Genomic DNA, 58,828 nt, shown 5'->3' with positions numbered 1-58,828 from the left:
CGCGATTACGGACGAAAATCGACATCAGCTCAAAATAGCGGCAGCACCTGCTCCACCGTCTTATGTTGATCCGAACAATAATGGTGCGGTCTCGATGATTCAAAAAGCTAGGCCATCTAATAGGGCTCAAAAGGTAATCTCGCGGCAAGTATTTATGGCAGAAAAGATGCATCCACCAACGGTTGAGTACTTAAATTGGTCAGGGCAAGACATCGGCTTCACAATAGCTGATCATCCACAGCAAGTTCCTCGACCAGGGCAGTCAGCACTGATCTTACCAGCAGTAATTGCGGGATTCGATGTATCTCGAGTGTTCATAGATGGCGGCAGCAGTTTAAACCTTATGTATGCAAATACACTAAGGAAAATGAATATATCCCTAGCAAACCTGAAACCGACCACGATTCCACGGTATTACACCGGAGAAGCCAAGTTATCCGCTGGGGAAGATCAATCTCGACGTTCAGTTCGGGACCCGAGAAAACTACAGGATCGAGAAGCTGGAATTCGAAGTCGTGGATTTCCCGTCACAGTATCACGCCTTGTTGGGATGGCCAACATATGCCAGGTTTATGGCAGTACCACATTATACATATTTGTTGTGGAGGTTACCTGGACCTAAGGGACCAATTACAGTCAAAGGAAGTTTCGCCTTAGCCGATAAATGTGACAAGGATTTTCATCGACTATCAGAAACTTTCGGGATGCAAGCAGAATACATGGAGTCAAGGCTTACGACTGATTATGATGTGCTACCATATGTGGGGAGGCCTAATAAAGAGGCAACTTTTAACACGGCAAAGGACTCCAAGGAGGTGCAGATTCACCCGACAGATCCAAAGAAGACGACGTCCATTGCAGCAAACATGGACCTCGCATAGGAAAGCGCGCTCGTCGAGTTCCTCCGTGAGCACTGAAAAATCTTCGCATGGTGTCCAGCTGACATGCCAGGAGTACCCAGGGAACTTGCCGAGCACCACCTAAACTTGGATCCATTAGCAAGACCAATTAAACAACCTTTGCGACGTTTTACGGAGCCAAACCGCAAAGCTATGCTGTCAGAAATAGATCGACTAAGAGAAGCTGGTTTTATCAAGGAGCTGCATACAGAGGCCACATGGGTAGCAAATCCAGTGTTGGTGCCGAAGAAAAACACTAAAGTCCTTCGCATGTGCGTCGATTTTACGTGTCTCAGTAAACATTGCCCCAAGGATCACTTTCCTCTTCCAAGGATCGATCAAATTATCGACTCCACGACAGGATGTGAACGTCTTTCCTTCCTAGATGCATATTCTGGCTATAACCAGATCATATTAAAAGAAGAAGATGAGGTCAAAACAGCGTTCATCACACCTTATGGAGTATTTTGTTATAAAACAATGCCCTTTGGTTTGAAAACGCGGGAGCAACATACCGTAGGATGATGCAGAAGTGCTTGGCGACACAGATTGGGAAGAACGTACAAGTATACATCGACGATGTCGTCATAACATCAAAAAAGGGGACAACGCTAATTGAAGATCTCAAGGAAACCTTCGACAACCTCGACAAGTTCTGTCTCAAATTGAACCCAACGAAGTGTTCCTTTAGCGTCCCTGCAGGAGAACTTCTTGGTTTTCTTGTTTCAGCAAGAGGGATTGAAGCAAATCCCGAAAAAATACAGGCTATCGTAACAATGAGAAAGCCAACAAAGTTGAAGGAAGTACATCAGCTAACTGGGCGAGTCGCAGCTTTAAGCAGATTCGTCGCCAGATTGGGAGAAAAAGCGTTACCGTTCTACGCTCTAATCAAGCAAGGAGAGAAATTCCAATGGAATGAGGAGGTAGAGCGAGCTTTCGAGGATTTAAAGCGCACAATTTCGACACCACCAATCTTAGTGGCACCAAAAGAGAAGGAACCCCTCCTCGCTATACATCGCAGCCACACCTCGGGTGGTTAGCACGGCGCTAGTCGTTGAAAGAGAGGAAGAAGGAAAACTCCATGGAGTACAAAGGCCGGTATACTTCATCGCAAGTTTTATCGCCCTCAAAACAGCGGTACCCTTAGTACCAGAAGCTAGCATATGGATTAATTACAACAGCAAGAAAGTTGCGCCACTATTTTTCGGCACACCCGATAATAGTAGTCAATGAAGCACCTCTATCAAATATACTAAACAATCCAGAAGCTACAGGGCGTGTCTCCCTTTGGGGAATAGAACTTTCCCTCGGGACATCACATATGAAAAAGAAAGGCAATCAAGTCGCAAATTTTGCCGGACTTCATTGCAGAGTGGATGGAATTACAAAATACAGGACCCCCGTATTTGTCGAGAACCCGGACCATGAACTTCGATGGATCCAAGAGAGTAGAAGGAGCTGGTGCAGGGGTGATACTCATATCACCCGAAGGCGACAAATTGAAATACGTCCTACGGATGACGTTCCCAAACGCATCTAATAATGAAGCAGAATATGAAGCCCTTATACACGGGATGAAGATGGCAAAAGCCTGCGGCGCGACTCGATTAAAAATCTTTGGCGACTCACAATTGGTAGCACAACAAGTTATGAACCAATGTGATGCAGTCAATGACAGCATGGTGCCATACAAGGAGGTGTACAACGAGCTTGAGAAGCTGTTCGATGGATGCGAAGTAAATCACATCGAGTAGGCCGAGCAATGATGAAGCCGACGTTCTCGCAAACATCGGGTCACAGTGCCTCCCAATCCCGCCAGGGGTGTTTTGGGAAGAAATAGCTGAGAGATCCACAAAGACCAAGAAGGTGCAGAAGAAGACGAAGGAGGAGAAAACTTCGGCGCCTCACAAAGAAGTTCGAGATGAAGAAGAGGATCAGGAGCTGGTGATGATGGTAGAAATCCCATGGATGCAAGCGTACATATCGTATATCCTACGAAAGAAATACCTGACGACCCAATTGAAGCAAGGCGAGTTATTCGACGATCCAAAGCCTTCACAGTGGTCAAAGGGGAGTTATACAAGCGCAATATTTCGGGAGTGCTGCAAAGGTGTGTTACACCCGAAGAAGGAAGAATAATCTTAAAGGATGTACACGAGGGAATATGTGGGCACCACGCGAGCAGTCGAGCTATTGCAGCAAAGGTTTTTCGGGCTGGATTTTACTGGTTGACAGCAATCGAGGATGCAAAAGAGATAGTAGGAACATGCGACGCGTGCTAAAGATTCGCCGCAAAACCACACTCCCCAGCAGCAGAGCTGATGCCAATACCATTGTCTTGGCCCTTTGCCCAATTGGGACTTGATATGGTGGGCAAATTACACAAAGCTTCGCCAGGAGGATACGAGTACATGTTGGTTGTTGTCGATAAATTCACCAAGTGGATAGAAGCAAAGCCGATAAATTCGCCAGATGCAGCGTCAGCCATAAAATTCATGAAGAGCATCGTTTTTCGGTTTGGAGTACCTCACAACATCGTCACAGACAACGGCAGTAACTTCACGTCCAAGGAGTTCAAGGCATACTGCGCAGAAGTAGGCATCAAACTGCACTTCACGCCGGTTGGGCACCCGCAAACCAACGGCCAAGTCGAGAAAGCCAATGGTATCATCCGCAACGGTATTAAAAAGCGCCCGCTAGGACCGCTTGAAAAAGCTCGGCATACCTGGCCGAAGAATTGCCAAGTGTTTTGTGGAGTATTCGAACAACACCAAATACGGCGACGCAAGAAACTCCATTCTTTTTAGTCCACGGAGCTGAGGCAGTACTACCGATCGAGATAGAGCATGACTCCCCAAGAGTCATAGAGTATGACGAAGAAACTTCAAGAAGAGCTTTGGAGGACGATGTGGACGCACTCGACGAATTTCGAGATGAAGTACTCTCACGAGTCACCAAGTACCAGCAGGACCTGAAAAACTACCATAGTCGACGGTTGCGGCCAAGATCTTTCTAGGTCGGCGATCTGGTCTTACGGCTCAATCAGCAAAGTACTGAAAAGCTCGAGTCACCATGGCTGGACCCTTACGTCGTCACGGAAGTAATCGAAGGAGGAGCGTACATGATCAAGGACAAGAAGACAGGGGTTCCCGAGAAAAACCCCTGGAACGTGGCGCAGCTCAGGCGTTTCTACGCCTAAAGAAGAAATATAGTCCTCATTTGTAAAAATACAATGTACTGAAACGCCCGCGAGTTTTCAGACGCACTCTTTTCCTTTTCAGGGCACCGAGTGGGGCTGGAAAGGTTTTTAATGAGGCGGGCTCGCGGTGCTGCAATATAATAAAATATAGTGATGAGATACATATCTTTTCGTCGACATACTCGGGAGCTTACGCCTCGAAGTTACAGCACATACACAACATATATATATATATCTAATGTGCAAGAAATATTTCACCTTGGTATCAAATACCTCGCCAAATAAAAAGAAAATACAAAATAGCAATCAGCAAAGGAACAAAATACTCGGGGGCTTGTACCCGCAAATATAGTATCCTCAATAAAAATTTGGCCGCCTTGGTTTACGTACCTCACATACACAACAAAGAGATTTACCACCGAAACACTCGGGGGCTTGAGGAAGAAAAATAGAAATATTTTTAAGTTGTACAATATAGTATATGTTTGCAACAATACAGGGCGCCATGTTTGAAGAAAATCGACAGGTTAATAGACAAAGAAAATCAATTCCGGCTCAATATATTATCTATGGTCATCCGTCCAGTATTTGCAGTGCGAGTACTATGTTCAGCATAGCTGCCCCTTTCGAAGAATTCAGAGTCCATCCGAAGAAGTTCATCCATCATATCTTCTGCCACAGGGGTCACATAATCATCAATTTTGCTGACATCCCTTTTCCTCTTCGCCATTTTGGCTAAACACTTGGTCACAATTTGGCTCATATCAAACTTGGGATAGCAGATTTTGATCATCATCATAGCAAACCTGGCACCAGCAGATAGTTGAGCTCGTACAAAGTGATGGATACGAGGAGCATCTTGAAACTTTTCCAACAACCCAAGAATAGTGTCGGGTGCCTCGTTCCGAGGAAACAACGTCTTGTAAACTAAAGTTAGTGTCCTGGTGCAGAAATCAAGGAACTCGCGAACTTGACAGGCGCGGTCTTGAAACCTAACAATTTGTCGGGTCCGCTCGGGAGTGCCCAGAATAAAGAGCCATGGTCAAGGGAAAGGTTGACGAGAAGATTTGTCCTCGCATTCACCCTTTCATCTTCAGCAGCAGCGTCGATAAAAGAGCATGGATTGGTGACAACATAAGAATCTCGAACAAGGAAGGAGCGAGAAAAGGGGAATTTCGGTTTGCAAGAGCATACCTGACATATCTGCACTAGTTTCAATCATCAAATCAAGCATAAAATTTTCTCGAGTAGTTGCTTTTTCAGCTTCTGAAATAGCAGCTTCCTTGGCAGTTATGGCTTCTTTAGCTTGTTGAAGAGCAATCTTTTCCCTTTCGGATGCTTTGCGAGATTGCTCCATCATCGCAAGAGTTTGCTTTTTTATGGACTGAAGTTGTTGGCGAAGTTCTTGCAAATGTTGTGGGGAGTGTCTACTCGAAGAACCTTCGACAAGGTCATCAGCGACAAGTGTTTTCTTCGAGAAGGAGGAAGCAAGAAAGGTATCGGCAAGATGAGGACTCGCGGAGTAGTTATCAAATATCAACTGGAAAAGAAAATTTCAGTATCAATGATCACGCAAAATAGAAATTCCATTGATTTTCGGGACATTTACATAGATATTACAGAAGGAGTCTTCAAAAGAATTACTACGATAGTTGCCGCCAAAGCTACTGTGGCTACAATTTCAGAAGGAACAGGAAAATAAAAAACAGACAAAGATAAGGCATTCTACTAGACCTCCGGCTTGGACGAGCTAGCAGCAGGAGTAGGCGCGAATCCAAGATAAGCGAGGACCTTCTTTGTGTTGGGCTTCGCAGCCCTGATCAGTGATCGCCACTTCGTGGTCTCCATCTCCCGTGTGTCGCCAACTTTGGTCCAGCCGATGTTTTGTCGGCTGTCGGCAACAAGGGCGACAGTGCTTTCAACAGCGACCTTCATATTTTCTTGGTGCACCTTCAGTCCAAGATCTTCTGGCGGATTAAAGCACTTGGCAAGAGCAAGGAAAGTTGCGGGTTCCTCTTTCTTGGGGAAGAAGTAGGGGAAGAGTCGCGACAGTCCTGCTTTAGCTTGCTCAATGCCCTCGCGTGCTTCTGTTCCATGAAACTCAAGGAACGAAAGGGCGTCAAGAAGAGGATCATTGTCGGGATCTTCAAGTTCAAATTCCTGAGATGTTTTACCTGACAAGACAAAAATTTATTGATCAACAAACGAGTGAAGGAAAGAAAGTCCAAAGAATGCAAAGTGGTTCAGATACTTACTGACAAAGCGACGGTTTTGCGACCTTAGGCGTTTGATAATCGCTTCCTCGCGAGCAGATTGTGCGGCTATATGCTCGCTCAGCGAAGTCTCGGCATCGTGAAGCCTCTTCTTAAGATCTTCGACACCAGCAGCGTCGGCCTTGGCCTTGTCAGCCTCTGCCCTAGCTTGACTAGCATCTGATTCGGCCTTTTTACGAGCCTCTTCACTTTGCTCTAATTTTTTAGCAAGTGTGTTGGCACGCTCGTTGACCTCCGCCAGTTTTTCTGCCAAGAAAGTTAAATTTAGTCAAAAACATCGACAACAAAGGAGTAAGAAGGCAAGGGTAAAGAGAAGCAGCAAGACATTACCTTCAGCTTTACTGGCATAGTCACGGTACCCAACAAACTGGGCACCGAAACGGATGAATTCCTTAATCAAAGGTCGTTAAAAGAAAGATAGAGAAAGAAAGCGTCGATGACGGAATAAAAGTGCGATAGCACAAAATAAAAAGAAGTAAACAGAGAAAACATCGACAAGCATCGTAAAGTATTCAAGGACTTACATCATCCAGAAGAGGAGTCAAGGAGCTACCCAATTGTAGGGTAGGCTATGTGATTGATTCAACTCTCGCCCTTTTTGGCGAAGGGACAAGAGGGCTTGCAGGAGGAGTAGGTGCGTCGGTGTTTTGTTGAGGAGGCGAAGATTCCTCTCCTTCAATGTGCGCCTCAGAAACAACTAGAGTATGCGACGTACTCGTTCGAGCAGTCGCATCAAGAGTTGGTATTTCTTCCTCGTCATCACTACGATGAAATAGCGACAAGATAAGAAGCAAGATAGACAAAGAGCTTCAAGTAGCAAAACAATAAGAAACAAAAAATGACTTACGAACTGACGAGGGCTTCCAGGTATGGATCGAAAGCTGCCTTCCGACGTGAAGGAGCAGCTTCTTCGGCTTTGGAAGTGCCGGAATCTTCGACATCAGTCCTTTTCCTTTTGTTCTTTGGAGAAGTAGCAGGAGGAGGAGAGTGTGCCGAGGTAGTATGATGCGTGTAATTGACACGTCCGTTGGGAACCCCAAGAGGAAGGTGTGATGCGCACAGCGGCAAGTTTCCCTCAGTTAGAAACCAAGGTTTAATCGAACCAGTAGGAGTCAAGAAGCACGTTGAAGGTTGATGGCGGCGGGATGTAGTGCGGCGCAACACTAGAGATTCCGGCGCCAACGTGGAACCTGCACAACAAAACCAAAGTACTTTGCACCAACGAAACAAATGAGGTTGTCAATCTCACCGGCTTGTCTGTAACAAAGGATTAACCGTATTGTGTGGAAGATGATTGTTTGCAAGAGAAAACAGTAAAACAAGTATTGCAACAGATTTGTATTTCAGCATTAAAAAAATGGACCGGGCTCCACAGCTCACTAGAGGTGTCTCTCCCATAAGATAAAAGCATGTTGGGTGAACAAATTACGGTCGGGCAATTGACAAATAGAGAGGGCATAACAATGCACATACATGTCATGATAAGTACAAGGAGATTTAATTGGGCATCACGACAAAGTACATAGACCGCCATCCAACCGCATCTATGCCTAAAAAGTCCACCTTCAGGTTATCATCCGAACCCCTCATGTATTAAGTTGCAAAGCAACGTGACAATTGCATTAAGTATGGTGCGTAATGTAATCAACAACTACATCCTCGGACATAGCATCAATGTTTTATCCCTAGTGGCAACAAGCACAACACAACCTTAGGGGTTTCTGTCACTCCCGGATATCAATGCAGGCATGAACCCACTATCGAGCATAAATACTCCCTCTTGGAGTTACAAGCATCAACTTGGCCAGAGCCTCTACTAATAACGGAGAGCATGCAAGATCATAAACAACACATAGGTAATAACTTGATAATTAACATAACATGGTATTCTCTATCCATCGGATCCCGACAAACACAACATAGAGCATTACAGATAGATGATCTTGATCATGTTAGGCAGCTCACAAGATCCAACAATGAAGCAAAATGAGGAGAAGACAACCATCTAGCTACTGCTATGGACCCATAGTCCAGGGGTGAACTACTCACTCATCACTCCGGAGGCGACCATGGCGGTGAAGAGTCCTCCGGGAGATGAATCCCCTCTCCGGCAGGGTGCCGGAGGAGATCTCCGTAATCCCCCGAGATGGGATTGGCGGCGGCGGCGTCTCCGGAAGGTTTTCCGTATCGTGGTTCTTCGCATCGGGGTTTCGCGACGGAGGCTTTAAGTAGGCGGAAGGGCAACATGGGGGGCCACACGAGGGCCCCACACCACGGGTCGGCGCGGCCAAGACCCGGGCCGCGCCGCCCTATGGTGGCGGCCTCTCGTGGCCCCACTTCGACTCCTCTTCGGTCTTCCGGAAGCTTCGTGGCAAAATAGGACCCCGGGTTTTGATTTCGTCCAATTCCGAGAATATTTCGTTACTAGGATTTCTGAAACCAAAAACAGCGAGAAAACAAGAATCGGCTCTTCGGCATCTTGTTAATAGGTTAGTTCCAGAAAATGCACGAATATGACATAAAGTGTGCATAAAACATGTAGATATCATCAATAATGTGGCATGGAACATAAGAAATTATCGATACGTTGGAGACGTATCATAGTACCCTCGGATTCAGCTTCCTTTTCAGAAGATCCCGCAGATTTTTGAGAACCTGCGGGTTCACTATCAGCGCCAGGAGCATCTTGGTTATCATCATCGATAACGGCTCGTTCTTCGACTTCTCCACCTTCAGGAAGGGGAGGAAGAGAGACAATATCTGGATGGTTCTGTATAAAGCAAAGAGGGATGTCAATAAAGAAGTTATGCAAAAGATGTCAAACAAAAATAGAGAGTCGATAAAAAGTTACCTTGGGGAGCGCATTGGCGGCGCTATATGGTTTTACCCGACAAGAAGACGGGACAGGATCTTTTTTGCTGAGGGAGGAAATTTTTCGGACAAGCTTTTCTAAGTCCTTGACCGATAAATCCATCGACAAGCGATCCACATCCTTGTCGCCAGTATACTTCCAGAGAGGATTTTTGCGAGCCTGCAGAGGCTGCACTCTAATCCTAAGGAAATAGGCTGTGATTTGGATACCCGACAGTTCTTGGCCGCGGGTATTTTGCAGCTCGCGGATGCGGGTCATCAATGCTTCCGTCGCCGTTTTTTCTTCCTCGGTAGCCTCTGCATCCCAGGAACGGCGGCGGTAGATTTTTTCGGCACCATCAAAAGGGGGAATGTTGTCTTCGGCACATCCATGATTTTCCTCATGAATGTATAGCCATTTTTTGCGCCACCCTTGAACTGAGTCAGGGAATTTTACATCGAAGTAATCGACATCAGGGCAAACGGAGATAACAACGCCGCCTATATTATAGGCGACATTGGGAGAGCCATTACGGCGGCAGAAAAAGATACGCTTCCACAACACCCAGTTTGGCTGGACGCCGAGGAAGGATTCACAAAGAGTGATGAAAATGGAAATATGGAGGATAGAATTGGGTGTGAGGTGATGAAGTTGCAGTCATAAACGAAAAGCAACCCTCGAAGAAAAGGATGAATGGGGGCAGAGAGGCCGCGGATGAGATGATCGACGAAACTAAGCCGATACTCCATTGGAGGGGCTGGGTAGCTTTCTTCGCTGGGGAAGCACAGCGCCTGTGGCTTCTTGCTGATTCCCAGTTTCTTCAGGAGGTTGATGTCCTGGGTAGAGATTTTGGATCTCTCCCACTCGGCACCGCCAAGATCTACGGAAGCCATCTTGGATTCAGGAGTGCTGTGCCTGGTCAATCTGCGCGGTGGCATCAACAATGGCGCAGGAATACAATGTAAGAGTGGTTGAGCTCAGGAGAGTTATGGAGCACAAGAGGGGATTTTTGCAGAAGAGAGCAGGGAAGCGGCACGAGCGAAAGTGCTGGAGGAAGAAGATGAAGACCTTAAATAGAGGTGCGGCGAAGCGGCGAACCGTTGGATGGAAAAAGTGTGCGGTAAGATGATGTACACATGGAACAGGGGTAAAAAGTAACTTCGCCCTACGGGCGTTACGGTGCGTGCGCCGAGAAAAGCGGAGAACGTGTGTCCCCCACTTGCACGACGTGTCAATATGATGCGTAATTTGGGCCCGCAAGGCAGCGAGAGAGAACATCTCGCGATTTCCAGAAATAGTGGTCGTGGTTATCGTCAGCAATGATGTCACTTCAGCAAAAAGAATTTCGACTCAACATTTTCATAAAAAGGCGATAGCAAAAGATATTGGAGAGCCTTTGATCAAACACAAGTTTTTGATCAAATGCTCGGGGGCTACTTTGGAAAAATGAAAAATTCGAGAAAGACAAAATAGAAATGGTGTGAGCCTATGATCAAATACAAAAATTTGCTCATAGCCTCGGGGCTACTCCCATCGGGAGCGCTGTTCGCGCACCCGAGAGATGTGAAAATTTCGGGAGGAAAGAAAATATAGCGGCATAAGGCGTGGAGCCTACACCCAAGCACAAGTCCTTGGCTGTAGCCTCGGTGGCTACTCCCATCGGGAACGCTGTTCGCGTGCCCGATGAAATTATAAAACAAAACAAAAAAGAAGAAAGAAGAACAAGAGAGTATATTTCGAGTTATAAAATAACTCTACATATACTCCCATAGGGAGAACAATATAAGTCATCCGTTGACTCAATAAAATGTGCCATTCCAACAACTGAATGAAGCACTCGACAATATATTCTCAGAACGCCAAAGTTGCGAACAATTTCTGAATGCCGCAAAACTTTGTGAAGGTAAGACCACAGATCCGTTCTGAGTGGCGTGGCGTCGTCTCTGACGTCGGTTTGCTACTTTATCCGTATCAACAGATACGAAGAAAAATCCTAACGGACGCGTTAGGTACCCGATAAATATGACTGGGACTCGACAGAATGGTAAGACCTTAAGCGGCACCTGTCGAAGTTTACACCAGTATCCCAAGATCATGTCCGGGGACGTGATCTTGAAGTAGGTTTTTGCGGATTGCTACTAGAGCAGTTAACTAGTACCTGATCCGTCAGATGAACTAGCCCCAACTACCATTATCCCTGTACAATATAGAAATTCATATGAGGAAATATAGAAAAGTTTAAAGTTGTCGAGTAAATATAAATAGTGGAGATTTTCCCTGACTCTACGATTCAAGCAAAATCTCGGGGGCTACTGACATAGGCATCCCCAATGGGTCTGCCGAAGATAGTACCCGGGGTTTACTGAAGGCCCACGACTCGAAGAATAAGAAGAATCGGAAGCCCAAGTTGATATTAAGGAAAGTTAGAGTTGTATTAGAAGATGATGTTTGTAATCTTACGGGCTGAGTTGGAAACCCTCCCGGACTCTGTAACTTGTACAATACGAATCCCTCGGCTCCACCTCCTATATAAGGGGGAGTCGAGGGACAAAGAAAGCATTGAATCATTGTCTCTCAAACCCTAGCTTTCATAATCGTCGAGTACTTTTCGGCTGAAACCTTCGAGATCTACTTGCCCTCTACTTCCAACTAAACCCTAGTCTACAACCTGTAGGCATTGATAAGTTAATCCCTTGTCAGTCGTCTTGGTCATATTGGAGTGAAGCGCATGAAGAAACTCCATTCCGATGGACTTCTTGAGTCACTTGACTTTGAGTCACTTGACAGATGCGAAGCATGTCTAATGGGAAAAATGACTAAGACTCCATTTTCTAGTACAATGGAGCGAGCTACGGACTTATTGGAAATCATACATACCGATGTGTGCGGACCAATGAGTGTAGCATCGCGCGGTGGTTATCGTTATGTTCTAACCTTCACGGATGATCTGAGTAGATATGGATATATTTACTTTATGAAACATAAGTCCGAGACTTTTGAGAAGTTCAAGGAATTCCAAAGTGAAGTAGAAAATCAGCGTAACAAGAAGATTAAGTTTACAGCGTTCTGATCGCGGAGGCGAATATCTGAGTTATGAGTTTGGCATGCATTTAAAGAAATGCGGAATACTTTCACAGTTGACACCGCCGGGAACACCACAGCGCAATGGTGTGTCCGAACGTCGTAATCGAACTCTCTTAGATATGGTTCGGTTTATGATGTCTCTTACCAATTTGCCGTTGTCGTTTTGGGGTTATGCATTAGAGACAACTGCATTCACTTTAAATAGGGCACCATCTAAATCTGTTGAAACGACACCGTATGAATTATGGTTTGGGAAGAAACCTAAGCTGTCGTTCCTTAAAGTTTGGGGTTGCGAAGCTTATGTAAAGAAGTTACAACCTGACAAGCTAGAACCCAAAGCGGAGAAATGCGTCTTCATATGATACCCTAAAGAAACAATTGGGTACACTTTCTATCACAGATCCGAAGGCGAAATCTTTGTTGCCAAGAATGGATCCTTTCTTGAGAAGGAGTTTCTCACTAAAGAAGTGACTGGAAGGAAAGTAGAACTCGACGAGGTTGATGAACCTTCTCTCATAGATCGAGTAGCGCAGTGCCGGAAGAAGTTTCTGCGCAGCCTACGCCTATAGGAGAGGAAGCAAATGATGATGATCATGAAACTTCGAACGAGGAAGCTACTAAACCTCGCAGATCGACGAGGGAACGTACCACTCCTGATTGGTATGATCCCTGTCTAAATGTCATGATTATGGACAACAATGATGAGGACCCTGCGACGTATGAAGAAGCAATGATGAGCCCAGATTCCAACAAATGGCAAGAAGCCATGAAATCCGAAATGGGATCCATGTATGATAACAAAGTATGGACTTTGGTAGACTTACCCGATAGCCGCAAGGCTGTCGAGAATAAATGGATCTTTAAGAGAAAAACAGATGCCGATGGTAATATTACTCGTCTATAAAGCTCGACTTGTCGCAAAGGGTTTCCGACAAATTCAAGGAGTTGACTACGATGAGACTTTCTCACCTGTAGCGAAGCTAAAGTCTGTGAGGATTTTGTTAGCAATAGCTGCATTTTTTGATTATGAGATTTGACAGATGGATGTCAAAACGGCGTTCCTCAATGGTGATTTTGAGGAAGAGTTGTATATGGTACAACCCAAGGGTTTTGTCGATCCTGAAAATGCTGACAAGGTATGCAAACTTCAGCGTTCTATTTATGGACTGAAGCAAGCATCCCGGAGTTGGAATCTACGCTTTGATAGAGTGATCAAAGAATTCGGTTTTATACGGACTCATGGTGAGGCCTGTATTTACAAGAAAGTGAGTGGGAGCTCTGTAGCGTTCCTGATATTATATGTAGATGACATATTATTGATTGAGAATGATATAGAACTATTAAGCAGCGTTAAAGGTTATTTGAATAAGTGTTTTTCAATGAAAGACCTTGGTGAAGCGACGTACATTTTAGGCATCAAGATTTATAGAGATGGATCAAGACGCCTAATAGGCCTTTCACAGAGTACATACCTGGACAAGATTCTAAAGAAGTTTAGAATGGATGAAAGCAAGAAAGGGTTCTTGCCTATGTTGCCAGGTAAGGTCTTGAGTAAGACTCAAGGTCCGGCTACGACAGATGAAAGAGAAAGGATGAGCAAGATCCCCTATGCTTCGGCAGTAGGCTCTCTCATGTATGCCATGCTGTGTACTAGACCGGATATCGCACATGATGTTAGTTTGACCAGCAGATATCAAAGTGATCCAGGAATGGAACACTGGACATCGGTCAAGAATATCCTGAATTACCTGAAAAGGACTAAGGATATGTTTCTTTGTTATGGCGGTGACCAAGAGCTCGTTGTAACCAGTTACATCGATGCAAGTTGGAACACCGATCCTGATGACTCTAAGTCTCAGTCTGGGTACGTGTTTATATTGAATGGTGCGGCGGTAAGTCTGGAGCGGTTCCAAGCAGTGCACGGTGGCGAAATCTTCAACGGAATCTGAATATATAGCGGCTTCAGAGGCTTCATCGGAAGCGGTATGGATGAAGAGGTTCATTGTTGAGCTTGGTGTGGTTCCTGGTGCATTGGACCCGTTAGTCATTTATTGTGACAACACGGGTGCCATCGCCAATGCAAAGGAACCAAGGTCACACAAGAAGCTGAAGCATATCAAGCTGCGTTTTCATTCGATTCACGAATACATCGAAGATGGTGAAGTAGAGATTTGCAAAGTACACACGGATCCGAATGTTGCGGATCCGTTGACTAAAGCTCTCCCTAGGGCAAAGCATGACCAACACCGGAATGCCATGGGTGTTAGGTACCTTACAATGTAATCTAGATTATTGACTCTAGTGCAAGTGGGAGACTGTTGGAGATATGCCCAAGAGGCAATAATAAAGTGGTTACTATAATATCTTTGTGTTTATGATAAATGTTTGCATACCATGCTATAATTGTATTAACCGAAACATTGATACATGTGTGTTATGTAAACAACAAGGAGTCCCTAGTAAGCCTCTTGTATAACTAGCTTGTTGATTAATGGATGATCATGATTTCGTGATCATGAACATTGGATGTTATTAATAACAAGGTTATGTCATTAATTGAATGATATAATGGACACACACCCAAATGAGCGTAGCATAAGATCAAGTCATTAAGTTCAATTTGCTATAAACTTTCGATACGAAGTTGCCTTAGTCCTTCGACCATGAGATCATGTAAATCACTTACACCGGAAGGGTACTTTGATTACATCAAACGCCATGGCGTAAATGGGTGGTTATAAAGATGGGATTAAGTATTTGGAAAGTGTGAGTTGAGGCATATGGATCAATAGTGGGATTTGTCAATCCTGATGATGGATAGATATACTCTGGGCCCTCTCGGTGGAATGTCGTCTGATTAGCTTGCAAGCACATGATTGGATCATGAGAGATGACATACCGCGGTACGAGTAAAGAGTACTTGTCGGTAATGAGGTTGAACAAGGTATGGAGATACCGATGATCAAACCTCGGACAAGTAGAATATCGTGTGACAAAGGGAATTGGCATCGTATGTAAATGGTTCAATCGATCACTAAGTCATCGTTGAATATGTGGGAGCCATTATGGATCTCCAGATCCCGCTATTGGTTATTGCTCGGAGAGGAGTCTCGACCATGTATGCATAGTTCACGAACCGTAGGGTGACGCGCTTAAGGTTCGATGTCGCATAAGTAGATTTGAATATGGTATGGAGACGAAGTTTGTTCGGAGTCTCGGATGTGATCCAGGATGTCACGAGGAGGTCCGGAATAGTCCGGAGAATAAGATTCATATAAGGGAAGTTGATTTCTGGGTTTCGGAAAAGTTCGGGATTTTTCCGGTGGTTGACTGGAAGGTTCTAGAAGGTTCCAGAGGGGTCCACCATGGGGCCCACGACCTATGAGGGCTAGCATGGGCCGAGGGGATTCTCCCTGGCCTAATGGTCCGGGGGCACATGCCCCCCAAGGCCCAGGCCGGCCAACCCCTAGGGTTTCCCTAGGGGGGATCAACTTGGGGAAGGGGAAATCCCTCTCCCCCCTTTTGGCCGCCGCCCCCTAACCCTAGATGGGAAAGGGGGCCACCCCACCGACCTGGCCCCCTATATAAAGAGGGGAGGGGGTGGCCGGCCACCTTACCCCATCATTGCCCCCTCCTCTGGCCGCCTCTCTCCTCCACCATACGTTGCTCCGGCTTAGGCGAAGCCCTGCAGTTTTTCTTCCTCCACTACCACCACCACGCCGTCGTGCTGCTGGAATTCGGAGGAGATCTACCACACCTCCGCTGCCCGCTGGAACGGGAGAGGAAGGAGCTTCATCGACACCGTACGCGCGACCGAGTATGGAAGTGCTGCCGGATTGCAGCACCGGAACGATCGTCTACACCAACAACGAGATTAATCTCGTAGGCTTTGGAATCTTCGAGGGTTAGTCTCATCTCCATCTCGTTGCTTCGATCTTGTAGATTAGATCTTGGGTGTTCCATAGATTAGATCTATTGGTTTTATTCGTCTTGCGGTAGGAAATTTTTTGTTTTCTATGCAACAAACCCCTTCATTGTTCGCCGATCATCGGGGCCGCGGTGAGTGGCCAATAGGGTTGGCGCGAATAACCATCCCCTAGCCTCGACATCGCTGGCCGCTGGGTATTGACGCGAGACTCGCATCTCTTCCCCAGCTCGTCTGCAACCTTCTCTTCCCCGCCCCAAGCGCTAGACCTATCGCTAGACCTATCGCTACGCCGACCAAGAAATCTGAACGGGGCAACCGGAACGAGTGGTAGGATGTTCAGCTGCAGGTAGATGTAGCCGGTAGAGACAACCCAGAGTAGAGATTAGGAAGTGACTAGGGGTAGTTTGAGCTTTTGTGTGTAAATCATGTACGCCGCCCTAAGTAGCTTGAGATTGGGACTTGCGACTTTGACCATCCAAACATGATTCGACATTCAACTAGGATATGAATTCTAGGTACTACCAAATATCTAAACATCCAAAGAGAAATGTTGGTACTGATCTCAATGCAAATATCTCAAGATATTGATATTACATCGAATACAATACCAATCCTGCCAATACAAACATTCAAACGAATCCGTAGGATTCTATTTGCAAAGTTTTCAGAAAATCTGTTTTCTCTTTGTCTGTTGTCAGTTTCTAGGTTTGTTGGTTCATGTAACTTAATTTTTGCTCTAAAAGAAAGCTGCTGGTTGCTGCTGCTGCGACGTCCTCCTCGTCCCAACCTTAGAGCATCTCCACTCGTCTCCCCGAGAAGCCCCCTACGAGCCGTTTTTTACATCCGGACGGCGAAAAACGGCCCAGTCGCGCCCCCAGGTTCTCGTTTTCATCCGGATTTGGGCCTAAATTCATCCGGCGATCCCACGCCATCCCCGCCCCCCCCCGGGGAGCGCTCGGGGACTCCGGATGGAGCAAAACCAATCACTCACGCCCACGTGTCTCCTCTTTCGTCCGGACTCCCCGGGCAATCCTCTTTTTTCCCCGAGAAACGCCGCTTGGGGAGCACACGACTGAAAATATACTGCCCTCAGGACAAATTTTCGTCCAATCCGGACGAAAATTTCGCCGAATTTGGGCGTGGGGAGCGTCAACGAGTGGGGATGCTCTTAAAGCGTTTCATAATTCTTCTATCATCAGTAGCTGGTGCATCACCAGATTCGTGCTCATCATCTCACGCCGTCGATCCATCGATCGACGCTATTTCCCGATTTAAGCTTTGCCAGGAGTAGGTCCGCACGCAGTCTACTCCTCACCAAACCCGGCAACCGACGAGATCAACCACTGCCACGAGCGCGAGGATAGCGCGCGCGCGCACGAGCACTACGCCATCCTTTGAATTGATCGAAAAACAAAGTCTAGTGTACCGGCGGTAGAGCATCTCGAATGGCATCATGGTCCGATTCGAAATCTCGGTCAAATCCAGGCGGATTTAATCGCTAATTACACCGTCGTCCTCCCCCGACACCCGGGGGGAGCTGCTGCCGCTTACGCGAGTCCACGTGAGGAGACCACGGACGGATCGCCCGACCGGCCGGCCGCCGCCGCCGCCGCCGAGCGGGAGCATGGGCGGCACGGCCTTCGACTTCGAGTTCAAGAGGTGAGCACCGCCAGCCGCGCGCAAACGTGCAGAGCCCGAGAGCCATGCACCGTCCCGTCCGGGACGCGCCCGCGCCCGCGACATCGTCGGGCCGCGCGCCACGTGCTCCGAGAGCTCGCGCCTCGGGCGACGCAAAGACAACGAGTTTCTTTTCCCCCATTCCATTTCCGCAATCTGCGCCGGCCGAATCCATTCTTCTTCTTCTTCTTCTTCTATTCCTCCTTCTCGCCATCGCCTTCCCCGATCTTGCCGCGATCCGTTGAAATCTTTTGATTCTTCGCCCGCAAGCCCTCCCGCAGAAAATTGCCTTCCCCATGTGCGCGGATCTAGGGCCGCGGGCCGGCGCCTAGGGTTTATGGCTTTGGTCAATCCATGGCGTGCGCTGCCGAGGTCGCCCTGTCGCTTCTTCTTTAATGCGCGCTGATCCCCATATGGACGCCGAGTCCCGGTATCATAAATGCGCCCTCATTTCCATTTCCATTTCTCTCTGCCTCCTCCTCCTCTCCTTCTCCTCTGTTATTGTCCTTGTTTGTAGATTGGATTTGTGTGTGTGGGCTAATGCAGTGGTTCGAGTTGCTGCCTGTTGACGCTGTTGAGGTTTGGCGCAGGGACGCGTATGGATTCGCGGTGCGGCCGCAGCATCTGCAGCGTTTCCGCGAGTACGCCAAGATTTACAAGGTACCGTACTAATTTACCAGGATGGAAATATCCTCTTTTTTTTTGTATGTTCAAGCAAAAAGTTCTCATTTTTGCTGTTATTGGATTGTCGTTAAAAAGGAGGAGGAAGATGAGAGAGCGCAAGTATGGAAGGACTTCTTAGACAGATTGGCTGACTCTGAGGATTTCCCCACCACAGCCAGCATTTCCCCGTCGACACACGATCCTGCTGCCGGAGATGGTGATGCAGGTGATGAAAGTGCAGAAAAGAGAGTCAATGAAGCTGAAAGTGCAGAAAAGAGTGACAATGAAGCTGAAAGTGCACAAAAGAGTGTCAATGAAGAAGAGAATGGAGCCGAAAATGCAGAGAACAGCAACAACTTGGAGGATTTGAAGGAAGTTCAGGAAGTCAGACAAGTAAATGGTGAGCCGGAAGATTTTAACGGCGAGACTAGCAACTTGGAAAAACTGAAAGAGGACAGCAATAGCAGTGAGGCAAACTGTGATGAAAAGGAAGAAGAGGATGAAGCTGCAGGAAGTAACGCCAAGTTGGAACATGTGGAAGAAGTTGATGGCAACGATGAATCCAGAGAAGCAAATGGCAACGCAGAAGATTCCAAAAATGATGTGACTGGCAACTCAGAAATACTGAAAGAGGAAGCTAGTGCAGACTCTGAAGAATTGAACAAAGCCTCTGAAGAAGTGAAGGAGATGATCCAGGGGTCTGAAGAAATAAAAGACGTCAATGGTGGTTCGGAAGAATCTAAAGTTCAAAAAGAAGCTTTAAATGGATTGGTGGAAGGGAATAATGATAACTTCGAAAAGTTCAAAGAGACCCCTTTTGACAAGGGGTTGTTGGATGAACTGGAGCCCTTAAAAGTAGAGTCCTGGAAGCGGATGAGGGCATCACTCAGCATCATTGAGCAAATGATGTGCTCTCGGGTGGTGAGAAGAAATGATACCACAAATGTCATATCTGGAAAGGTTGGGACACAGCTTTCTTCAATTGAAGAAGAAAGGACAGTAGAAGAAAGCCATGAAGGGGTTCCAGCAGAGGAGTCATATAATGCAAAGAAGGAGGATCGGTCACAGAAAGGGGCACCTGGTGCTTCGCCGAATGGTACCTTGGAGGGAGTCAATGGAGAGTCTTATTTCCTTTGGAGGGAGGAGCTCGAGAGCTTGGTTCGTGGAGGCGTGCCGATGGCTCTTAGAGGAGAGGTGCAACTCCAACCATAATTACACCATGCTTTTCTGTCTCCAGCTATGAGATATACCTTTGAAGTTATATATGGTTTGTTTTCTTGCAGATGTGGCAAGCATTTGTGGGTGTTAGTGCTCGGAAAATCAGTGGGTACTACAACAAATTGCTAGATGAGAAGACCGATGTATTGGATAAAAAGGACCTTCCGGACCAAGTGGTTAATGAACAGAAAAGTTCACCAAAAAAGCATTCTAAGCCTGAGAAGTGGAAGGGACAGATAGAGAAGGTTGTTCTTTGAAACATGTCGAACTGATAGGAAGTATACCCTTGGTTATCAAATTCCAGTATTTCTGAAAACTTGTTTTTTCTGTTACCGTTACAGGATTTGCCTCGAACATTTCCAGGACACCCTGCACTAGATGAGGATGGGAGAAACGCTTTGAGGCGGTTATTAACAGCATATGCAAGGCATAATCCATCTGTTGGATACTGCCAGGTAATTCAATTGGATTTTGACCTTCCTGTTTCTAAGTTATAACTGTGAAAGTTTTGGTGATCCATGTTAACTGAACTATGAAAGGTCGCCATTTTTCAAAGGTTGGTTCTAGTTGAGCATTTGTTGCCATCATGTATATCATGGCCTTTAAAAAAAGAGGGGGAAGATTTGTAATCTATCATGCATTGTGTACAGTAAAATTAAGTACTTTTCAACCAGTTGTTCTGATGATCAAAATTTTATCTTAGTATTCCTACCGAAACTTTAGAATAAATATACATGGTTGAGATCAATAAGGCCTATCCTGAATTTCAAATATGCAATTTCGTCGCCATCTAGCTTTGTGCATGCCCTGCACCATTCATCTGGTTTAGAAACATCTGTACTTCATATTTTTCAAGGGGGAGTCAACGTAGTCCATATGCACCGCTCCGTGAGTTTGTACACTTAAAACATCATCAAATCTTCTCACAACAAATCGTGCAGAAAAATATGATCATATGTGTACTGCAAAAAAAGAGACAAGAACATCTCCTTGTTATATAACTTAATTTCTCTTATTTTTGTACAGTACACACATGATTATATTATTTTCATGATTTTTCGTACATGTGCCTAATTATTTATATACGAGTTTATTTAAATGCACAAGTGTACAAAATTGTGAAGGGGGGTATGAAGGTGTGTTCACAAAATCCGTTTTGTATTTTTCAGTCTATAATGATGATGCTCCCTTATCTTGGTTATTTCTGCAGGCCATGAATTTTTTTGCTGGACTATTTTTATTGTTCATGCCCGAAGAAAATGCATTCTGGTAGGACTGCATTATGTGCCTTCATTCATGAAACTATATCTGATTAGTAGTTATTCTTATGGTGCAATATCGTAAGCTATCTCCAATTCTTCATTTCCGTTGGTCTTATTTTATTTATTTTATATTTCAGGGCCCTGGTGGGGGTGATAGATGAGTACTTTGAGGGTTACTACACAGAGGAAATGATTGAATCACAGGTATGGATATGTTTTGATGATTACATCATACCTGTTCTGTATGCCTGCGAACATTTTAGATAATATTGCATCTCCATTTACAGGTTGATCAACTTGTTCTTGAGGAGGTCGTACGAGAAAGGTTCCCCAAATTGGGTATGTATTTCAGTTAGATTACTTATACCTGTGTGTTCTTATATTCACGGTATAATAGAAAATGACACATATGACATATGGGCATGCATGACTAATGTCAATCGAGATCTGGAGCTGACATAGCTAAGATTTTTCTGAAGTCGCAATGATTTATTTCCTTGAGAGTGGTTGATGGTTGTAACTTTCCACTCACATTTGTTGCAACTTTTTTCAGCCAAACATACAGATATCTTGGGAGTGCAGGTGACATGGGTGACTGGACCATGGTTTCTTTCAATTTTCATCAACATGCTTCCATGGGAAAGTGGTCAGGTTTTATACAGTATCTTGGTGCTTTCATTAAGATATGACAATATGCAAACATATTTCACAGTTCTCTGCTGTAATATCTGAATACTTGGATCCGTTAAATTACTTAAAAATCTTAAGCAAAAATCATCAGGATCCTGAGAAACCTCAGACTAGTTTTTATGTGTTACATATTCCTTTCATTGTATATGTTCCAACAGATTGATGATTTAATTATACCTCATTGGAACTTTCCTCTTTTTAGTTCTTCGTGTTTGGGATGTGATCCTTTTTGAAGGAAATCGTACAATGCTGTTCCGGACAACGCTTGCTTTGCTGGACTTATATGGTACTACTTATCCATGATTTGATTAATCTGAAATGCTAGGTCCTATTATTTGTTAATTTTGATTGACTAAACTTTGATATGTAACCAACACTATCATCTTTTATGTTAATTTGTAGGGCCTGCCCTGGTGACCACAAAGGATGCTGGAGATGCAATTACATTACTACAGTCTCTTGCTGGCTCTACCTTTGACAGCAGCCAGCTTGTATTGACAGCTTGTATGGGTTTTCAGTCAGTCAAAGAAATGGGATTGCGGGAGCTAAGAAAAAAGCACAGGCCAGAAATTATAGCTGCTATGGAGGAGAGATCAAAGGACCGTAATTCCTGGAAAGATAAGAAGGGACTAGCAACTAAACTATATAGCTTTAAACATGACCCTTCATCTGTATGCCCACAAGTTGATTCCAAGGAAGGGGCGGATGGTTTGCAAGTAAATGGGGATTCTGGATCAACCACCCTAGAAAACTACCTTACTAGTTCAGCATTAGAAAATGAGTTGGATGAGGGTATTGATCTTCAAGAACAGGTAAAAAAATCTCTTCCACTGATTTCTTTTTTTCCCTAGGAATGAGAAAAAGAGAGGTCTTGTTTATTATATACATCAATGGTTTAATGGTGAAATTTGGTGATTTGTAACAGTTCTTCGTGATGATCTTTTCGTAGAACTTAATGGTTCTTTTCGATATAACTTTTTTCTTCGCTGAGCTTAATATTCTGATTTCTTTTGCCCATCTGGAATTTTGAATACACCTTTTTATGTTGACATGATGAATATTCTATAAACATGCACTGCTTTCACGCAGGTAACATGGCTAAAGATTGAGCTGTGCAAGCTGCTTGAGGAGAAAAGATCAGCTGAACTCAGGTTTGTCTTACTTCTGTTTTGCTTCTGATGTTTCATTTGCGCCCTTTAGACTAGCAATCTATGCTCACTTTGAGGCAGCGTCCATGTATATTTGATTTTCCAAAGGAAGCCTAGCTCACTTGGTTGGGGGAGTGGATACAACCCCACCACCTGGGTTCAAGTCCCCATGTATGCGAAGTTGGTTTCCTATTTAAATGGTTGGGGCTTCCCTTACAGTTTCCTTCTTTTCTTGAAAATGGAAAAAATTCCATCAACGTTCTGAGTTGACAGTTAAAACAAAACAACCTTTCGTACTGAGCATATATTGTAAAATAGCAATATAATGTCCTTTTGGTTTGAACAACAATGTTGCTTACTGACTCTGTTCGTACCATTTGAGTTTAGCTAGTATTCACTATGCAGGGGTAAATAAAAATATTTGCACTCAGCATATATTTATTGTAAAATAGCAATACAATGTCCTTTTGATTTGAACAATAACGTTGTCTACTGACTCTGCTCATACCATTTGAGTTTAGCTGTAGTATTCACTATTCAGGGGTAAAGAAAATATTTGAAGGGAGGGGCATGGTGCTCCTTATCTCCTTCACGTCATTATGATACCTCAAACTATTTACTTAGTGTGATAGACGTTATTTAAACCTGATCATCAATTCAGTTATAAAAATCCAATTAAAATTTGCGTCTGGAATTAGTATAAGTCCTTACATTTATGTCTATTCTCTAGGTTTTCATTCTAGGTTCATTGGTCTTTGAGAACCTCACAAGTCATATGGCTTAACTTTGTACTGTGGCATTTTACTTACTTAGCCTATCAGTACATGTCTATAAAGCTTAGCTTACATTTCTTGATATTCACAGAGCTGAGGAGCTGGAAACTGCTTTAATGGAAATGGTCACGCAGGACAATAGACGTATGCTGAGTGCTAAGGTAGTGTTGTTATCTCGAATAATTTAAATTCTTCTTTCCCTAAGACAACACAGTTTTTATGGAAATTCAATCTCCTTATATTTTGGGGGTTAAAAAAGAGCACTTGTAATTTATGTCTGGCTAAATAAAATTCACTTTAGGTAATAATGGTGTACTTTAGACCTTTGATTCATTATCTTGCTTAAATTTTGGTGGATGCGTTTGTGACTTAGAGAAGATTCACAGGTTGAGAAATTGGAAGTAGAAGTATCTGAACTGCGAAAGACTTTTGCAGATAAGCAAGAACAAGAACAAGCAATGCTTCAGGTGTTGTCTGTACCTATGCTTTATATTGCATGACCCTCTTAACTCTGAAATCTTCTGTGTTGTCTTCTTGGTTAAAAAGTACACACATTTACTTGGCCATATACAGATTTTGGTAAGAATGGAGCAGGAGCAGAAAGTCACAGAAGATGCACGCATAGCTGCTGAGCGAGATGCTGTTCAACAAAAATATGTTGCCCACTTGCTGCAGGTTAATCTTGGAGCCGCCTTTTGACAAGTGCTGCCTTTTTCTTCTACTTGTACAACTTATACTTTTGGAGAAGTACGGATGCATAACTTTCATATTTCGTAATGCAGGAGAAGTATGAAGCAACAATGACAGCCCTTTCACAAATGGAGAAGAGAGCTGTGATGGCAGAAACAATGTTGGAAGCTACGAAGCAGTATCAGGCTGGGCAGGTTAAAGCTGTCCAAACCTTCGCTCCAAAGTATGTTTCATTGGACCTCCACCCTCCTTATATTATCTACGAGTAGTATTATTGCCGAGCTCTGATCAGTGAGCACGACTGATTTGCTTCTCAATGCTGTGTATATTAATGGCTAGTGATTTAATTGATTTCTTTTGTTTTCTCATTGTTGCATTTTCTGTCAGCAGATACTTTGTTTAGTACTAATCATACATTACTGATATTATTAATTTGTTTTTAACTGCAAGTCTGAGTTCACATGGTAACATTTCATTTACTGGATAATTCTGTAGGTCGCCACATGCAGACCTTGGGAAGACAAACCAAGAACCTAATCAAGATACGCCTAGCAAGAAAATGGGCTTGCTTTCTAGGGGGCTTGGATGGCTAGAGAAGAGCAAGGTACATCATAGAATGTTTCGTGTTCCAGGATACAGTAGTTGTGCATCTATACAGAAGGACCAACCTCTTTTTAGTACCGAAGGGCCAACCTTTTTATGTAACCTTTCAAAAAGGGAAAATAAACATTTAGAACAATATATTCACCAAGCATTTTTGAAATTATGATGACCCCAATGGCCAAGCATTTTTGAAATTATGACGACCCCAATGGGAAATATGATAGGATTCTGAGGTGTTGGCTCATTAATTTTGAATTACTTTTATCAGGGAAAGCCAAATTCCACTGAAACGTCTGAAGGCTAAACTCCTGCGGAGCCAGGTAAAAAACCGTCAGTCCCAACGAAGATCTTGACGGTCATGGATGATTGGATTGACCGATCTCCATAGCAATTCTTCAAACCAGCTAATTTTTGTCCATGGGAAGAATCAACTTGCGTTTCTGATGGAAGTTTTGCTGTATTTGTACTTGGTAGGTCTGAATCGTTGCAGGACATCCATGTAAATTTTCTTCTCCGAGTAGTTCGATTAAGATTGTCAATACTTAGTGCTCCATTTAGGAGAAAGAAAAAATACACACGAAACCCCCCCATTATTTTTAGACTAGTTTGTGAGATTGTCATAGAGCTATACTGGGGAAGAGCCTGTATTATTTCTCTTCTGAAAGAATTTTGCAGCGCTGTAAAGGAAATGTTCTTTCACTGTCTTATTTGTTCATTTGATAACACTGGCTGGCTTGCAATAGACATATGTTACTTGGTGTAAAGATGAAGTATTCATTGATATTACTAGGAATGATCATTCACAGTTCAGTGAAATGTGCTGTTTTTGCTCTATGTGTATGCACGTCTGCACGGGTGATCTGTCGTGACCATAGCATCTGGTCGAAATATATGAAACTGCCTAACATAATTATTCAGGAACAGTTTGATAAACGTCACCTGAAAATGTCAGATAAAAAAGGAGTAAACAGATACTGCACAGGATAAGTATATGCATTGAGATTTAAAAGATGCATGCGGGTGATCCTGTGGTTTTAGAAGAAAAATGAAGACAATGAATCAAAATCGGTTGAGCACAACCTGAACAAAACTATCAACACTTACTGAAGAAGTGAAGAGGACATGTGTACAGCAGCAACATCCAAAGAAGAAGAGAAAGCAAAGTTCCACAAAGATTCATGTGTATAGCATCATGGAAGCATCTTGAAATACTACGAAGCATGTCTCATAGACTACAACACATGACAAGAAATGAGCCTATTTAGTATCTACAAACAAAATTCTCCCATCGAGCAAAGGCAAGCCTTCCAGAAACACACTTTTGATATGCACTGGACTCCTTGTGATATGCTCCTGCTATCATTTCCCCAGTCGGTGAACTGGAGATGCTGGCTGCATGCGGAATGATCTCCTTGAGCTTACAGACCGCCGCCGTGAGGAGATGTAAGTGAGAGCAGCAGTTACGTCTGTAATCAGTGGTCTCTGGCTGGCTGTTTTTCGGACACACAATTGAGCAACAGCAAGGGCCTGGACCAGTGATGTCTCGCTGTACTGACCGGAGAGCGCTGGGTCCGCCAATATCGAATATTCCTTTTTGTTGATCAAAGGGGTGGCCTGAAGTTATACAGCAAGAAAAGTTAGTAACAATTCATCGCGAAAAGATAAATTCTACTCCGTGACAGCAATTCTAATACATCGTGAAAAGATCAAAGGTGTGACCTTACCCATTCAGCAAGATTACGCTCAGCTTTACCCCGCCTCTGATCCAAAGCCCTTCTTCCTGTGATAACCTCAAGTATAACAACGCCAAAGCTATAAATATCTGACCTGAGAGTAATATGACCGCTCTCAAGGTACTCTGGTGCGCAATATCCAGGTGTACCCATCACTCTGGTTGAAACATGGGTATCGTCACCAGTTGGACCTAGCTTTGCCAAGCCAAAGTCGGACAGCTTTGGATGATATCCCTCTCCAAGCAAAATGTTTGAGCATTTGACGTCACGGTTTATGATGGGAGGGTCAGTACTAACATGCAAATGCTGCAGGCCTTGAGCTGCCCCAGCAAGTATCTTCATCCTTGTGTTCCAGTCAAGAGGCTTCTTATCAGGGGAAAGATCTGGGTAAAACAAAACCAAATCCTGGTTAAACAAGGTTCTAACTGTTTATTTAGTGAAAATGTAATGAAGTAGGGAACTATTTATGGCATACCAAAGATATGAGTTTCCAGTGAACCCAAAGGCATGTATTCATAAACCAAAAGCCTCTGACCCCATTCAGCGCAATAGCCAACAAGCTTGACAAGATTTGGGTGATCCAGCCTGCTCAACACCATAACTTCTGTGTAGAACTCCCTGTTCCCTTGCATTCCATTGGGATTAAGGATCTTTATAGCCACCTGTCCATGGCACGGTTCGAGAATTAGAGCAACATACAAGCGAATCGAACTATCTTCTCGCAAGCATCAATTCTCTTCAGGAAATAATCAAGAACTGCCCAGAAACACATGAACTCACATGGTTGCCATCCAGCACACCTTTATAAACCTCTCCAAACCCGCCCTTTCCTAGGAAGTGCTTTTGCGCGAAGCGCTCGGTCGCCACATCAAGCTCGTCGTAGGTCAATGATGTGCAATCCAGACCATGGTTTGAGATGAACTTAGTGTGTACGCCCCCCTTGCTGGCCTCTAATCTTGACATCTCTGCAGAGACAATAAAACAGATGCACCACCAGTGCACTTGTCAGCTATCACATGAAAAAGCATGCACAATTCCATCATCCAGATTCCAGAACGGCACTATTTTTGTGGAAAATAATTAGTCAACAGAAAAGAAACCGAACAGTTCCAAGTATCAGACAACAAAAAGGTTAAAAAAATGATAAAATAACCCAACTTTACTTAATAATTATCCCTATTGAAGCAACCATGTAATCTAGTGATTTGTTTTTTTAGGAAAGGAAACACATGCACATTTTCATGGAAGATCTCATGTAGTACAAGCATGGGGTTACAGGCCAGACCCCATTTTTTTTTCTTTCTAAACACAGTACTTGCACCTGGTACTAATCGATACTAACACATAGTCATTTCAACATAGTACTCATACAAACATGTAACACAAAAGGAATAGATAGATGTATACAGTTGTACCTCATTAATAAAAACATCATAACAACACGTACAAACAACATGCAATCTGTTTCATTTTAAAAATCGTACTAGGAATGCTGAAAGTTTAATTTTGGTGCCTCACTTAAGTTTGTCTACATCACCAGAAGCCGAGGTTTCCAAACATATTAATCCAAGAATTCCAAGAACAAGGGACAAAAAATTTGAATGGGAACATATATACATCATGGCCACAACCTGGTACTTTCTAAGGAGAATTTGCACAATCAAAGAACTTTTACTCGCTAGAAAATCATGTACATTTATAATGCCCAGGTCCACATATTAGAAGGTTAATAATTAGTTGAACGTTTCCTCTGTTTTGGTCACCGCCACCTATACTGGTTACTATGTAAATTCAGAGTACCTGAAGACTTGTGATTTGGCGATGATCAATGCGCATTTGTCCTACACACAGACCAAGGAGCATTTACTACTATAATCAATGCACATTTATGGATCGGGATATGAAATCTACAGTAGTATGCCATACATTATCTCAGACACGCGCTGCATTTTGAACCGAGGGAGTAGTCGATTGGCAAAATAAGAAAAAAACAAATTGAAGCATCCCAATTCCCAGCTACGAGAGCAACAATTTTTCTGCATAGTACGGAGTACTAGTACTGTATATCTCAGCACATCCAAAGAAGAGCGCAGGCGAAGACCGAAGAAAGGAATGGCATGCAGGAATCCTGCGCGGCTTCAGTTGATGCCCAGAACAACACTTTGCTCACGAAATTACAAAATCGTCAAGAGAAATGCGAGCTTACGTGCACACAGGAACCCGAATTCCCAACAGCGCAACGATACAAAAACGACTGCGAATAAGGTACAGGGATACCCCCAAATCACGAGAGAGCACTGGGGCACCCGGCATCCCAATTTCTGGAAACGAACAAGGCATGCAGGCCATTCTCCTGATCGGATGGATGATGTACTAATTCGATCTTTAGTCGTTTCGTGAACAGCACGGGCAAGTATTGTTAAGGAAAGAAGCACCAAGAACCCAAGAACCCTCGTCATAGAACACCAACCAAAGCCAGAAACCAAGAAACCGGCCCCCTCGGGCGGCGGGCGGAGACCCAAGCAGCAACGGTAACAAACCACCGCCGCGGCGGAAGCCCAAGCAAAGAACCGGCGCCAACGTGGGCAAGAAGGAGGGAGGGAGGGAGGAGGTTTGCACGCGTATGACCTGCGGACGAGGCGGTGGGCGCGATCTGGGACTGCTTCTCCGCCTCCGCGGGGTCCTTCCTCTCGCCCACGGCGCCCTTCTCGCACGAGACGCAGCACCCCATGGCCGGCCGCCGCGTCTGCTCCCGATCGAGGTCGGCGCGCGCGGAATGCAGGGGAGGAAGGGTGGAAGGAACTGCGGGAGTTGGAACAGACGACAACGCAGGAAGAATGTGTGTGTGTGGGGGCGGGGACGAAGGATTTCCCAGGATGGAAGGGAGCAGCTCTGCTCAACTGTCCTCAGGTGCTGTCTGTCCCGCGTGAGCGTTTGCTTCCAGCGACACGGCCTCCCCGTTTTACGGGCGAGCCCAAAGTACGCCTTCGGGTTCAGATTACGTACTTTTTAGTAGTACGCTTTCCGGTGGACTTGGTCTCTTCTGAAGTCGGGACGAAGGCGTCTGCCTGAATTTTCCCGGCCTTCTTTCTTACCCGCCGCCGCCGCCGCCGCCTGTCGCGCTTCCCGGAGGATAAGGGGCAGGCCGGCGAGGCGGAGATGGAGGAGTACGGCGGCGGGGGAGACCTGCTGAGCGAGGCGATGTGCTCCGGCGCGCGCGTGGTGGTGGTGGAGGACTGCGTGGACGCGCCCGGCGCGTTCGTGCTCCACCTCCTCCTCAAGCGCGCGCTCGCCGGCGGCGGCGGCGGGGGCGCGGCGCTCCTCGCCCTCGCGCAGCCCTTCTCCCACTACGACCGCGTGCTCCGCAAGATGGTAAGCAAGCGCCCCTCCTCCTCCTCAACGGCCCGCCCGCGTTTCGTCGAACACCTACTGTGCCTACCAGCCTCCTTGCCCTAGCACTGTCTCACCATACAGTTGGAATCGCGTACTTGTGCTTGCTGCAGACCTGTATGTTTTTACTTGCGAAATTATAAGTGTAACCGTGCGTCGACCGATTCGCTGGAGAGAATCAAAGTTCGGTGCCTATTTGGAACAGTTTGCATAGGCTAAGCAATCTAATTTGGACTGCCACAGTGGAGGCGATTTAGAAGGCATTTAGTTTCAGTTTCCTACCACTAATGTGCGCCCCAAAACTGGCGCCATGCCACAAATGTATGTGCATGCTCCACTTGAAAAATCTACAGCTCATGGTTTCTTATTCTGAAATTTTCCTAGGGCTGTAATCTATCTGTGCATCGGAAGAGCGAGAGGCTTCATTTCTTCGACTTGCAGGCGTTCCCAGGCAAGCAGTCACCCGAACACCTTGTTTCCTTCCCAAATCATGCAGAACACGAGTCACTGATTCACTGCTTCCTAACTCAGGGGGGACATCGGGAAGTGGCATTGCTGATAGCTTAGCTCAGCTGTATAACGGCGTTCGGAGAGCGGTGGAGGCAAGCATGGCAAAAGAAAGCGATGGTCGGTTCACGGTCATGATAGATGATGTTTCGCTGTTGGAAGTAGCTGCTAATGGTTCTGCGGATCACGTCTTGGACTTCCTGCATTACTGTGTCACGCTCACGTCTGAGATGGTAAGACTAGCTAGATCTATAAAACGACTGCCAGTACTCTTTCTTCACGAGATATTCACATCCTTTACACCTTGTTTTCTTGTCTTCCAGAATTGCTCACTCGTGGTCCTTGTTCATGAGGACATATATTCAAGCAAGGATGGTGTGAGACTTCTTTTGCATCTGCGCTACATTGCGGACCTTGTGATTAGAGCCGCGCCTTTGAGCACCGGTTTGGCTGCTGACGTTCACGGACAGGTTAGGTTCTTGCTCACCGATTTGCGTATCTTCTTGGTTCCGTTTTTTGAGAAGGCATTGTGGTAAATTTGCTCTGGCGAACATTGGTCTCATCTTGAAGGATGACGCGTGACGAGTGTTTGAAATGTTTCCAACAGCTTTCCGTGGTTAACAAGGGGATGATGCTCAGCGAGCAGAGGCTGGCGAAAGGACAGAAAGTTTGGAACTTCCATTTCAAAGTGAAGGAGAATGGCGCGGAGTTCTTCTACCCAGGAAGCAGGCATTAGGATTTTTACTGCAGGCTCGCAATTCTTGCGCTCTTCTTCTTGCCTTTTACTCCCCTTGTGCGTGTATCCGGGAGGAGGTGTACTCAATACTGTACTGTAAAAGACACTGCAAAGAACTTCAGTACCAGAACATTCAGTTACCTTAGAGTGGAAATGTATCTTTTTGACTTGACAACACCACCATGCCATCAACTGCTGCAGTTACTTTAGCTCTATCAAGATTTACATGCATGATTGATCCAATAAACCGCTGTCGTAGCTGGCTTGCTCCTCCTTAAAACTCTATTCGACTACAGCATATACCTCTCCAAGAGAACTGAAGATCGCAAACCACAACGACAACTAAAATAGTACTACAACTGATGGCCACATATTACAAATGTTCACCTAAAGTCTGCCACAGACAATAACCATACGGGTTTTCATTTATTTGATCACCTATGTAATTTTCCGTGTGTCAAACAAGACGCCATGTTGGATTAGGAGGGTCATGTTATCTGTCTGCTGCTTGGCCAGCCTGATCTTCTTGTCCAGATTGCCTCACGAATTGCCCACGCACCCGTGGCCGCTGCTCAGCCAGCTTCTTCCTGCTTTGGTAGCGCACCTGTAGATATGCGACAAAGCCATCAGAAACATATCACACCAACCAGACCTTGGTAAAAATGTTGCAGCTGAGATGAAACAGTAGCACTAATACATGTAAAATACTGCTTACTGATAATAGTGTTGCAGATAAAATCTTACTCCCCAAGACTATGGATAACTTTGTAGAAAGTGTTCCGCTCATTCAGCAAGTGTCTATGTTTCTCCATTTGGATAAAATAAGGCCATTACATATTTGGAAGTAACATAAAATTTTGTTTTCTCTCTTGCAAAAGTAGCTTAGATTCATAAGCAAATGTATGGGTTCTGGTTTATCATTCTTGGTAATTCTTACTACGCCGAACCAAAACGAAAGGGGCCTTCAAGAAATCAAAACTACACAAATCAAATTACGAGTAGGTTACCTTTTTCTCAAAGTTCCTCTCTTTCCGCTTCAGTCTAAATTTGTTTACGGCAGCTTCGCGTTGGCTGAGCTGATTCTGACATACGTCATTGCCACTTCCGCTTGGACCATTCCCACTTCCATTGCCACCCTCGGCCCCATTTTTTATGATGGCACCACTCTCCATGTTTGGTCTTGCAATATTGGGAGTGGAGCTAGTTCCGTTCTGCACATTACTTTCATTATGGCTACCTGAGATACTCCTGTTCACACTATAGTTTGCAGCATGACATTCAATGGGCACATCAGACACATTGGATGCACCACACCGAGCGTTCAATCCACGACCAATTGATGGCTGTTGCTGTGCCATAACTTGGAGGTAATAATGTACGTGATGGTGATGCTGCACAGAACCTTGCTGTACCTCTCTTGATTGGCCCAGTTGCACTGCATTGGCAGTTTCTTCGTCAGCTTTGTCATTCCCTACCACCTTTTCTGGAGACGTTTGGTGCTGGACCGGATGAAATGCTGACGTATGTTGGTTAGACTTGACAGCTGATGGTGACACCACTTTCTCCCTGTCTACAGAAGGCTTTGTGGCATTCTTAGTACTGGAACCCATGTCAATGTTGTTGCTACTACCATTGGAGCCTTGCTTTATTTGAGCAACATCTGAATTCGACTCCATCTTGCAGGTGGAGTTCGTTTTCACAGCATCAGAGCTGTTATCTTGAGGCGAACAGCTTCCCCGAAATCTTGCTCCAGCTTGATCAGAACCCTTGGAGGTTTGGTACCTTGCAAAATACAAGACAGTTAATATGCAGCTTACTGCTGTGTTCATAACTTAGTAATTACAGTGATATTATGTTTTGCACCTGGTGAATGCTGAGAGATCTGATCTCTTCACAATATTTCGTTCATCGTGGATTTCAGTTCCAGATCTAGTTGTTTTCGATATTCTCAATCCTAATTCTTGGGATGGCATGTCGATGAGAGAATCAGTTTTCATATCATTCCCATGTGGCATCTTGGAGGAGCAATCATCAGTGGTTTTAGCTGCATGTTTGCTTTCTGTGTTTTTTGCTATTGAACTAATCAAATCAGCAGTTTGACTAGTAGGTTTCAGTGTGTGTATACCATCGTTTTCTGTCACTATTTTGTTTTCTGACATATTCTGGGACATGCGAGTCTCATGCTGTTTTTCTGTTGGATTAACAGACATCTCATTTGGGGAAGATTGATTCTCACGACTTGAGCTCCCAGGAGCGCCTATTTCTAAGTATTTCCCCATGGAGTCATCTGCAGAATAAAGTGGCAGTTGGTTGACATAGTACAGTAAAAGATGTATTTCTTTGTGTAAGAGATATTGTCGAGCATACATACCATTATTCTGTTTTTGATTATTGCTGCTCCTTTTATTTGCGGTTGGGAACCACTTATTGCTACCTATCTCTGATTTGGGATGAATTACTTGCGCGCAAGTACTATCGGGTGAATCTGTTAGATGATTAGGAGACATAGGCTGTGGGCTGTCAATCTCCACAGCACGCTTCGTCCATGAACTCTGCATTTTAAAATATATTGATGTCACGAGAATAAAAGGACGTACCCAGTGCTGAGAGCTCCCGCACTGTGCGGGGTCTGGGGAAGGTGTTAGTGGCAAGCCTTACCCTCACGAAGTGCAATGTGAGGAGACCGCAACTCGAACCTGGGACCTTAGCAATAAGTGATGTCACGAGAATACATTTTAAAATATATTGGCACTAACTTTACCATATTGTTATTCTTAGTTCAATTGTAAGGTAGACTCAGTATTAGAAGTTATAATAAAAGGTCCAAAGTACCCACTGTTAGGCAAATTTGATCTTCAGAAAAAACCAAGCATGTGGAAGAAAACTTAGTGAAAACAGAGTTTTTTAACTAGCAGAGGTATTAGTCCTATCAATTTTGGAAGAGACAAAAAAATTGGTTCTGAGTTCTGAGTAGTATTCAACTACTAGCATTTATTTCACATCTATGATCTAATACAATCTTTAATGGGTAAGAAGTACATACTTGAGTGCCACTTCCATTATCACTGCCATCCCTTGCATTGGGTCCGACACTGAAGTCATCATCTTCATCGTCATCATCATCATCGTCGTCGTCGTCATCGTCGTCGTCATGACTGCTGCCGCTGTTGTTCTCGTATTTATCACCAGTCTTTGGTTTGGAACATTTTTGTGTATGGATGCCACTTTCACTTCCACTGGACTGGATTCCAAAGAAGCATATTTTAGAGTAATTGCAAAAGAACCAAGGTAAATAAGTATAGATGAAAGCATCTATTCCCTTGTGAGTATGGGGCTTGGTTTCCAATACAAAAGCTAGACCAACAACAAAACAACTTACACTGTGGCATCGCCTCCATATGTGCTGCCAAAGGTTCTTAAGTTCGTTCTTCCGTATAGGCTTCACTAAAAAGTCAACTGCTCCCTTTGACAAACACTTAAAGACTGTACTCATTGAGTCATTCTTAGACATCACTGCATGGAAACAAGATAAGTGTAAGAAGGTAAGAATTTTAAAATATCAAAGTAAGAAACAAAAAAAATATTAGTCTATTGGAGCAATATGGTTGAGCAGGAAAGGTACTTACTAATCACAGGAATGCCCTTGCAGATACTGTGACTCGTGATCTTACTAAGCAAACCGATGCCAGACAGACAAGGCATGCCAACCTCAGTCAATACAAGGTCAATACGGTTTTGCAGATCTTCAAGATGTTGCCATGCATGCAATCCATTCTCCGCAGAGATAACTGCAAATACATGCATTTTCCAATCACTAGATTAACATAACTGAAACATTCTTACAAGGAGCAATCTTGATCTAGCCTCCACTTTTGAACAAAAAAAAAGCAAACATAACTCTAACAGGAAATAGAACATAATGCACTGCCCAAATTAACAAATACATCAAGGCTACAATTTAAATTATGAAGATCCATGAAACTTGAAGAAAGTTTGTATTAAGTATCCAATTTAGTGCACCTTGAAGATAGCTAGGCTAAAATTAGCAAAATTCTTAGGTTCAGTTGCCTCGTGACAATGGGAATATAAGTTAAGTTCAAGCTTAGTCAAATCACTTCAGTTGCGCTGACTACAATTAGCAGCAAGACAGAATGTCAGGGGGTGTTTGTTTGGGCTTTTTTCAGCTTTCCACTAAAAAAAGGCAGCAAATCAAAACAAATGGGTGGCTTTGAGAGCTGGCTTTGAGCACATAGGCATATACCGGGAAGCACGTTTTGAGGTGCTTCCCGCAGCTTCCTCTTACCATCCGAACCGTTTTTAGACTTGCCCATTTTGTCCTACCTTTTTTGAAACATTTCCGGTTGTTTTGGTAGATGAATAGGGAATAGTGAGAGCAGACGTTCCTTTTAGAAGAGCAGAATCCGAATATAGTGTTGAACAAGTAGGCGTAACGGTGGAGTTCTATGGTGGTGAACTTAATGGTGTAAGTTATTCTGATCCTGCTACTGTAAAAAAATATGCGAGGTGTTCCCAATTAGGGGAAATTTTGAATTAGATCGGGCTACTTTGAAATCAGATGGTGTTTTTCGCAGCAGTCCAAGGGGTTGGTTCACTTTTGGTCATGCTACCTTTGCTTTGCTCTTCTTTTTCGGACACATCTGGCATGGGGGTATTTACGGTAGATTGTCACCATCAGCCGAATCGTTTTCTCTCACCGAGGCCAAAATATCAGGCCGTTTCTTCCAATCGCGAGACACGAGCTACGAGAGGAGATCACCCGCGCCGCCACCGCTGGGTAGCCCGCCGCCACCACTTTCTCCCACTGATTCCCAGCATCCACGGCGGATTTCCGCTGTCCGCGCCGACAATCTCCCTTTCCTCCGAACTCCGCCTCCGTATGCCGGAGCTGAGTCGCCCGCATCGGATATCCTCCGCGTCCGCCTGTCCGAGCTCCCTGTGCTTGTGCTGCTTCTCCTCGCAGTAGCCCTGCTCGCCATGGTCCGTGTTGGTGACTTGGAGTACGGGGGTGTTGCCTTTGGCATGCCGCATGGCCACTAGCGTCGTATTACTCGATCCGTTAGTGCGTAATAGTAGTTTTGTTAGCTTCTGTTAGCATCTTGATCTGACATTCTCATGTTTGTTACATGATCATCAAAAATAGAATTTTATGAATTATTTAGTGTATATGTAGTTATGACAATATTTGGACTGCATTTTTTTAGCTACTTGTCGCAGCTTTAAGCAAAATATATCTAGATTCATTGAACCTGATAAATATTTCAGGCTGGAGGGAGTATTACAAATAAATCAGCAAAAATATATGTTTCTCACAACCTTGAAGGGTATTTCAGACCATTCATCTGTTCACAGCCAGGCAAGTTGCCAAACAGTGAAACTCGGAACAGCAGCCATAGCCCAAACAAACAGGCCCTGAGTTGGCCTCTTGATTTTCTTTTTTCTCAGTGTTGGTGCTTACCTCTTAGGCTTTTGTAACAGAGGAAGAAGAGTTCCTGGCCAAACTACAAAAAACGAAAAGCAGCAAGAATTCTCTACGGGTAAAGTCCAACCTAAAGTATAAAAGACTATCTTAGCTTCCATGCAACCTTCCAGAATTTAACTACCTAGATTATGCTAGTTAGATTCAAACAATCCTAAGACGCTATGTAGGGAGTTTTCCTTTTTTTTTTTGTTGCTTTTGCAGTTCCGCATATTGTGCTTACATGGTTTCATGTCTTATTGCTGTAAGCAGTGGCGAATCCAGCACATTTTGCTAGGGTGGGGCAGACCTAACTGGGCTGGGCTTTTTATTTTTTTCCTCATTTTCTATGGAAGAAATAATGGGTTGGGCCAATTCTTAGGACCCACCCTTCCACCCTGCTGGCTCCACCACTGGCTGTAAGCAGGTGCATACCTGCCTTTTTTGGTTTCTAATTGTGAGTTCAAATAGTGACAACTTATATATGTTATACACCAGCAATCACTTGACATATGCTAAGCTAGGTGCCTGGAAACTTAATGGTATGGGTTTGAGTCTTTGGATCCAAAACATGCCTTTTCATTTTCGCCATAAAATTAAAATTAAAAAGATCACCTGAAACAAGCCAAATTGGCAGTAACTGATATCAGGTTATCATGTGTTGTGGTAAGCTGGACTTGAGCCTACTCCAACCGTATCAATGAGTTAGTCTCATGCTTCAGCTTGTTCACAGCTGTTACTTAATTGCCAGGTTCTATGTATAGCCACAATCTTCTACATTGCATACTGAACACAGAAGATGTGGCATAGTCCACGATGGAGAAGGTACACATCAATCGTGCCTCAGGCTTAGGCTAGATGGTATTCTCCATTGGCAGGGTTTTGGGTTGTCCTTAAATCAACCGCGCTTTGTACAGTTTTAGTCCTAGTTTCACTTATAACTGATCCAGTTTTCTTAAATTAGCAGGAGCTCCCTGCCCTCTTGATGATGTTCCATAAACAAAAGGTACACACTGATCTATGGGCCTCGGTCCCATAAATCCAGAAACGCTTCATACTGCTCCAGAATTCCGTGCATATTGAACAAACTTATATTTGAAAAATAGAGCGAGTATAATTATTCTTTTTTTCATGGGGACACAGTTGGACATAATCCAACTTGTGGTAGCTGAGTTTGAGTCGGAATAGGAGGTTTCCCTATTGATGCTTGTTCATGTCCGGCGTCGTCCGTGCTATGTTTTTGAGCGCGAATTTGCAAGAGATTTATCAGAGTCCATGCGATCCTTGGGCATCTACATCTACAACACATAATGAAATCTAAGACTGTCATTTTGCAATGTCAAATGCGCAAACAATGAATGGATATCACAAGAGCTCCAACCAGCAGGCCAAATGACATCTAGCGCAACAGCACCTACTCCATGTCCTGCCTCGTCTAGTTGGAATGCATGGAGCAAAGATGTTCCTGAGGATAAATGCTCACAATGAAAGGGAAACACATCATGATCCAGGCATTTTCTACAGGGAAGCTGTGCATACGTACAGGACACAGTAGTGCTGGTGGATTTGCCTAGAATTAGAGAAATGGATGAAGATAGTGGCATAGTGCAAAGGAAAATAATACAAGCAACTGTAGATTGTAACATTCGTCAATTACATAGTATGTATGGACTCAATGTAAGTATCGGAAAGGGGAAATTGTGGTCTGTATCCTGTATGGAAGATAATTGTCAAAGTTGTTTTTCCCTTTGGGGAAACGCGAACTACTAGCACCGAGAAGTAACATATTGGGACATATAAAATCATATTCAAGTAAAATGACCAAATACACGCAGCCCTCCATGTTAAGAAGTATGGTGCCTGCTATACTAATTCCTCTTTTTCTTTCTGATAGAAGTAGCGCCACGCTATCAGTTCAAATAAATTCGAAGTAAATGCTGGTATTGAAAGAGAAAGACAAAAAACTCAAATACAGGAACACTTTATACTCTCTAACAGAAGCTACGGAACCAAGTATGAGATGAGGAAAGTAAAACAAATTAGTTCAACCTGCAGTTGCAATTGCTTGGCATACATACCTTCGTAGCCGCACTTACGGAGCAGAGCGCCAACGATGTGGCGCGTGCAGTCGTCGTTCTCCACGAGCAGGACCCTGAGCGTCTTGACCGGCAGGAACCTCTCCCACCGGATGACCGGCCCCTGGTGATGCTTCTGCCCATCTAACTGCTGCGCGCCTGGCGGCGCGCTGTGCGTGTTGGGCAGGTCCTCCTCCTCCTCCTGGCCGCCCCTCCATTCCTTCTCCCCGTTCGCGCTCAGGGCATGGCCGTTCTGTTGTACGGCGCCGGTCCCAGTTCGCCTAATAACGCCGTTGCTGGAAGGCCTGTCCGTGCCAGCCTGGCAGGCGCTCACCATCCGCTGGATCCGGAGACGCGACGGGTGGCTCTTGCAGACTAGAGACGGTTCAGAGGTGGTGCGGCATGGTCGGAGCTGGGTTCGGAAACGCGCTTGCGTCCGGCCACTGGAATCTGCAACGGTTCAGGGGTGAATCTGTCATGGACAGGGTGATTGACGAGAGATGCTCCTACGAATTGTCGAGCAAAGGGATGGTAAAGCATCTGACGCGCGCAATTTTGCAGAATTTGGTGTGGTACGGAACTACGGACTAGCGTACCGTACAAAATCGCAGCCAGTAGAGTAATAGTCGGCGTTTCCTTCCCAAATCTCACTGATTCAGAGGTAATTGCTACTGAGAAAACTAGCAAAATAGGCTTCGTCCGCAGATATAAACCGCATCCACGGTTGTGCAGCACTGGAGCTCTCAGCAAAATCGCAGAGGGAAACCGAACGTGCCGACCCGATGAGGCGCCTACCGCCTCGTGCCGCGCCACCCGTGCCGGATTCCGGCGCCGAGCGGCCGGGATCCGCCGGATTTCTGGCTCCTGAACCCCTCACGCCCCCAAAACCAGCTAAAGCAAAACCGGAGATAACAAAAAAAAAGGAGGAGAGCGGCTGTGCTGTTAGCGCGCACCGTGGGAGCTTGCGAGCTGGCGGGCGGCGGCGGCGGCATGGGTCTTCGCCGCGCGAGCTCCGACCCGCGCGCGCGCAGCAGCAGCAGAGTCGCGGGCGCTTCTTCTAGAAGACCAGAGCGCGGAGCAGGAAGGATGGAGAGATAGATAAAACTGGAGGAGAGGGGAGAAGGAAGAGTGGTGGTGTTGCGCGAGGAGGAGGAAATAGATAACGGGGCGACCGTGACGTGGAGCAAGTGGAGGCCGGGAGAAGATTGGCCGGGGTGGGCCCACGGCCCGCTTCCGATCCGACGAGATCAAATGCCGCGCGCTCCATCCGTCCGCCGGATCCGCCCGGGGGTGGACACGTGGAGCGCTGCTCGCGGCTGGGACGCTGGCGGGTGGGGGCGGGCCAGCCTTTTGTGGCTCAGCACGACGGTAGGTACGGGCTGGCGGCTCGGTGGGTCCGGAGGGTGTGCGGGGCCCGCGCTCCTCTCGGAAAGATCGTGACGGCGTTGTGGCTTCACGCCGTTTATGCTGAGGCCGGAGGAAAAGTCGGAGGAAAAATAAAGTTGGGATGGAGAGTGATATGTGTGGACTAGAGTACGTTTTTCGCTTTTCAGGGTTCGTTTCGTCCAGACGTTTTGGGACCTGATCGGCTCATCATACAGTGCTTGTGTGTGTACAGTGTACAAAAGTAGTAGCTTCTCTTGTTTCCGGAAAATCTTGATTTTGCAACTTCACGCTCAATCTCAGCCACAAGCTTGTAAGCTTGCGTTTTTTCTTAATCGGTCGATTCCGCGCCGTCCGATCGGGATCCGATGTCCAGAATTAGTTTAAATGTAGTTTTACATTTGCCACCCTCCCTTTTCTGGAAACCAACCCGCAGTCCAGATATTTCACTTTAAAACGACAGAGCACCCTAATGTGAAGAGTATTACAACAAAAGTACTCTCTCCGCGTATAAAAAAAAAATACTATTACAATATAATTGACGTAATATTTTTAAAAAGTATTGTTACAAAAAAGTTTAAAGAGCAATATTTTACAATGAGGTTTGGTTACAACAAAAAAACATCAATAAATTTAAAAAATTCACCAATATATTTACAAAAAATATACTATTACAATAAAAAAATATTTATACAACAAATCTCCAATATATTTACAACAATAATTAACAATAAAACCAATAAAAAAATTGGGTGTTGACAACAATACTCCAACACTAAAAAATTCACATGTCCAAAATATATTTACAACAAAGCATCAATATATTAACAATAAAACCAAAAATTTGATGTTTACAATAATACTAACAATGATTCGAATAAGGAACAACAATTTCAGCACTAATCATTATATGTACCGTACATACATTTACAACAAACTATCAATATATTTACAATAATAATTAACAACAAAAACAACTTTTTTATTTGGGTGTTTACAATAATAGTCAGTTTTCCTTGCAAGAAGTATATTTACAATAAATCGGTAACATATTTACAACAATAGTTAATAATAAAAAACAATAAATAATTTTAGCGTTTACAACAAATAGTCGGCAACAGTTTTAACAGGACAACAACAATTCCCATGTCAAAACTATATTTACAACAAATCACCAATATATTTACAATAAATAATTAACAATAAAACAACAAAAAAACTGTATCCGCATCCCCACACCACCTTGGCCATTTCCTCTCCTCTAATATCTCCTACGCCGGCGGCAGCTCCGTCGTTGACAACACTCAACGGGGTCGCCCGCCGGGGGGAGCAAGGGCCACTCGCCGGGGAGAAGCAGAGGCGGCATGCTCGCCGGGCGGCGCACTCGCCGGGGGAGGAATAGGTGCTCCCGGGGGAGGAGAAGGGCGTGAGGCTCGCCGGGGGTCGCTCGCTGGGAGGAGCAGGGGCCACTCGCCGGGCGGCGCACTCGCCGGGCGGCGCACTCGCCGGGGGAGGAACAGGGGCTCCCGGGGGAGGAGAAGGGTGTGAGGCTCGCCGGGGGAGGAGCAGGCGGCGCGCTCGTCTGGAAGGAGCTGGGAAGGCGCGCACCATGGGGGTGTGATATGGGGTGGCCCGATCTTCTCAGTAAGCAATGGTGGTGATGATGATCACGGGATGAACACAGCGGAGATAACTTCAAGAAGTGGATGATAACTTGTATGACGCAACGAGATCTCTCGATTGGTCCCTGTCGCCAATGCAACGACTCTCAACCACGCAAGATATTCGCAACTCCACACACTTGCGCACGTAGCCGCCGACCACGAAGCGGTAAGTTGCAACCTTCTAATTCCCAATGGAACAGCATATCACACAAGACTTTCAGATCTACACCAAATCAAGCAATATGGTGTAGGGATTCAATAGTTTTGCAGGGAAAACAACTAAGAACTAGGGTTTATCTTAAACATGGTCTAAAACCACTTTGGGGGCATCTTGGGCACTTATATAGGCGTCCGGGACGACCTCAGGTCGAAAAAGTACGAAAATAACCGACCCAGAATAGATCTGGTCGAGACAGACTCGGACTCGGACGGCCTGGGGGCCGGTTGACCGGGTCTGGGACCGGGCCAGCCGGTTCAAACCGGGCCTGGCGCCGGGTGGTGACCGGGCGACGGTGCCGGGCTTACTAGACATCGCTCCGGTTGGCACAAGCCGGAAATCCGGTTGAAATCGGATGGATCCGGCGTGGGGGCCGGTCGGACCGGCCCTGGGACCGGGTGGCCCGGCGGCACGGCCGGTTGACCGGGCCTGGCGCCGGCCTGAACATCTCCTCCTCTCGCGCATGCCTCCCGCTCCTCCCTCGCGCGTCCCTGGGATGTCTTCATGTCCAGCTCCATGTCCAGCTTCACGTCCGGCTTCTTGTCCGAGCTGCTCCTTTCCTCCTCGTGCGATGCTTGGTTCCTCTTCATACTTGATCATACATAAGTAATACGACTTAGGCAGTATAAAGTTCTCATCGATCAAAGTATCACATAGGAACAAGTTCACCTGTTGCTTAAGTAGCTTCGCACGAGCTCGTGTCATTGGTCCAATCCTGACTTCATTGGACTTGAGCTTCATAGCAGCATCATCTTCATCTTGCAATGACGGAGGTAGTAGTGTGGTAGGGATGTCCTCATCAGGGTGGAGCTGGGGCGGCGCGCTCGATGTGGCAGGAGCCATCTTCGTCGGAGGTAGTCAACGACCGATTTTTGTGAGTTATCGGTGGGCTGATCCAAAGTGTTTTCCTTTTTCTCTTCACGTTCTATTAATTTTTGGTCAATAGTTTTGGTGAAAAAAAGTGAATTGGAGTCTCGTCCCGCGACTCAGTGGCAACTACGCCGACGCCAGGGACCTCCTCCGCCCTCCCCATCTCCTCGCCGCCGCCGAAAGTCTCCGCCGGGCAAAGCCCGAGCAGGGACGGCAGCAGCGGGGCTTTGCCCACAGGCATCAGGGCCTCTTTCCCACGGCGGCGAGATCTGTGGGGCTAGTCTAGAGATCCTAGAGAGCTGCCAGGGGTAACAGGCCCGACCAGGGATGGTCGGGGTGTTACATTTGGTATCAGAGCCGACCTTCGCGGTTACACGGGCGTGTGCGGGTCAGGGGTTAGGGCATGTGGCGTATGGCTGGTGTGGCCCATCGTGGCACACGGCATGGAACATGTGCCGGCACTGGACGCACAGACGTGTGCCAAGAGGGGACGTTCCTGGCTTGGGGCTGATCAACGAGGGTGTCGATCTTCTAAGGGGGGATGAGTGTGATATCCTGGCCCAGGGCTTAATAGGATTGATAGGATACTCATACCAACAAGTTGGAACTTCTTTTTCGGAAGCTCATCAGCAAAGAACTCCGAGGTTAAGCGTGCTTGGCCCGGAGTAATTTGAGGATGGGTGACCGGCCGGGAAGTAGTTCCCGGGTGCGCACGAGTGAGGACAAAGTGCGCAGGAAAGATATGTGTTGGTCTATGGGGCTAGTCTAGAGATCCTAGAGAGCTTCCAGGGGTAACAGGCCCGGCCAGGGGTGATTGGGGTGTTACACGCCTCCGGCCTATATAAAGAGGGTGTGCGCTCTTCTTCCTCATCCACTCCTCCACACAAATCCCAGCTGCCACAAACTCCACCGTAGCGCCGTCTAGATCTTCCTGCGATGCAGCCAGCCCCGCGAGGAAGTCCATGGCGGGTCCTGGTGGCCGACGAGGCGGTCGAGGCCGTGGGCCTTAGCGCCCCCGGGGCCGGGGCAGGGGCCGCCGTGGTGGAGCAGCTACGGCCCCACGGTCACCATCGCCTGCGCCCTCCTCGTCTTCGCAGGAGGAGCGCTTCTTCGAGTTCCTCCTCCGCATAGATGACGACCCACTCGACATCAAGCGGCTCCCAAAAAAGTTCGCCGAGTTCGTCGATGGCGTCGAGCCGGCACACTTACAACTACGGGAGGCCAGCTGCAACTTCTGCTGGTGGCCTGTTGAGGTCTTGTTTGATGGGCAGGGCAAGATGTACCTGCACACGGGGTGGGACAAGTTTGCCCGCGACCTCGCTCTCGAGCCCGGCTACCAGCTCACCTTCGTCTACGAGGGGGACGGTGACATGATCGTCAAGGTGTTCGACGACACAGCCTGCCAGAGGCACTACCACACCGGCGAGTCCGGCTTGGACACCGACAGTTAAAATTGTTAGTGTGTTCTTTCTTTGCAGCGAATATGGCTACGAGCCAATTGAAGCCGCTATTGGAGGTTTCTGGATGTTCTTCCTTGAAAGAACCAACAGTGGTACGGCACTAGCTGGATTTTCCAGTTTGGGGACTGGGAGTGCCTGAGAGTGTTCTTTCTTTGCAGCGAACATACGGAACCAACACTACTGGATTTCCTCATTTTATAATGTTTTAATTTGTGTCAACCATGTTTCAAACTATGTATTAGTTTGTGTAAACCATGTTCCAAACTATGTATTAGTTTGTGTAAAACCATGTGCCTAACTATGTGTTAGTTTGTTTAAAACCATGTTCCCAATTATGTGTTAGTTTGTATAATGTTTGAAACTATGTTTAAATGGAAAAAGAAAGAAAAAATAGTTAAAAAAAATGCTTCGGCCCGCTGGAGGCACCCCCAGACGCAAACGGACGTGCGGACAGAAACGGTCAATTTCGCGTCCGCCAGGCGACACAAACAGACATTTTACGCGTCCGATATGCGTCGCCCCGCTGGAGATGCCCTAAGCTTGCCTTTTTTCTATTGACATTCTATCAGTGCTTAGTCTATGGTTTTTGTGATTTTATTGGAGTACACTTCCGTCCGCGAATAAGTGCAATTCTAGATCTTTTCTTAAGTCAAAATTTTCAAATTTTACCAACTCTATAGGAAATTTAGTAGCATTTATTGCACTTTAATGGTATCAGTAAATCCATTTTGAAATCCAGTTCCATAATATACTGATTTTACACCAAGCAAGCTGATTTGTCCGCAGATGATCTTGTCTCCTATGTGGCTGCTAATGACAACATGGGCAAGGAAGGGGAAAGACTCATGGAGATGAACCGTGTCAATGGACCCTCTCAGAACCTTGCTTTGAAGGCCAGGGCAGTCCAAGAAAGTGAAGAATTCTATGAGATCAAAGAAGATGAGGAGATGACTTCAACTAGGGACATGAGGACAAATTTTGCTTTCTTTGTCAAGAAGTACAAGAAGAAGTTCTCATTGTCCTTCAATGAGAAGAAGAAGAGAACGTGCTACAGCTGTGATGAAGATAGTCACTTTGCAAATGAGTGCCCTTATGAGAAAAGGGTAGACAAGCCCAATTTTGTCAAAGGTGTCAAGTCAAGATTGAAGTCAAACCCAATCAATGAGCGATACAAGAAGAACAAGGGAAGAGCCTTTGTTGTTGCTGAGTATATCTCCGATAAAGAAGGAGAAGACGAGGAGAAGGAGGCTGGAGTGGCTGGTTTGGCTTTCTCCGAACCCGGGTCACTCTTCACCTATGACTACTTCAAGGATTATTCCACAGAGTCCTCAGCTCCGGATGTTATTGATTCATCCTTCATGGCAAGGATGACTCATGATGATGACTCCGATGACTCTTCCTCCTCTCATTGGCTCTTGCTTTATGGCAAGGGAAGCAAAGGTAATGGAATCTCCACCTTCTTTATCTAGCATTCTTGATGATGAAACTGTTAATCAAGATGAAGAGGTTGTTCTTAAGGGTCTTTTCAAAGTTAGATGCACTCTCCGTGGTGATGCTCTTGTCAAGTTCGATTTCTTGATGGACTCCCTCAATGAAAGGGATGAGTCCATTGAGGAATTATAATCCCTCATGAAAGATGAGAAACGGAGATTCAATCTCCTAAGACAAGAGTTGAAAAACGAAAGGTGCATATCTCAAGGCCTTAAGCAACTAGTTGAAACATTTGAACTAGATAAAGCTAAGGACCTAGAAGCTATTGAAAGGGCTCAATTATTGGCCCAAGAGCTAGATGCTTCAAAGAAGGAGCTTGAAGTTGCTCATGCTTCTCTCACTAAGGATCTTGACCACCTTGAAAAGGCTAACAAGCTTGTTAAGGATGAGCTCAAGAAACTTGGAGAGAACCATGACCTACTCCGAGATACTTACAAGAAAGCTCTTGGATCAATGAATGATCCCATTATTGCTGAAAAAGTTGCAAGTTCCTCTACAACATTTACTTGTGAACATGCTAAACTTGTTGAAGAACATGTTCGTTTGAAAGAAGAACTATCTGTGTATGTTGAGACCAATGTATATCTTGAATCCTTGGTAACCAAATATGGTCTCGACTATCATCCCACTGACTCTATTTGTGAAAAAGCAACTATTCGTGAGGAGAATGTTAGGTTGACCAAGTAACTAGCCAAGTTCACCACCTCCAAGAATAAGATGGGATTGGATGACCTTTTGAGTAAGCAAAGGTCAAACAATAAGAAGTATGGACTTGGGTATACTCCCAACTCCCAAGCCCTACAAGAAGAACAACTACAAGAAGGAGAAGCCCGCTCAAGAAAAGAACAAGAAGGTCACTAATGATGGCAAAGCCCCAAAGGGCAAAGCCGCTAGTGGTGACCGCACGGGACCTAACAATCACTATGCTTTATTTGCAGATTATTATGGTGATGTTTATGCTGAATATGTTGGCCCTCGTAATGGCTATGCTTATATAGGGTACTCAATTTGGGCACCAAAAGATCTTGTTGCCATTACAAAGGAACCCATTAATCGATGGGTTCCTAAATCCTCTACTTGATTTTGTAGGGGTATTCCTCCGGTGGTCCAAAATGGGTGTTTGATAGTGGATGCACCAATCATATGACCGGAGGAAGAAGTGTGCTTGACCAATTCATAGAAGATATCAACAAAAAGTCAAGAATCACTTTTGGATACAACTCAAAGGGAAAGGTACTTGGGTATGGCAAGGTGGCAATCTCGAAGGACTTGTGCCTTGAGACGGTCATGCTTGTTGAATCCCTTGGTTACAACTTGCTTTGTATTTATCATCTTGCCGATGCCGGCTATAATTCCTATTTTACTAAATATTGTGTAAAAGTCTTTAGGAGTGATAATCTCAAATTGGTCCTTGTTGGATATGTGTAGAACAACCTTTATGTTGTTGACCTCTCGAAAGAGAGCTCGGAGAGCTCCCCTCTCCCCACATGTCTAATGGCCAATCATGACGAGGGTTGGCTGTGGCATCGCCGCCTTTGTCATGTCAACATGAGAAATCTTAAACAACTCCTAAAGGGTGAGTACATTGTTGGACTAACCGGCATTTCCTTTGAGAAAGATAGTGTGTGAAGTGCATGCGTAGCTGGGAAGCAACTCAAGAAGAGACATCCTATGAAGAGTATCATCACCACCTCTAGGCCATTGGATCTCCTTCATTTGGATCTCTTGGGGCCATCCCATTATGATACTCTTGGTGGGATAAAATATAGACTTGTCATTGTTGATGATTACCCTCTCTCTTGGGTCTTTCTCCTTAGGTCTAAGGATGAGACCTATAGGGACTTCATCATCTTCGCCAAGAAAGCTCAACAGATGTATGAAGTTGAGATCAAGGCGATAAGGACCGACAATGGCACTGAGTTCAAGAACTACACTATGAAAGAGTTTGTTGATGATGAGGGCATCAAGCATGAATTCTCAGCTCCATACACCCCTCAGCAAAATGGTGTTGTTGAAACGAAGAACCGGACTATTATTGAGATGGCAAGAACTATGTTGAGTGAATTTAAGTCACCCCATAATTTCTGGGGAGAAGTCATCTCTACTGATGTCCACTAATCCAACCGGCTCTTCCTCCGTCCACTACACAACAAAACTCCATATGAGCTTCTCACATGTAACAAGCATAATGTCATGTACATTCGTGTCTTTGGATGCTAATGTCTTGTTAAAAACAATAAAGAGAAGCTTGGTAAATTTGAAACTAGAACTATAGAGGGTATATTTGTTGGATATGCGAAGAACTCCCACGTCTATAGATACTACAACAAGTCCAATGGGACTATTGAAGTATCTTGTGATGTGGTGTCCTTAGAGGATAATGGCTCCCAAGTGGAGCAAGATGTTCCATGTGTTGCAGGTGATGCTGATCCTTCTGATGCCATCAAGCATATGGGCATTGGGCACATTCGAACCATGGAAGTTCATAATAATGATGATCAAGCTAGTGGAGAAGAAGACTCAAGATCAGCCCAAGTGGAGTCTAACTCAACTCAATCTGAACCATCAAGTGCAGCCCAAGAATTATCCTCTACTCAAGATGAGCCAGATTCCGGAGAACAAGAAGAGAACCCTCAATCTCATGAGAAAGACCATGATATTGATCAAGAATCATCCTCAACCCACGGTCAAGCTCAAGATGCCCCTCATGATCAAGAACTAGCAAGAGATGAATTTATTGATCATGAAGGAACCATTCGGAAGATCAAGGCTGCTACAAGGGCAAGTGACATGAAAGTAGATCAAGTCCTTGGTAGCATCTCAAGAGGAGTGGTAACTTGTAGACACCATGCATTACTTATCACTTATTGTTAACATCGTGCTTTTGTGTCTAGTTTTGAGCCACTCAACGTACATGAAACCTTGGTTGATCCGGATTGGGTAATTGTCATGCAAGAAGAATTGGAATGTTTCACCCGCAATGAAGTGTGGTCTCTAGTTGAGAGACCCAAAGATCATTGCATCAATGTGATTGGGATCAAATGGGTGTTCAAGAACACACAAGATGAAAATGACATTGTCATAAGGAATAAGGCAAGGTTAGTGGCGCAAGGGTTTGCCCAAATAGAAGGTATGGACTATGAAGACACCTTTGCGTTGGTTGCCCGTCTTGAAGCTATTCGCCTTTTGCTTGCATTTGCATCTTTTCATAATTTCAAGCTATATCAAATGGATGTGAAAAGTGCATTTTTGAATGGTCCCCTAAAAGAAACTGCATATATGGCTCAACCTCCGGGTTTCGAAGATCCATGCCGTCCCAACAATGTGTATTTACTCCATAAGGCACTCTATGGTCTCAAAGCAAGCTCCACATGCTTGCTATGAGTACCTTAGGGATTTCTTACTCAAGGATGGGTTTTCCATGGGTACGATCATTTCCACCCTTTTCAACAAGCGGGTTAAAGGGGGTGGCCTATTCTTGTGTCAAATATATGTTGATGCTATTATATTTGGTGGAACTAACCTTAATCATAACAAAGCTTTTGAGCTATTGATGACTAGGAGATTTGAGATGTCCATGATGGGGGAGTTGAAGTTCTTCTTAGGCTTTCAAGTGAGGCAACTTGCAAAAGGCACCTTCATCTCTCAAGAAAAATATGTGAATTACATACTCAATAAGTTTAACATGACCAAAGAAGTCCAATGAAGACACCCATGCCCGTGAAGGGGCAACTTGGCTCATGTGGTGGTGAGAAGGTGTTGACTGCCAAAACCCACCGGCGGGCAGCGGTCTTGTCAACACTGTAGAGCCGGGGGGAGCCTAGAGCTGCGGCTGGCTGAGACCCCTCCGAGCGACGGCCCGCAATGCTCTTCTGGTCACACGCGGCTTTGCGAAGTGCAAGGGCGTGCCACCTGACCTATACCTGGTCAGGAAGGTGATGAGGTTGCCTCGCTTAGTTTCTGCAGAGGCATACACGTAAACGTTAAATACGAGCCTCGATCGGCTCTCGGGTTATCCCGTGAATCGGCTCAAAGAGCCGATCCACCCATGATCCGTACGGGGTGCACGAATACTTGGTGGTCCTGCTTGATCAAGATGAAGCTAATGAGACCTACGACGATTTAGGGTTTTCACCGCATAACCGGATCATCCTACTCCGGAGTTGGGCCTTGCGGCCACGCACGGTGCTCGTAAGCCGATCCTAAACAAGGCCAAAAAACCAACATGAAGTTGATCCTAGGAACATCCCGTTTAGGACTTGCGAACGCCACCCTACGTGCCACCTGGATCCCTCCCCCATTGTAAGGCCAAACTATTGCGGATATTAAACTAATCCTTGTAGAACAAGGAGCAATCGTAACGGATCGGATCTACTAAATAATGATCAAGCGGGGTGCCGCCCCCACACCCGAGATAGGCGTGAGGACGGCTAGATATGCAAGGGTTGCACTACGTAAGCATGCTTAAACGAAGAACAATGCTAACCCTAACACATCTAATGATAACTACGTTGCTCGCCATCAAAAACGCTTCGATACGAGCAACGCATGAACAACGTGGAGTTGGTGCTGCCTAGATCGCAAGATGCGATCTAGGCAGCATGTCGCTTACCGATAGAAACCCTCGAGATGAAGGAGTTGGCGATGCGCCGAGATTGGTTTGTTTTTGGGTTGAACGTGAGTTGTTGTTTATTCCATAAACCCTAGGTACATATTTATAGTCCAGGGGACTTTCTAATGAGGGCGTGCACTAAACCGTGCACGACTAAGATTCTATCTCTTATCTAAAATAATAAACTACTAAATAAAGATACACGGGCAATTCAGCCCAAGACCCTTCGTGCCAGGCCGCCTTAGAATTCTTCCACAAGTAATCTTCCAAGCCCGGCCTACCTCTGGATTCGTCTAGAATCTGGTGATAACACATGCCCCCCTGGTTTTGGAAATAACATTTCCAAAATCATTATGCTTTCCCTTCGAAGGGTCATGTCGTAGCAGAGCAGAGCCGTTACAGCATCCGTCATCATTATGCCCTGTCTTCTCGGCTTCTCTAAAAATCCCGACAGCCTTTAGCATCGATCCCTTGGAAGTTGTAATGGCATTAATCCTTCACCGGATTTATCATTATTTAACCGTGCCGACTGGTTAGCTCTCTCTATCCTCTATTCCATCCCAGCTATCGGCACCAAAAACCCTCTCCTCCTGTAGCAATGTCTTCCTCTTCCTCTTCCTTCTCAAAACTCTTCCCCCAATCTTCGCCGAAGAAGAAGACCGAGGACAGCCTCCACCCCGCAGTAAATCCCTTCTCCTCCGACAAAGAGGAAAAAGAAAGAGAAGCGAGCGAAGGCCAAAGCCTCTCCTTCCGCCCGGCTCCCGCCGAAGAAGCGCCCCCGCATGTGGGCGGACAGCGAGGACGAGGATGATGACGAAGAGGAAGAGGAGGAAGATGACTCCTCCTCCTCCATCGGGTACCCGCCGACCAAGCGCTTCCGCTCCTGGGCGGACAGCGAGGATGATGATGATGACGAGGAGGAAGAGGCTCCGGCCAAGGGCTGGGGCAGCAGCGACGAAGAGCTCCCTGGGAGCGGCGCCGACGACGTCGACGGCGGCGATGACGAGGACAAGCGACGACTAGTAGTATAGGACTAGTAGTAGCGGTGCACTAGGCACCGAGATCCCTCTTTTGAGAGCCATCGGCTCTTTCTTGTAAAGCCGCTCCTTGGAATTAATGAAATTGTTCTTTCCATTTATCCTTTAATCGCTCCAATTTCATTCCCTCCGTTTGCCATGCTAAGACCGATAGCAACGCGTCGGACTTCTTTCCTTTCTTGCGGCAACAGCACGGTCCAAGCCCTGTACTAGGCGTCGGCTTTTTCCTTCCCGGTTCCGCACCGAGACGACCATGATGCAGCCGCAGCCGAGGTGACCCTAATCGGCTCTCAAAAACAGGGGCATCTTCCGGGCTCGTTGCCCCCGAGTCTCGGCCAAGGTAAAGCGAGGCTGTATGGACCTAGGCTCGATCATGTCTGAGGGAGCTCCTTATGCCGAGTTAGCCGATTTAAATATACATCGGCTTCCCCAAAAACGGAGAGCCCTCAAGGTGAGCTGCCCCCCGAGTTTCTTCAGTTCCTGCCGGCCAGATAGGTTCCCTGACATTGATCTGATCATTTATCTGATCCGCGCGCCCATGCTGCTCCTGACATTGTCCTTGAAGAAATCTCCCTTGAGTCGATGGCCATGCATCGGCTTTCATGTCCTTAAGTCGATGCCTGCTGCATCGGACTGTGTTCGAAAATTTTCGAATTTTCATTTTTTACGACCGACACTGTGCATCGGCCCCTATATTCCAATACCCATCAACAAAAGATGAGAGGCTTCGTTGCAATATCCTCGTACTTTCATATACCAGGTGCCCCCGAGCCGATTCTCGTCAAGAAAATTGATGGTATCGGCTACGTTGGATAACATGTTGAACCCGGGTAGAAAGGTAGGTAAGGATAATTTTGGCCGATTGCCGGAATCGGCCTTCACGTTGCTTGTTCGTTGAAGGTTTTGTAAGTTCCCTTCGTAAATTTTTTGGGGCCGATCACAAGGATCAGCCTCTCTCGGTTTGCCCATTGGTTTGATCTTGCTACTTGGTCGGCTGGATGAAACCAACCCAACCTCGACTTGATGCGCATGCTGCCGTCCGGCTTGTGTGCTCCGTAGAGTCGTGGGGCGCTACGCTCCGTCGGCAAGACGAGTACCATGTTTGTGCCAGCCGATGTCTCATCATCGGCTTTCCTCTGTTTAGGGCGCCACTCCATTTTCCGTGGACGACCCTCTTCATCCAGGGGTCGCTGAACCTTTGCAGCCAGATCAGGCCGTGCCTTTCTTAGCGTATGCAGGTACAACCTTTCGGCTTCCTCCAGGCCGCGCAATCGCTGAACCTCGCGCTTACGGGAACGGGCTGAGTCCGTCGGGGCACCACCTCGGCCGGTGGTACCTGTCTTCTTCCACTTCTCCCTCGTCTTCGAATCTTCAAGATCTGCCCAACGAGGTGACTCGGCGCGTTTGCTTTGTGGCGGGAGAGGCCCTAAGCGCTCGAACACGGACACGTTGGCTGCCTCCTTCTTTTTCGGTTGCATTCAGGCAATTGCCGATTGTGGGCAATCGGCTCATTCCTGAATCCCGGCGAGTGTACCGAAGAAAGGGCAGTCCCAGTGTGCCGGTGTTGTCATCTTGCTCCCTGGATGCCTCCGTGGCACGGCGCTCGTGCTCCTCCTCATCGCGATTCCGCCGACGATGTCTTCGGCTTCTCTAGCCAAACGATCTTCTCTATCATCGTAATTGGGTCGCCGGCGTTGGTCATGCTGGCTAACATATTTGTTGAGGAGGTGATCGAGAGGGGTCGCTGATATCTTATATTCTTCACCTCTCCTCTCGTGACATAGCGCTTGCCATCATGATGGAGCCGATCGCGTGGAGCGGCCTCCTCTGTGTCCTTGCTATGAGAGCAGCTGCCCTCATCTCCATCTCTGCCGAGTGGTTTCCGGGTCCTACCATGTTGATGCTCGAACGAGGGACACTGGCTGGCAACCTTCGGGGTAGGTGATTTCCACCATGTTAACGGCGGGGAAGGGTTGGGTGTCGACCTTCATGGCGTGCTGGTTGAAAATTAGCCGCCCCTTCTCTATCGCCGCTTGGATGTGCTGACGCCACACCCGGCGGTCGTTGGTGGCATGGGAAAGCGAGTTGTGGAATTTGCGGTACGGCTTTCCGTTTAGCTCTTTCGCCGTGGGGAACTTGAGACCTTCGAGGAACCGTCAATCTGTTTCTCCTTGAGCAGGAGGTCGAAGATTTGTTCGGTCTTGGTCACGTCAAAATCAAATCCCACAGGCGGCCCCGGTGGCTTTACCCATTTGCGAGCCACGGGGGTTCCTCCCTGAGTCCACTCAGCCATTGCTATCTCTTGGCCTCCCGCGAGCACTTCATCCTCTTCCGTATCGACCATGACTACTGCACGCTTGAACTTGTCTTGGTACGGAGTCGGGAGTGGCGCTGTTCATATGCTGATAGTTTCGAACCATGTGCGCCGGCGAGGATAATCTGCTTGGGAGGCCATGTCCTTGAGCTGTGTTGCAAGGCACTGCTACCGCCAACTCGGCTGCTTCCTTTTCGGTTATACGAACCGAATAACATCGGTTCCTAAGATTCTGAAGCGGCTGGATGTATTCTGTCACCGTTTCCCCGCGCTTCGACGTAGTTGTGCTAGATCGGCAATGCCGGACTCGGAAGCTTACGAATGGTATTGCATATGGAACTGTTCTTCCAATTGCTTCCAAGGCTTGGATGGAGTTCGCTGGTAGAGATGTGTACCATCCAAAAGCCGATCCCGTGAGGGACTGTGAAAAGAGCCTCACGCGTAGCTGATCCGACAACTGAAGCCGGTCCTAGCTGAGCCAAATATCGGTGCGACGTGCTCGATGGAGCTGGAGCCATCTGATCCACTTGAATTTGGAGAAGTCGGGGAGCCGATATTTTGGTGGCAGCGGGATCATCTCGTAATCATCGGGGTACGGCTTGGAATAGCCGATTGCCCTTCTTTTCGGCATCATGCCGAACTGGTCTCTCGGTATGGCACTCGATCTGATCCGCTTGTGCTGGCCGTAGGAGTTGCACTCCGAAGATTCGCCGGGGTGGCGTGCTTGGCTGCCACGTTTGCTTTTCCAGCTGCGAGCCAGTGCCGAGGAGCTGGGCTCGGGAGTTTCGTCGGTGTGGCGTATTTAGTTAGCCACGTCCGCTTCTGTCGCCGACGTTCCTCCTGTCTTCGCCGGAGTCCCCGATGTTGTGGCCTGGTTTGTGAGTGCCCAGTCACCACAATCCGGCACATACATGCACGCGTACCCATGAGGGATCTCCTTAGGCGCCTCCATTAAGAACCGGTAGTCACTGGGGTCGCCACCAATTCTGTAGACGAGGAATGCCGGTGTAGTCGGCACTTCAGCAGGTGCTGCCAACGCAAATGGCAGCGGTGGACGGGGCCCGGAATGGCAACTCCCCTTGATGCGTCCCGAGAGCCGGTCCCGACGGCGAGTGCCGGTGGCCCATGATCTCTGGATCACGCGCGGAGCGACACGCTCCGGCACGTTGACCAAGTTCTCGGAGTGGCGGTGTAGCGAGTGAGCCACCGGGTAGTTGATCTCTGCCGCGGACCCCGGTGCGTTCCTCCGACGGGGCGAGAGGTCTACCCCATCGAGTGCACCTTCGGTGAGAACCCCTTCCATCCGATGCCACCGGAACGGGTTCTGCGAAAAGAGCCGATGAGGTCGGCTTCGAGGGTAGCCTTGATCTCGTTGTATTGCTTCTTGAGGTCATCGGGCAGATCCTCGTAGGTGAGCGGCGTGCCGTCCGCCATCTCGGATGTAGATGGCGATGTGGTTGATGTAGACGATAGTCCCACCGGGCGTGCCGGAATGTGTTGATTGCCAAAACCCACCGGCGGGCGGCGGCCTTGTCAACCTCTGTAGAGCCGGGGGAGCCTAGAGCTGCGGCTGGCTGAGACCCCTCCGAGCGACGGCCCGCAATGCTCTTCGGTCACACGCGGCTTTGCGAAGTGCAAGGGCGTGCCACCTGACCTATACACGGTCGGGGAAGGTGATGAGGTTGCCTCGCTTAGTTTCTGCGGGGCATACACGTAAACGTTAAATACGAGCCTCGATCGGCTCTCAGGTTATCCTGTGAATCGGCTCAAAGAGCCGATCCACCCATGATCCGTACGGGGTGCACGAATACTTGGTGGTCCTGCTTGATCAAGATGAAGCTAATGAGACCTACGACGATTTAGGGTTTTCACCGCATAACCGGATCATCCTACTCCAGAGTTGGGCCTTGCGGCCACGCACGGTGCTCGTAAGCCGATCCTAAACAAGGCCAAAAAACCAACATGAAGTTGATCCTAGGAACATCCCGTTTAGGACTTGCGAACGCCACCCTACGTGCCACTTGGATCCTCCCCCCATTGTAAGGCCAAACTATTGCAGATATTAAACTAATCCTTGTAGAACAAGGAGCAATCGTAACGGATCAGATCTACTAAATAATGATCAAGCGGGGTGCCGCCCCCACACCGAGATAGGCGTGAGGACGGCTAGATATGCAAGGGTTGCACTACGTAAGCATGCTTAAACGAAGAACAATGCTAACCCTAACACATCTAATGATAACTACGTTGCTCGCCATCAAAAACGCTTCGATGCGAGCAACGCATGAACAACGTGGGGCTGGTGCTGCCTAGATCGCAAGATGCGATCTAGGCAGCATGTCGCTACCCGATAGAAACCCTCGAGATGAAGGAGTTGGCGATGCGCCGAGATTGGTTTGTTTTTGGGTTGAACGTGAGTTGTTGTTTATTCCATAAACCCTAGGTACATATTTATAGTCCAGGGGACTTTCTAATGAGGGCGTGCACTAAACCGTGCACGACTAAGATTCTATCTCTTATCTAAAATAATAAACTACTAAATAAAGATACACGGGCAATTCAGCCCAAGACCCTTCGTGCCAGGCCGCCTTAGAATTCTTCCACAAGTAATCTTCCAAGCCCGGCCTACCTCTGGATTCGTCTAGAATCTGGTGATAACAGAAGGATGTGGATCAAAAGGTGATGAGGCGACTGACTTGGACTTTGTTCTGCCGAAATCTCGTCGGGGCAAAGAGCACATGTTGAGACTGGTGGCAGTCAAGGTGGTGGTCGTGTCAAGCACAAGGCCAAAAGAAAGAAGGCCCCAACTCCTAGACCTAGTTCCGGGGAAGATGTGGATGATGAGTATGGAGAGTTTTCTCAAGAAGTTGAGCGTCATGATCCCAACTATGTTCCCAATGTTGATCTGAAGACGTGTGAGCTGTAAATTTGGACCAACCTGCGGCAGGATAAACCATATGGGGCTAATGACCCGCCGTTCACAACAGACACACGCTTTTGGACAAAAGCTCAATTTTCCATGTGGGAACAGTTTTATGAGCCAATTAAGCCAGAACCTTCTGTGAAGCCCAGATGCCTTAACGTTGCATTTCACGATATGCATAAGCATGATGATTTCAAGTATGTTGACATCGCCTTGAATAAGATGAATCTGTGGCCGCTTGTCACCATTGAAGAAGATTATCTGCCAGAGCTTGTCAGCCAATTCTTCTGCACAACCTACTTCCACAACTCACCTCAGAGGCACATTACTTGGATGTCGGGCGGATATCAGTTCACTATTGACTATGACCAGTTTCAGACTGCCCTTGGGTACACAGGAGTTCAGCGCGGCGGCTTTCGCATTCATAGTGAAGGGTCTATGCATGATGCCTCTATTGCCTTCTGCTACCCCTCGGTCACTCCATCTCCTCCGATTCCTCAGATTACTGTTATGAACTACTTCTACAACACCATGGCCAGGATTTACCATTGCACTATCGTCAGGAAGGCAGGTGACTTTCAGGCTTGCCGTCGGTATGCCAAGAACCTCATGTTCTATACTCACCCAAATCACCAGCCGAAGATTGATGTGCCGGACTATATCTATCTTGAGCTGAAGAGGGCAGTGGAGAAAAGGATGGCTCCTAACTATTCTGCTTATGTGCAGCGTTTGCTCTCTATGGCCGTTCCTGCCACCACATTGGTAGGACGTCGTGAGCGGCATGCCTTTATTGATTTGCCTCTTCGCCGTGACACTCCTGAGGTCCCATCTATGCGTCCAGCTGCACCTTCCTCGGAGCCAGTCATCAAGCATGTCATGACCCCATGATGGCCTCTAGCTCCAGCTCTGTGCAACCCAAGAAGGGGGCTGCCAAGTTCTTCAAGACTCTCTTTGCTATGTGTAAGCAGTCCAATGATGTGAACTCCAAGGCTCTTTGGTTGGCTCAAAGCAACTGTGACCTCATTCGAGAGAACTTCCGTGCTCGTGGGCTCGAGATGCCCGAGAATCCTCCTGAGATGGCCCCTATTGCTCACTTCAACTACCTTATGCCACCCCTTGATGATGCCATGTTTGCCGGATATAGTGGAGGTGGCATTGAAGAAGAGGAGGAGACTTCCGAGGAGTCCTAGTCTTGTTTGAGGATGCAACTACCTCCGACCCAAGGAATAAGGCGCACGCGTATTCCAAGATGAACTTTGACCATAAAAATTAAGCAACAAAATCTTGATTATATTATATGTAATTAGTATCGTTAGATTCGTATTGAAAAGTACTTTCTAACGATGCTAATTTCATACGAAAAATCTTTATGTATTTGAAGTAATTCTTGGTCAAACAAAAAACACGTAAAACGAGAACGCCTTATTCCTTGAATCGGAGGTAGTATTTCCTTGGGATGGGCTAGTACCCATCTCACTCCGTATCCCTTTTTGGTATTCCGATGCCAAAGGGGGAGAAGGGAGTATAGTCTTAGGTTTACGGGTTCCTTGCCGGGGTTTTCCGGGGTTCTCCGTATGCACAAGCCTTGCTATTTTATTTGGTTCTTATTGGCTTGTGCTACTATTTGCTATCTTTAGTTGGAACAATATGCTTTAATTTGTGTGATGGACAAGTATGTATTATGCTATGTATCTTGGATATCTATCTATGCTATGCTATATCTCTATGACTTAGATATCCTAGCTTTATCTTGTCTATGCCATGCTTGTTCCCTAAAGATAATGGGGGAGCTTCTCATATATCCTATTGTTGCACTTTGCATTCAAATGCAAAAAATCTCCAAATGCATACATTATGGGGGAGCTTATCTAATATCTTTTATGGAAACTTTTGTTTAAAGTTCATCATAATATCTTTGTATGACTCTAGCTCGGTTTGTCATCATTAACCAAAAAGGGGGAGATTGTAAGGGTATTTTACCC

The 58,828-nt window shown here is 46.2% G+C and overlaps 4 protein-coding genes across 5 annotated transcripts; 2 read left to right on the top strand and 2 right to left on the bottom strand.

Moving 5' to 3' along the window:
• The first annotated feature begins 17,533 nt into the window (after positions 1 to 17,533).
• On the top strand, positions 17,534 to 25,774 carry LOC124702141 (ecotropic viral integration site 5 protein homolog). Of its 2 annotated transcripts, XM_047234254.1 has the most exons (19): positions 17,534 to 17,893; positions 18,502 to 18,571; positions 18,671 to 19,768; positions 19,858 to 20,037; positions 20,134 to 20,247; positions 21,003 to 21,061; positions 21,192 to 21,258; positions 21,342 to 21,393; positions 21,608 to 21,700; positions 21,947 to 22,030; positions 22,147 to 22,556; positions 22,834 to 22,895; positions 23,757 to 23,826; positions 24,052 to 24,132; positions 24,239 to 24,340; positions 24,448 to 24,578; positions 24,851 to 24,959; positions 25,227 to 25,278; positions 25,433 to 25,774. In XM_047234254.1, the coding sequence occupies exons 1-18, from the start codon at positions 17,859 to 17,861 to the stop codon at positions 25,260 to 25,262; spliced, it is 2,853 nt and encodes a 950-aa protein (XP_047090210.1). In that variant the 5' UTR covers positions 17,534 to 17,858; the 3' UTR covers positions 25,263 to 25,278; positions 25,433 to 25,774. The 2 variants fall into 2 exon arrangements, with proteins under 2 accessions (XP_047090210.1, XP_047090209.1); XM_047234253.1 differs by having other exon boundaries at positions 17,535 to 17,893; positions 25,227 to 25,774.
• Positions 25,775 to 26,156: 382 nt separating this feature from the next.
• Positions 26,157 to 29,372, bottom strand: LOC124702139 (probable serine/threonine-protein kinase PBL7). The gene is made up of 5 exons (XM_047234251.1): positions 29,320 to 29,372; positions 27,472 to 27,656; positions 27,167 to 27,353; positions 26,683 to 27,074; positions 26,157 to 26,572 (listed from the first exon to the last, which is right to left on the bottom strand). Exons 2-5 carry the CDS (start codon positions 27,652 to 27,654, stop codon positions 26,318 to 26,320), a joined length of 1,017 nt encoding a protein of 338 aa, XP_047090207.1. The 5' UTR covers positions 27,655 to 27,656; positions 29,320 to 29,372; the 3' UTR covers positions 26,157 to 26,317.
• A 478-nt stretch (positions 29,373 to 29,850) lies between these two features.
• On the top strand, positions 29,851 to 31,604 carry LOC124702140 (elongator complex protein 6). Its single transcript, XM_047234252.1, has 5 exons — positions 29,851 to 30,063; positions 30,466 to 30,532; positions 30,613 to 30,821; positions 30,912 to 31,058; positions 31,196 to 31,604. The coding sequence occupies exons 1-5, from the start codon at positions 29,851 to 29,853 to the stop codon at positions 31,322 to 31,324; spliced, it is 765 nt and encodes a 254-aa protein (XP_047090208.1). The 3' UTR covers positions 31,325 to 31,604.
• On the bottom strand, positions 31,508 to 39,325 carry LOC124702138 (two-component response regulator-like PRR73). Its single transcript, XM_047234250.1, has 8 exons — positions 38,879 to 39,325; positions 34,951 to 35,112; positions 34,704 to 34,837; positions 34,368 to 34,565; positions 33,696 to 33,876; positions 33,188 to 33,611; positions 32,332 to 33,106; positions 31,508 to 31,928 (listed from the first exon to the last, which is right to left on the bottom strand). The coding sequence occupies exons 1-8, from the start codon at positions 39,210 to 39,212 to the stop codon at positions 31,818 to 31,820; spliced, it is 2,319 nt and encodes a 772-aa protein (XP_047090206.1). The 5' UTR covers positions 39,213 to 39,325; the 3' UTR covers positions 31,508 to 31,817.
• Between the last annotated feature and the right edge of the window lie 19,503 nt (positions 39,326 to 58,828).

The sequence above is a fragment of the Lolium rigidum genome, chromosome 3 (assembly GCF_022539505.1).
Source record: "Lolium rigidum isolate FL_2022 chromosome 3, APGP_CSIRO_Lrig_0.1, whole genome shotgun sequence".
NCBI lineage: Eukaryota > Viridiplantae > Streptophyta > Magnoliopsida > Poales > Poaceae > Lolium > Lolium rigidum.
This window is presented reverse-complemented; position numbering and strand designations above follow the sequence as displayed.

Coding starts and splice junctions, on each gene's coding strand:
- LOC124702139 (XM_047234251.1), bottom strand. CDS start 27,654: ATGTCAAGATTAGAGGCCAGCAAGGGGGGCGTACACACTAAGTTCATC. Junction 27,354..27,471: donor GTGTGCTGGATGGCAACCAT/GTGAGTTCATGT, acceptor TGCCATGGACAG/GTGGCTATAAAGATCCTTAA. Junction 27,075..27,166: donor ACTGGAAACTCATATCTTTG/GTATGCCATAAA, acceptor TGTTTTACCCAG/ATCTTTCCCCTGATAAGAAG.
- LOC124702140 (XM_047234252.1), top strand. CDS start 29,851: ATGGAGGAGTACGGCGGCGGGGGAGACCTGCTGAGCGAGGCGATGTGC. Junction 30,064..30,465: donor ACCGCGTGCTCCGCAAGATG/GTAAGCAAGCGC, acceptor AAATTTTCCTAG/GGCTGTAATCTATCTGTGCA. Junction 30,822..30,911: donor TCACGCTCACGTCTGAGATG/GTAAGACTAGCT, acceptor CTTGTCTTCCAG/AATTGCTCACTCGTGGTCCT.
- LOC124702141 (XM_047234254.1), top strand. CDS start 17,859: ATGGGCGGCACGGCCTTCGACTTCGAGTTCAAGAG. Junction 24,133..24,238: donor AAGAACAAGCAATGCTTCAG/GTGTTGTCTGTA, acceptor GGCCATATACAG/ATTTTGGTAAGAATGGAGCA. Junction 24,341..24,447: donor ATGTTGCCCACTTGCTGCAG/GTTAATCTTGGA, acceptor TTCGTAATGCAG/GAGAAGTATGAAGCAACAAT.
- LOC124702138 (XM_047234250.1), bottom strand. CDS start 39,212: ATGGTGAGCGCCTGCCAGGCTGGCACGGACAGGCCTTCCAGCAACGGC. Junction 33,877..34,367: donor ATAATGGAAGTGGCACTCAA/GTATGTACTTCT, acceptor TTTAAAATGCAG/AGTTCATGGACGAAGCGTGC. Junction 31,929..32,331: donor AGAGGAACTTTGAGAAAAAG/GTAACCTACTCG, acceptor GCATATCTACAG/GTGCGCTACCAAAGCAGGAA.